The sequence below is a fragment of the Podarcis liolepis genome (genome assembly GCF_965112155.1).
Source record: "Podarcis liolepis genome assembly, chromosome: 1".
Lineage (NCBI taxonomy): Eukaryota > Metazoa > Chordata > Lepidosauria > Squamata > Lacertidae > Podarcis > Podarcis liolepis.
This window is the reverse complement of record NC_139554.1, coordinates 5,837,612-5,894,103: the sequence shown is the minus strand read 5'-3', so window position 1 is coordinate 5,894,103 and position 56,492 is coordinate 5,837,612. Positions and strand designations below refer to the sequence as shown.

General features: G+C 47.3%; 1 protein-coding gene across 1 annotated transcript; it reads left to right on the top strand.

Annotated features, from left to right (window-relative positions):
- The first annotated feature begins 6,087 nt into the window (after positions 1 to 6,087).
- On the top strand, positions 6,088 to 56,078 carry GCH1 (GTP cyclohydrolase 1). Its single transcript, XM_083516062.1, has 6 exons — positions 6,088 to 6,818; positions 26,071 to 26,180; positions 34,478 to 34,533; positions 47,320 to 47,351; positions 50,239 to 50,323; positions 52,447 to 56,078. The coding sequence occupies exons 1-6, from the start codon at positions 6,473 to 6,475 to the stop codon at positions 52,571 to 52,573; spliced, it is 756 nt and encodes a 251-aa protein (XP_083372188.1). The 5' UTR covers positions 6,088 to 6,472; the 3' UTR covers positions 52,574 to 56,078.
- The last annotated feature ends 414 nt before the right edge of the window (positions 56,079 to 56,492 follow it).

Here is a 56,492-nt window from a genome sequence, read left to right as displayed (position 1 = left end):
CCTTACCACATTCTTCCCTGGACACTAGAGGATTCCAGCATGCAAATAAACCTAAGCTTTTTCATGGAGGGCAGGGCGGGGAGAGGACTTTGCATTATCTGAAGCTCACTGTTTGGCTTTGCAGATGTGTTGAAATCTGGGGACACAGCCTTCTGTTTATTGATTAAACAAGATGTAATACCTGGCCTTAGGGCAACCTTTGCCCTGACCCTAGGCTCAATAGTTTATCTGTTACAACATACCATCCTTGCCGTGGATCACAAAGCTGGAGAAATTGATTACACGCACTGAAAAAAAAGTTAGAAGTAAAGAATGTGCAGACTCGCGTCAAGCAACATAACATACAGAAGAAGAAGAGTTTGGATTTGATATCCCGCTTTATCACTACCCTAAGGAGTCTCAAAGTGGCTAACAATCTCCTTTCCCTTAGCAATCTTAGCAAACAGGTGATGCACAGTGTTCTGGGTATCTTTTACGGAAAGGTCCTTGCTGGTGGTAGCACCGCGTCTATGAAATAGCCTCCCAAGAAAGACTCACCTAGTGTCTTCTTGTTACAGATAGGTAGCCGTGTTGGTCTGCCATAGTCAAAATAAAAAAATTCCTTCCAGTAGCACCTTAAAGACCAACTAAGTTAGTTCTTGGTATGAGCTTTCGTGTGCATGGACACTTCAGATATCTGAAGAAGTGTGCATGCACACGAAAGCTCATACCAAGAACTAACTTAGTTGGTCTTTAAGGTGCTACTGGAAGGAATTTTTTTATTTTGACTAGTGTCTTCTCTATGGTCTTCTCAGCCCTGGAGAACATTGACCCAGGCCTTTTTATTTGGGGGGAGCACAGGCAGAAGTGCCGTGGTTCATCTGCATCAGCCCAACTGGACACCTTCATCTGCCCCAGCTGCAACAAAACATGTCTCTCCCATATCGGTCTCTACAACCACAGCAGGCGCTGTAACTCTTCAATGATTTGACTTCTCCCCCAAAGGTGCACTCCTTCACTGTCTCCCAAGACAGACGGATGCCAACTAACAGTTACAAAGCACTTAACGGTTTCTATATTTTGGAGATCTCTCTGTCTCCACGCTGTATTCAGGCAGCTCTTAAGGTACTATAGCCAAATTTGGAGATTGCGGAGCAGGATTCGGTCTATGGACGCCATTTGGTGCCATTTTGAACCAAGATGGCAGACCAAACCTTTCAAAACAACACTGATTAGGACACCTAAAATATTGTAACTGTCATGTTCCTGAGTCACACCATTGGCGCATCTATTCCAAAGCAGATGTTCTGCCACTGAGATACATTCCTACCCCATAGTTATGGCTGAGGGTGGCACCCATAATTTCTGCAACAATTTTGCTACACAAAATTATCTTCGGCTCATTGTGAGGCTAGGAGAGTTGGCCCGGTGACCATGTATGCAGAGCTGGATGTGGTACACAAAAGGGACTCCTGAAATTATTGGGGAGAAAGGAGAGTTCTCAGCAGAATAGGCTTATAAAAATTGAGACTCTCTTCACTTGGGGGGGGATGATGATGGAGAGAGGCTACAAACCTCACTGAATTACTTGCACATGTCATCAGTACATCCTTTGCACCACATACACTTCATACAGATCTCTTGTTTTGAGTAAAAATGCATTTAAAGTAGTTGAAATGTTGCAATATTTATGTTGTTTTCCTTCTCCTCTGGCTTCTGTAGACTTAAAAGAAATCTACAATATGTTTCAAAATGTTCTTTGCAACCATCCTCTGGAGTAGAACTCTTTTCACCATGGTGATGATGAATAAAAGAAGACTTTATAACAGTTTATAATTAACAAGGAAACAAAGATTCCTCAGGCTAAGGAAATGGGCTTCATCTTGTGTTGAAAGTTGCATGTGTTACAGCCCTGATGGTGATGGTGCTACCCCTGCCCTCCCCATTGGATCTTTGTTTGTTGTTTTTTTTTAATAATAATATTTTATTAGGTTTTATCCATAAAAAAGTTTAGAAAAAAACAAAAAACAAGAAAGATACAAAATTACAGAATACAGAAATACAAACATTAAACACAAAAAGAAAAGAAAAAAACACATATAAAAGGACAAAAAATCCTTCTTTCTTAATTTCTCCTCTTTGATTAACTTATTTTCCTGACTCCCTCGCGTCTCCCATTTTTGTATCCGTAATGGTCAGGGGTCCTTATACTACATTTTTAAAGATTTGCATTGAGAGAGTCTTTAAACCTCTTTTGTTGACCACCAGCATTACGCTTTCCATGTTCGGAATAGAGTAGTTGCTTTGGAAGACGATAATCAGGCATCTGCACAACATGACCAGTCCAACAAAGTTGATGTTGAAGTATCATTGCTTCGGCACTGGTGATCTTTGCTTCGTCCAGTACACTGGCTTCGCTCACAAGAATCATAGGAACGTGCAAGCCCATTCACCACGACAAGGTGATGATTCAGCGAGCGATGTTTTGAATGATACCAGGTGCCCAAAAGGGACAAAGAGGAAATGAGTCATCAAATCGTATTTATGACATATTTTCCTTACCCAGGCCCTTATCTCCTCGACAACTAACAATTTCCTCCGTTCCATTTGGCAGCAGGAATACTGACCACTGAGCTAACAGAGCTCTGCAGGGAAGAGGCAAAAAAGCAGTGGGAGAAAACAAAACCAAAAACATAGCACACAGACAAGATCAAAGTCTTCAAAAGTAGTGGAGCTATCTGGTGCAATCTTCCTTCCTATTACAGTGTTAGAATGGGTTGAGAGGGTTAAACCTCACGCCCAATGACAGCTACCAACCTAGATATGGCTGAGGAGGGACACTGTGTGCCTGTCTCCATGGGAAAGTGTGACTGCATCTATATCTGCACTGTGTGGCCTTGCCAATCACTGGCATGGAGCTCTCGGGAGGGTTGGTGATGAGGAAATGGCAGGTTTTCAGGGTCAAAAAGGTTGCCTGTGCCCAAGGCCAGCTCAAAACATTTTGCTGCTTGCGTTGAATGACAAGATGGCGCGCGCGCATGCGCGCGCACACACACATGCCCAGTTACACACAAAGTAGCCGACTAGACTAGCAATGGACTAGCAATAGCTCAGTATGGCAGAAGCTCTCCAATTTTTCAGACAGGCATGTATTTCTCAGCCTTTCCTGGAGATGCTGAGATAGAGCGTGGAACCTGCACAGAAAGCAGATTGAATTGAAATTGAAATACTTTATTCACTCAATCAATCAATCTTTATTACGGTCCAGAGACCCAACAAATCGTTACAAAGCAATGCACAGTTCAGACAGCCTACCTCCAGGTTAAACAAGCATTTTGTTCAGACTTAGAGATCATTGGTTCTTGCAACCACCGATAAAAACTTTTAAATACTTTATTGTCACTTGTACAACTTGTATACAGTGAGATTACACGAGCACCCCCCACTCAGCTCTCTTAGTCTTAATTCCCCTCGTTTACTGACACACACCCTCCAGACCCGAAAGTCAGTTGCCCTGTTGTTATCTTTTCATTCAGCAGCCTAACAGCCCAAGGATAGAAGCTGTTCTTTACGCTGTTGGCGCGACTAATCATGCGTCTATATCTTCTGCCCGAGGGCAGGAGATCAAGAAAGTGCCGGCCAGGGTGTGAATCATCCCTGAGAATTTTCCTCACTCTCCTGAGGCAACGTTCTTCATCCAGTGGATTCACGGGACAGCCCATAATATCTTGTGCTGTATTCACCACCCTCTGTAGGCACTTCCTATCAGTTGATGTCAAACCATCGTACCACGCAGATGGAGTCTCTGTTGGGCTTTCTTAACCACCTGGGTTGTATTGATTTTCCAAGTAAAGTCTTCAATGAGATAAACTCCTAGGAAGTTTGTTCATACCACGGAGCAACAGCCAGGTGTGGGACAGGCCACATGATGTACACAGTGTTGTGTAGTGGTTAAAGTTTTGGACTAGGACCTGGGTTCGAATCCCCACTCAGCCACGAAGCTCACTGGGTAACTTAGAGCCAGCCACTGCCTCTTGCAGAATCAGAGAATTATAGGGCTGGGCTGCCACGGAGAAAGGCAGGATACAAATGTGAAAATCTGTTCCTACCCTGATTCATTCCTATAATTCCAGGTCTCCTTTCCTCCAGGAAGACTCCAGGCCATTTTGCACTTGCTACGTTTATTATTACATGACCAGTGAATGCCTTTCTTTACGTGGAGGAAAACCCAAATGGTTTGATGGTGATATAAATGCAATCCCTTACAAGGAAGCGGCGCCTCTAGTGCCCGATATTACCCAAGCTGAAACAGACATGGCTTAAGTGAGCCTGTGGTTCACTCCCACTGGTATCTCCTTACAAGTTTTGAGGAAACATTTAGCATGTGCAGAAATAAACGTCTTCCTGAGAGCTTCCTCCAGCCAGAGGGTGGAGGACTCAGTAGCCAATATTATGCATGCATGAATTTAATAATATGCATTGTACATATATTGAAAGCTGAGACACTCCCTGCCCACATGTTCATTCTCTGGGGTATCTTAATCTATTTTCTATTTGTTTTATATACTGTTTTTCTTCTTGTATGTCTGGGTAGCGTGCAAAGGAGGTTATCTCACTTTGCCATTGCAAAGACCTGGGGCTCATGAATAGGACTTTGAACCCTTTTCTCCTCTGTGCACTAAGCCTTCCTGGAACCACCCACAAGGCGCTTCATATGAATTATTCACTAACCCACACAACAATCTTGCAAGGCAGGCCATTATTATTATTCAACGCCTCTCTTTTCCTTGCTCTCTGGCTGTTATACTCACCCTCACTTCTCTGAGCAGGGAAAAAGCTCCCGGGGCACAAGACTCACTCAGCTGGGGTTCCTCTGGAAGTGGGATGCTACTTACTTTCCCCCCCACAATGGGAACTTTTGAGGAATTGAGTACAGCCAAGGATAAAGATTATTAATAGCTGATTGCGCTGGAAAATGTTTTCATACCTGACTCGATTTAACACTGGGTAATATTGGTACCAGCATGAGTTTGACCAAACTGCGGGAGGCAGTGGAAGACAGGAGTGCCTGGCATGCTCTGGTCCATGGGGTCACGAAGAGTCGGACACGACTAAGCGACTAAACAACAACAACAACAACAAGCAGAGGTTGTCTTTGTCCATGGAGTTTTCTCGGCAGGGATACTGGAGTGGCTTGCCGGTTCCTGCTCCAGGTAGATCACGTTTGGTCAAAACTCTCGACTATGACCTGTCCATCTTGGGTGGCCCTGCACAGCATAGCTCATAGCTTCTCTAAGTTATTCAAGCCCCTTCACCACAACAAGGCAGTGATCCACTGGAAGGACAGATCCTGAAGTTGAGGCTCCAATACTGTGGCCACCTTAGGAGAAGAGAAGCCTCCCTGGAAAAGACCCTGATGTTGGGAAAGATGGAGGGCACAAGCAGAAGGGGACGACAGAGGACGAGATGGTGGGACAGTGTTCTCGAAGTTTGACCAAACTGCGGGAGGCAGTGGAAGAGAGGAGTGCCTGGCGTGCTCTGGTCAATGGGGTCATGAAGAGTTGGACACGACTAAACGACTAAACAACAACAACAAGCAGAGGTTGGGTGGTCATCTGTCCTGGATGCTTTAGCTGTAATTCCAAGAACATTACAGTGACATTAAAAAAAAAACAAAAAAACCAACCAGACAAACAAAAAAAAAATAAATAAAACAAGAACGAAAGAGAATTGGATTCCACGCTGGTCATTTGGGTTTTTGCGATTTCACATTGTTTTGATGTTTTCATGATTTTATCGTACCCGTCGGCCAGGATATTATTTTTTTAAGAGTTGGCGGTGCGCAAAGATCCTTATGAACCAAATAAAAGCCATCAGGCAGTCTCTTGCGCTCCCCACAGCGACCCAGCCTCTCCCGCTTCGACAGGGGCTCCTCCGCGTCCCCGCTTGGCCCAGCCTGGGCTCCCCCAGCCGCTACTCCCGCTTCCGCCCGTGGAGCTCGCCGGCCGCCTGATCCGCTTACAGGCTGCCAGGGCGGGTGACGCACGGGCAGGGGAGCCCAATAGGAGCTGCGCCGAAGCCTGGCGCGCTATAAAGTGGGGCGAGCCGGCCGGGGGAAAGTCCGAGGGTGGAGCCGAGGGAAAGGCAGGGCCGGATCCTGACATCGGTGTTCTTTTCCCTCCTCCGTCGAGGCGCGCCACGCTTTTCCCTGCCGGAACACGCTCCGCCAGGAACTTCCCAACCTCTCCAGCGCCAAGGCGCACGGGTCACCGCTTTGGCGCACCGTCTCCAGCGCTGGAGACAACGCTGCGCTGCGGATCCCTGCGCTCCTCGTGGGTAGAAAGACTCGCCCCCTCCGTCTGAGACCGGGCACGATCCCTCGGGTGTTCGTCCCTCCAGGGCGCGCGTCCTTTTGCGCGCAAAGTCTCCAGATCCAGCCCACATCTCCAGGGTTTTCCCCAGCCGCACAGACAGGTCTCCCGGTTCCGGAGCGATGGAGAAGGTGAAGGCGCGGGCGCTGCTGGAGCAGCCTTTGCGAGCCGCCAGCTACAACGGCTACGCGCTGGCGGAGAAGCCGCCGCAGACGCTGCCCGGCCGCTCCTCCGCGGACGCGCCGCGCTGCCCGAAGGCTGCAGCCAGCTCTTTCGAGAGCTGGAGAGAGGAGCGCACCCGCAGCGAGGAAGACAACGAGATGAACCTGCCCGGCTTGGCCGCCGCCTACAGCACCATCCTGCGCGCCCTGGGCGAGGACCCCGAGCGCCAGGGGCTCCTCAAGACCCCCTGGAGGGCGGCCACCGCCATGCAGTTCTTCACCAAAGGCTACCAGGAGACCATCACAGGTGAGCAGGGCTCCGGTGCACCTGGAGAATAGATCTAGAACTAAAAACAAAGCAGAATGCCCAGTGCTTTGCATTGCTCCTGTTCCCAACAGCCTTTTGAGGTAGGCAGGCTGCTCTTCTCAAATTAGGGGCAATTTGAGCTGGCTGTAGTGTCCTGATTCCAATAAATGAATGTGCTTAAAGGGCTCCGTGTAGGTCTTTTCAGGCACCCTCACTGTTCCCATGGGGTAGATTATAGCAGACTGTGTGCCTTCCAGCTGTTTTGGACTGCAGTGCCCACTAGGCAGTGCTGCCCAGGGCTGGTGGCCTTGTCCAAAGCAACCAGAGGGCACCGGAATAGAGAAAGGTTGGGGAAGAGACTTGCCTGCAGGAGATTACAAAAGTTGGGAAGTGAATTTCCAATGAAATCGTCGTTACTTTGGAAACACATTGGAATTTAAGAAGCTGGCTTCTACAGAGTCAAGCCATCTAGCTCAGTATGCCCACACTGACTGGCAGAAGCAGCTCTTCAGGATTTCAGACCAGGAGTGTTCCCCAGCTATAATTGGAGATCATCATCATCATCATCATCATCATACAACAATTTATTATTTATACCCTGCCCATCTGGTTGGGTTTCCCCAGCCACTCTCCGTGGCTCCCAACAGAATAATAATAATAAACCAACAAAACATCAAACATTAAAAACTTTCCTAAACAGGGGTGCCTTTGAGTATCTTCTAAAAGTCAGGTAGTTCTTTATCTCCTTGACATCAGATGGGAGGGCGTTCTACAGGGCAGGCGCCACCACCGAGAAGACCCTCTGCCTGGTTCCCCGTAACTTCGCTTCTTGCAGTGAGGGAACCGACAGAAGGCCCTCGGAGCTGGACCTCAGAGTCCGGGTAGAACAATGGGGGTGGAGATGCTCCTTCAGCTATACTAGGCTGAGGGCTTTAAAGATGCTTCCAAGGATTGGAGCAGGTGCCTTCTGCAGGCTCCTCCCATTTTAAGATGACTTTAAAAGTTAATACTAAACTTCAATTTTAATGAATGAAACAACTTTAAACTGCTGGGTCACTTTGTATGGCGCTGGCATAGCAAAGCAGCTAAGAAACCTGAGGCCTTGTTCACACTCCTGTTTACTAGCTGTGTTGGGTTTTTAATCCCTGCTCACAGGACATCATCCAGAATGCAAGCATATCCTGTACTTTGTTGTGAAATAATACCCTCTGGGGCACTGTTTCCCCAACCAGCTTCACACAGATCTGAGTCCTTAAGGCTAAAACCACTCTTAATCTCTAGACAAGGTGTGGACTCCTTTGCATAGGGTAAAGACACCCCACCCCCATCAGTGTCCCCTGGTGTGAACACACCCTCGGTTGTGAATTAGAAACTCCTGGGTATGAATCTTATCTCTTCCCCGAACTCCATCTGCGGTCTGGTCTCAGAGAAGTCTTCCCTTCCTCCCTCTGTCTTCCCCTCTCCTCTCCCTCTGACTAGTGGCTCTCTAGGATTACAAACAGGGCTGTTGTGTTTGGCCAATATATAAATAATAACATTATTATTAGCATTATTATTAGTACTATGTACACCAGGGTTTCCCAAACTGCAATTCCCATCACCCCTGACCGCTAGTCTTGCTAGCAAGGGATGATGGGAGTTGTAGTCCAAAACAGCTGGAGACCCAAGTTTGGGAAACATTGGTGTGTCCACCAGCTAGCAGGGTTTCAGGATGGGGTCTCTTTCAGCTGTGAGGATTGAATCTCTGAAATTTTCTGCATGCAAAGTTAATGCCTGTCCCTGACTCATGACCCATTCCCTAAAAATAAATGATGGCTTAGAGCAGGCATTCCAAAGTCCGTTTCGGGGGCCTGTCGGATTAATCCGGCCCCTGTGGTAGTTTATTTCCTGGAGTAAAATCCTAAAAAAAGCCCAACAACTTTGCGGTAAAATCATAAAAAGAAGGAGCATCTCCACCCCCATCGTTCTGCCCGGACACTGAGGTCTAGCGCTGAGGGCCTTCTGGCGGTTCCCTCACTGCGAGAAGCCAAGTTACAGGGAACAAGGCAGAGGGCCTTCTCGGTGGTGGCACCTGCCCTGTGGAACGCCCTCCCACCAGATGTCAAGGCAATAAAAAACTACCAGATTTTTAGAAGACATCTGAAGGCAGCCCTGTTTAGGGAAGCGTTTAATGTTTAACGGACTACTGTACTTTAATGCTTTGTTGGAAGCCGGCCACATTAGATGGGCGGGGTATAAATAATGAATTCTATTCTATTCTAAAAAAAAGGTCAACAACTTTGGCCGGCCCTCACACATGTTTACTTCATCAAATCTGGCCCTCTTTGAAAAAAGTTGGGACACCCCTGGCTTTGAGTTACATGCCATTATAGCAAGTCCGCTTGCCCCATGGGTTTGTGCAATGCTATTGTGATCTTGGTAGTTTTATTCTGGATCTTTTCCCCAATGATCCCTAGCATGGAATCCTCATTTTTCAAAGCTGGGTCAGAATCTTAGTGGGTGGCGTCCTCTCGGGGCTGTGCTGCCCCCATCACCTCCCTCCAGCCATGTCACTGGGAGGGGCGAGGTGGAAGGGAGATCAGAGCAGAAATTAGCCAGGCACCAGGCACATTTTGCTACTGACAGAGGTCCAATGGCGACTACGTGGAGACCGCAGCTGGCAACCACAGCTTAAAAACCTCCACCTTAGTCCATGGTTAATTTCGTTTCCATTTCCACTGTTTGCGTTCCTCCTCTTTGCATACAGGGATGAGTGAATTGTTGTGAGAGCAAGCTGCAGTCAAGCAATGGACTCATAGAATTGTAGAGCTACTCAAATAATAATAATAATTATTATTATTATTATTATTTATTATTTATACCCCGCCCATCTGGCTGGGCTTCCAAAAGAATATTAAAATACTATAATACATCAAACATTAAAAGCTTCCCGAAACAGGGCTGCCTTCAGATGTCTTCTAAAAGCCTGGTAGTTGTTGTTCTCTTTGACATCTGGTGGGAGGGCGTTCCACAGAGCAGGTGCCACTACTGAGAAGGCCCTCTGTCTCGTTCCCTGTAACCTCCCTTCTCGCAGTGAGGGAACCACCAGAAGGCCCTCGGCGCTGGACCTCAGTGTCCGGGTAGAATGATGGGGGTGGAGACGCTCCTTCAGATATACTGGACCAAGGCCGTTTAGGGCTTTAAAGGTCAGCCCTAAACCATTGCAGGAATGTTTTGCCCCATGTGGGGCTAAAACCCATGTTGTAAACAAAATCTGCCCTTTTCTCCTTATGGGGTCTAGGGAGAGAAAGCATAGCTTGGGAAGAGTTCCAAGCCCCAAATACAGAGACACAAAGGGCCACACTTGGCCCCCAGGCCTGAGCTTCCTCACCCCTGTGTTGATTGATATAGTCACAAGGCCTTTGAATTTGCTCCTAGCTTTATTCATATTTCAATGAGTCATAGAATCACAGAGTTGAGACCCCCAAGGGTCATCTAGTCCAACCCTCTGCAATGCACGAATCTCAGCTTGAAGCATACATGACAGGTGGCCAGCCATCTAGAAGGGGAAGTTGCAGTAAAGGTATTCTATTGGCTTACTTTGAACACTCTACATCGGAGGTATCAATGTGCTGCCCTTCAGATGCTGCAGTACCAAAAGTCACATCAACCTTGACTGCTGGTCAACCCTGGAGAGGCTGATGGGAATTAGAGTCTGTTGTAAACAAAAATCGGCCCCTTTTCCCTTATGGGGTATCCAAGAGCCCATATAGAGTCCTTACATAGGTTCCCTATTGGTAGGAGAGAATAACAGAGGCCAGCCAGAGAATATTGAGAAGCAAAGCAGCTAGTAAGCCTGATCTTTATTGATCTGTTGCAACAGGGTTCCCACTCACCACATGCAGGGAGGGAGGAGAACCCAGAACAATGATGCGCAAGGCCTTACATTGTCGTTTAGTCGTGTCCGACTCTTTGTGACCCCCTGGACCAGAGCACGCCAGGCACTCCAGTCTTCCACTGCCTCCCACAGTTTGGTCAGACTCATGTTTGTAGCTTTGACAACACTGTCCAACCATCTCATCTTCTGTCTTATATAGACATTTTTAATTCCCTGCCCTGGAGCTCAAGACCACCCCTCCATACATCATACATACAGCACAGAAGGGGTGAAACCCAAGACCACCACCCACATACCTACATCACAGAAAGGGCGGTCTACAGGAAATTTGAGTGCTTTGTTTACCTGTTTAATGGTCAATTGATTGGATTGCCTGGGGAGCCTGGCCAGTCTTTTGTAATGATAAATACTTAGTTCCTGGGCCAGGTCACAGGCTCACACCCTATTCATATCTTAAATGTGCCCTTAAGACAGGATTTGTGAGGAAAGAGACAAGGGGGAGGTTTCCCACTTTGACCTTGCAGAGAAATGATTTGCTCAGTTTGGGAATCAAAATGGTTTCAGGTCGGTCTTCCTGTGCTGATCTATGTACCTGCTTGGTTGGTACACTTATGAACATTTAACATATACCTAATACCTCAGAATTCCTATCACATCCATGACCCTCAAGTTAAGAGTCTCATGCTCTACCAAGTGAGCTATCCCAGCAGATTGTAGTTGAGATAATAGAATCGTAGCATTGTCACATTGAAAGGGGTCACCAAACCCAACTGCCTGGCGACTGGACATTCCATTGCAGAGACCATAACCCAGGTTTTAGGTGCAATTTGGCACCTAGCTTATATATCTGGGTTTCTAACACTGCTGCCAGGGTGCTTGCACCCAGTGGCGGAGGAACCCGGGGCAGGACAAACCACCTGGTGGCGCACACGCGACGTCTGTACGGACTGCGCATGCGCGGCATCCCTTACGGAGTGCGCATGCGTGGCAGCCTGTGCGAGAGGCAGCCCATATGGACGCCACGCGCCCTCGGTCGCTCTACAGCTGGGGGGAGGCAGGGGCCATCTTGTCACGCCCCCCCGAGTGGCACCCGGGGCAGCCCGCCCCCTCTGCCTCCCACTTCGTATGCCCACACCAAACTTGTCGCTGCCCTGTCAGGTTAGCAGTGCGGATGAGGTCAGGTGAGTGCCGTAATCCCATTGTTCATCAGGCTACCCACTCCCAATAATAACTCTTTTTCATGGTCAGTCACCACCAGTACAGACCACATGAGCATACATGCAAAGTTGGGGTGCGGGTGGCGCTGTGGTCTAAACCACTCAGCCTCTTGGCTTGCCGATCAGAAGGTCAGCCATTCAAATCCCTGTGACGGAGTGCACTCCTGTTTCTCTGTCCCAGCTCCTGCCAACCTAGCAGTTCGAAAGCACACCAGCACAAGTAGATAAATAGGTACCGCTGCAGTGGGTAGGTAAATGGCGTTTCCGTGTGCTCTGGTTTCCGTCATGGTGTTTCATTGCACCAGAAGCGGTTTAGTCCTGCTGGCCGCATGACCCGGAAAGCTGTCTGTGGACAAACGCCGGCTCCCTTGGTCTGAAGCAAGATGAGCGCCGCAACCCCATAGTCGCCTTTGACTTGACTTAACCATCCAGGGGTCCTTTGCTTTTTTTTTTTTTTTACATGTAAAGTGAGTTGTGTATTTTGTCCCAATCACTTTGCCCTTGCTTGCATTTTTGTCCGTCCTGGACAAGAGCCACACCAGGGCAAATTCAGAACCGCTTCCGCCAAAGGCATAGCGAGGCAAATGCTTCAAAATTCTTGCTCTGCGTTAAACCACAGGCTTTAGAGTCAGCGCTGCAGCTGCCTGCCACTTGTCAGTTTGTTTGCCTTTTTGTGTCGTAAGGTCTAGCCGTGCGCACTTAACTGCCGAGCAACCAGTACGAACCAATAAAGCGACGATGGCGACAGCTTCTCTTTACTGACTTCTGCCTGGTGAACCACCTGAAAGTTCATTGCAGATCACTGTTTTGAGAATCACTTGCGATTTTTAATCAGTGGTGCAGCTCCCTTGGTGTACCACTTTGCATTTTCTAGATGTGAAACTTGAGAACAGTAGATCATGGATCTGAACACAGGTGACCTTAAGGGACTCTCAGGATCTGATGCCAGATGTAAATGTTGTTGAAGCAAATACAGATAGTGACCATAGTGCTATCAAATTCAATATATATATAAATGGGCAATCGCCAAGAAAGTCCAGCATATTTACATTTTACTTCAAAGGAAGAAACATCCCCTAGAAACTTGGGGAACTGGTAAAAGAGGAAGTTGAAAAGAGGAGTCAAAAGTGGTTAAATCTCTCCATTATGCTTGTGGTTATTGAAAGTCACAATATTAGAAGCTTGGCTAAAATATACTCTGTATATCATTTGTTTGCTGCCTTTCCAAAGTTCAAAAACATGCTCAGGACAGGACTGCTTCCAACATGAAAATACACATAACTGCAAACATAACGAAACTACTCATAAGCAATATTTGTTGTTGTTTAGTTGTGTCCGACTCTTCGTGACCCCCTGGACCAGAGCACGCCAGGCCCTCCTGTCTTCCACTGCCTCCCGCAGTTTGGTCAAACTCATGTTGGTAGCTTCAAGAACACTGTCCAACCATCTCATCCTCTGTCGTCCCCTTCTCCTTGTGCCCTCCATCTTTCCCAGCATCAGGGTCTTTTCCAGGGAGTCTTCTCTTCTCATGAGGTGGCCAAAGTCTTGGAGCCTCAGCTTCACGATCTGTCCTTCCAGTGAGCACTCAGGGCTGATTTCCTTCAGAATGGAGAGGTTTGGTCTTCTTGCAGTCCATGGGACTCTTGAGTCTCCTCCAGCACCAGAATTCAAAAGCATCCATTCTTCGGCGATCAGCCTTCTTGATGGTCCAGCTCTCACTTCCATACAGTGGTGCCTCGCAAGACGAAATTAATTCGTTCCGCAAGTTTTTTCTTCTTGCGAGTTTTTCGTCTTGCGATGCACGGTTTCCCATAGGAATGCATTGAAAATCAATTAATGCGTTCCTAGGGAAACCGACTTCAGACCAGGTCCGGGGACAGTCTGTCCCCCGACCTCTTCTGAAGGCTGGGGGGGGGGACAAGGGCTTTTCTTCCCTCCCACCCCAGCATTTTAAAAAACCCCGGGACAGCGGAGGGCTTCTCCGCTGTCCGGGGCGATCTTAAAATGCTGGCGGGCGGCATTTTAAAATCGCCCCGGGACAGCGGAGGACTTCTCCGCTGTCCGGGGCGATTTAAAAGCCCCTGGGAAGGCAGGCAGGGGGGACAAAGACTTTTGCCCCCCGCCAGCCTTCAGAAGAGGTCCTGGACAGTGGTCCTGGACCTCTTCTGAAGGCTGGCGGGGGGCGAAAGTCTTTGTCCCCCCCGCCTGCCTTCAAAAGCTGTCCGGCCAAGGCTTCGCGGACCTGTCCGCGAGCAGCGGCAGCGCTGCCGCTGTTTGCGGAGAGTTGCCGGCATGCCGAAGCCTGCGCGCGCTGAGATCAGCGCGCCCAGGCTTTGTGGACCTCTCCGCGAGCAGCGGCAGCGCTGCCGCTGTTTGCGGAGAGTTGCCGGCATGCCGAAGCCTGCGCGTGCTGAGATCAGCGCGCCCAGACTTCGCGGACCTCTCCGCGAGCAGCGGCAGCGCTGCCGCTGTTTGCGGAGAGTTGCCGGCATGCCGAAGCCTGCGCGCGCTGAGATTAGCGCGCCCAGGCTTCGCGGACCTCTCCTGCCTTCAAAAGCCGTCCGGGATAGCGGGAAGCTATCCCGGACTGCTTTTAAAATGCTGGCGGTGGGGAGCAAAGCCTTTCGGCCCCCGCCAGCCTTCCTGGACCTCTTCTGAAGGCCGGAGGGGGGGAAAGGCTTTGCTCCCCACCGCTAGCATTTAAAAGAGGTCCCCGGAGATTTCCCTATGGGCTTTCGTCTTGCGAAGCAAGCCCATAGGGAAATTCGTTTTGCGAAGCGCCTCCAAAACGGAAAACCCTTTCGTCTAGCGGGTTTTCCGTCTTGCGAGGCGTTCGTCTTGCGGGGTACCACTGTACATCACTACTGGAAAAACCATAGCTTTAACTATACGGACCTTTGTTGGCAAGGTGATGTCTCTGCTTTTTAAGAAGCTGTCTAGGTTTGCCATTGCCTTTCTCCCAAGGAGCAGGCGTCTCTTAATTTCGTGACTGCTGTCACTGTCTGCAGCAATCACGGAGCCCAAGAAAGTAAATTCTCTCTCTGCCTCCATTTCTTCCCCTTCTGTTTGCCAGGAGGTGATGGGACCAGTGGCCACGATCTTAGTTTTTTTGATGTTGAGCTTCAGACCATATTTTGCACTCTCCTCTTTCACCCTCCTTAAAAGGTTCTTTAATTCCTCCTCATTTTCTGCCATTACATAAGCAATATAGAAAACATAAAAAAATACAAAACCAAACCGAACAATTTCCACAGCGGGTAGTTTTGTGCCAAAGGATTTGTGCAAAAGAGACAAGTGTGTCCGTCTGCCTTGAAAGTGGTGGAATAAAGCCTGACTCTTTCCTCCCGTTTCCACTTGCACTGTGTGCAATCACAAATGTGAATTAAATTAGACCTCTTTTCCCCGCTGCCAATGTTGATGGAGGAACTAGCAGATGCTTTCCAAACAATTGATTCCATTTGGGGCTCGGCGCATGATTCCAGACCTCATTAGAGACACTGATGGCAGAAGCAAACCTTGTTGCCTCTTGTACGTCACTCTTCTTGTAAATACCGTTTTGGCAGGAAAGCGGAGTGAAGAAAGGCTGCAATTTCGACCAGGTGTCTCTTAAAGCCTTTTATTGCCTCTGAATGATCTGCCGTGTCTTCAACTTGTTTAAACTGTCAATACATTGGGGGAAAGTGCCTTAATTTGACTCTCATGAAAAGTAAACTTGCCAAAGCTCTTTTTTATTTTTCAGAATTTTTTTAAAAAAATGTTGGCACAATTTCCTATTTTCTTTTTCACAGCTAAGCTGTGAAAAAAATATGAGGGGGAACAAGAAAGGAGTAAAATTTTGTATCCAATAATATTTTCTTCCGAAGGCAAGTTTCGTTCTGTGGTGTTTATGTTTATAGCTATAAGACTTCTTTGCAAGCATTGTTGATGAAGCAGAGAATGGGGAAAACGCAGGGTTCCCCCCCTTTCGATGGGAAGTTACTTTCACGGGAATAGTCATAGTACCACCGTATTCTACCATGGTCAGACCCCACGTGAAGTACTGGGTCCAGTTCTGGGCACCACAATTTAAGAAGGATGTTGACAGGCTGGAAGGTGTGCTGAGGAGGGCAACCAAGATGAACAAGGGTCTGGAAACCAAGTTTTATGAGGAGCACTTGAAGGAGTTGTATATGTTCAGCCTGGAAAAGAGGAGATGGACAGGAGACAGGATAGCTATCTTCAAATATCTGAAGGGCTGTCCAGCAGTGGAGCAAGCTGATTGGGCGCCTGGGGCAGCGCATGTGCCAGCCGCCCACGTGGCGTGGCCAGCCGGGGCAGGACGCACCGCGAGGCCTCCAAGGAGTCTGCCTGCTTCCTCCCACTCTGCCGCCCTACAGCTGAGGGGGAGGCAGCGGGCGGACTGTTTGGGCGCTCAAGATGCTGTGTCACTCCTGGGAGAGACGCGTGGTTCGGACGCACTACAGGCCCCCGCGGTGGGTGCCGCCCGGCATTTTGTCACCCCCATCAGAGGTAACGCCCAGGGCAGCCCGCCCCCACTGCACCCCTTTCCTCCGCCCCTGGGGCTGTCACATGGAAGATGGAAGGACCCAAACCGATAGATTCAACTTACATGAAAGGTGATTCCAACTGAACATCAGGAAGAACGTTCTGACAGCTGGTGCTGTTGAATGGTTGAACAGACTCCCACAAAAGGTGATGGACTCTCCTTCCTTGGAGCTTTTTAAACAGAGGTTGGGTGGTCACCTGTCGTACAGTTCTCAAATCACCCCTCGGTCGTCTTTTCTCCAGGGTGGATGTATATTATCACCCTTCTTAAACTGCTTTGCCTGTTGGGATTTCATTCCTCCCGTTGCAGGGTGTGTGATTGTTTTCATCACATGCCTGTGTTGACATTCCATATTGTTGGAGTCATGAGAACGGAAGTTCGGTTACGCTGTTCCATTATGTTGCACTATTGCTTTTCTGTTCTCTCTCGGAGATGAAGGAGGAGAGAGTAGCCATGATTTCTTTTGTTCTCTTTTGTACGTAATAAAGTACAGTGGTGCCTTGCAAGACGAAATTAATCCGTTCCGCGAGTCTCTTCGTCTTGCGGTTTTTTCGTCTTGCGAAGCACGGCTATTAGCGGCTTAGCGACTTAGCGGCTATTAGCAGCTATTAACAGCTTAGCGGCTATTAACGGCTTAGCGGCTTTAAGAAAAAGGAAACAAACTCGCAAGAACTCGCAAGACGTTTCGTCTTGCGAAGCAAGCCCATAGGGAAATTCGTCTTGCGGACCGACTCAAAAAACGGAAAACTCTTTCGTCTTGCGCGTTTTTCGTCTTGCGAGGCATTCGTCTTGCGAGGTACCACTGTAGCTTAGAAATCCACACCTCCAATGCCTAGCTACTGCTTGGACTCTGCTATTGAACTGTGTGCACATATCTTTGGATATGTGTCACAGAAGCGCATTGGGAAAGAAGAGTGATGAATCATTCCGAGGGTCGTTTGTGGGGGAGAACGTAGTTGCCTGGCATTCTCCAGTTGGTGCAAGAAGCCCAGTGAGGTCCAGTTCCGTGTACCTGTGCACCAACCGTGCCCACAACTAGACACGGGCAAGATGGACCAACTGCCTCTTTTATTATGTTCTTAAGACACCAAAGGATGCGGTGCCTGTTGCACTTGCTTGTAAATCCAATGCTCCGTTGGAGAAAATGTTCCAGCTAACATTTGTTTAAAAACCTGAAGCATTTTTGTTAGGGATTGTAGGGAAAGATCTGCCAAAAAAGCTGAAAAACATCTTCATGTATGCGACAATGGCTGCGAGAGTTGTTGCATAGCACAAGGATGGAAGACTGAAGAAACCCCAACTAAAGAATCATGGCAAGAAAAACTGATGGACTATGCAGAACTGGCAAAACTGACATACAAGCTACGGGACAAGGATAACTGTGACTTTAAAGATGAATGGGAACCCTTTACAAAGTATTTGAAGAGGCAACAAAGCAAATTGGACTCCTTGGCAGGTTTTGAATAAACATTTCACAAACTTTTTATTGACAATAATCAGTTAAATAGTTTAAGGATTTACACAACTTTGTAACATGCAGAGAACAGCATTCATAGAGAAACCAAAGACTGGTACTGAGGGAAGTCAGGGGGGTGGGTGGGTTTTGTGGGGGGGGGAGGGAGGAAACGGGGGGGAATTAAGGATGACATTTTTGGGGGTAATATGTTTTGTTTACATCTTTAATAAAAATTATACAAAAAAAGAAAAAAGAAAATCCAATGCTCCCACGGGCATTGAAAAGTTAATGACCCCCGCCGTAGCAGAGTGCAACTCTTGCCAGCTATGTGAAATTTCCACCCACCCATTCATTGTACAGTGGTGCCCCGCAAGACGAAATTAATTCATTCCGCAATTTTTGTCGTCTAGCGAATTTTTCGTCTTGCGAAGCACGAAATCCCATAGGAATGCATTGAAAATCAATTAATGCGTTCCTATGGTCAAAAAAAGTCCAAACAAAGCCAAATTTGGTACAACAACAGTTTATTAACTGCTCTTTAAAGTCACACATACTGTAAAGAGCAGTTCAAAAATTGAAGGGAAAATAAATTAACTTTATAAACAAAACATGTCTTTGTTTTTAGACAAAGAAAACAAAGTCGCGAGACGTTTTCGTCTTGCGAAGCAAGCCCATAGGGAAATTCGTTTTGCGAGGCAAATCGAAAACGGAAAAACCTTTCGTCTAGCGAGTTTTTTGTCTTGCGAGGCATTCGTCTTGCGAGGTACCACTGTACTTCTGAACTGGCCTTTTTCCAAGCCAGGGAAACTTAGAGAGTCCCATCCACAGAGGGCAGAGATGATGGGAGGCGAGAGGGCAAGAGTCAGGGGTTTTGAGGAGAGCCCTTTGGCACATGGGTTTGCGCAGGCGCGCATGCACCCAGTCTGAGCCCCTGTAAGCATTGCTGGCTCATGTTCCGGCTCTGGCCTTTGAAGCAACTTCGTAAACTCCTCGTGGTTTTGATTATTCCGGCTGTCGCTGGAGAATGCAAAGCACCAGAGAGCCAGCCGTCTTAGCCATTTTGTGTCTTCCCTTAACCTGCCCTAAAGGCTGTAAAGGCAGCCTCTTCATCTTTTCCTTTTCGCTCGCCTCCCGAGTGACATTAAAGCCATGCAAATAGTTCCTATAGCAACAGGCTCTTTTACCTCTGACGCAAAGGCTCCAAATCATGGGCGATTCTCTTCCCTTCCTATTCAGATTTTATCTTCTCCCAACTGTTGCGATCCTCTCTTTCATCCAACGTCACGTCTGCCGATGGGGAGTTTGCACTCCACACGTGCTCTAAATGCCCTAGCGGCGCATGCTTTTATATTTGTTGTATGCAAATGCATTTCAGGGGTTCGACTGGATGACCTTTGGAGTCCCTCCCAAAACTTCACACAGAAGTTAAATTCTATTGAGTTCAGTGGGGCCTTGCTGTGCTTTTACCTGGGAGTAAGTCTTGTTGGACTCGACACTAATACTAATACTAATACTAATACTAATACTAATACTAATACTAATACTAATACTAATAATTTATACCCCACCCTCCCTGGCCAGGGTGGCTAACACCAGTAAATTACATAATGGGGGAAAAAAACACAGTTTAAACTACAGGTTAAAATGCAATTTAAAATGCAGCCTCATTTTAAAAGTAGCCCATAGATCAAAACCATAAGGGGAGGGAAACATAAGAGTCAGACTGAGTCCAGACCAAAGGCCAGGTGGAACAGCTCTGTCTTGCAGGCCCTGCGGAAAGATGTCAAGTCCCACAGGGCCCTAGTCTCTTGGGACAGAGCGTTCCACCAAGTCGGGGCCAGTACTGAAAAGGCCCTGGCCCTAGTTGCGACCAATCGAACCACCTTGTGGCTCAGGACCTCCAAAGTGTTGTCATTTGTGGACCTTAAGGTCCTCCGCGGGGCATACCAGGAGAGGCAGTCCCATGGGTACGTGGGTCCTAGGCCATGTAGGGCTTTAAAGGTCAAAACCAGCACCTTAAACCTGACCCTGTACTCCACCGGGAGCCAGTGCAGCTGGAAAAGCACTGGGTGAATATGCTCCCATGGCAGAGACCCCATGAGGAGCCTCACTGCTGCATTCTGCACCTGCTGGAGTTTCTGGGACAGCTTCAAGGGCAGCCCCGCGCAGAGCGAATTACAGTTGTCAAGCCTCTGTTAGCATCTGTGTAGGCGGGGATAGAATCACACTCCTGTTTGCGTTTGATTTCAGTAGGACTTAAAAGCATTTCAATTTTGCAGGAAGTCCAGTTTCCTTCTAGTTGACTCTGGTTCCTAAGCGTCACCTTCTTAAGAGCAGCCCTGTCAGAACCCAGGCATAATAACCGCTGCTAATACGATGGCAATGTTTCCGTCCGTTATTTCTGCACCAGGGTATAAAAGTCATGTGTTGATTTCATTCTCACAACAGCCTTGCGAGGTAGGCAGTTTTGTAGCCATTTCACAGAGAGTGATTGGCCTTTCCCGACCTGGTGTGCTCATGAGAACACCTGGTCCAGCACGCTGTTCTCACAAGGCCACAGCTAGCTGCCTGTGGGAAACCAGTGAGTAGGATTCATGCATAAGACCCATTCTCCCCTCCTGTGGCTTCCAGCAACGGGTGTTCGGAAGCACAGCAAAGTTTATAATGTTCGATTGTGTTTTTATGTTTTGCTGGAAGATGCCCTGAGTGGCTGGGGGAAGCCGGTCAAATGGATGGACAACAACAACAACAACTTTTTATTACTTATACTCAGGGTGGCTTACCACACATATAAAAACGTAATAAATTGTCAAACATTAAAAGTTTACTAATACAGGGCTGCCTTCAGATGTCTTGTAAAAGTTGTGTACAGTGGTATCTCTGGTTGCAAACGGGATTCGTTCCGGAGCCCCGTTCGCAATGTGAGCAGAACACAACCCACGTCTGCAGGTCGTGATTTGCCGCTTCTGCGCATGGGTGTGACGTCATTTTGAGAACATGCGCGAGTGGAGAAACCCCGAAGTAACCCTTTCCGGTACTTCCAGGTCGCCGCGGGACGCAACCTGAAAATAATAATAATAATAATAATAATAATAATAATAATAATAATAATAATTTATTATTTGTACCCCGCCCATCTGGCTGGGTTTCCCCAGCCACTCTGGGCGGCTTCCACAAAGACCAAAAATACACTAATGTCATACATTAAAAACTTCCCTGAACAGGGCTGCCTTAAGATGTCTTCTGAATGTCAGGTAGTTGTTTATCGCTTTGACATCTGATGGGAGGGCATTCCACAGGGCGGGCGCCACTACCAAGAAGGCCCTCTGCCTGGTTCCCTGTAGCTTTGCTTCTCGCAGTGAGGGAACCGCCAGAAGGCCCTCGGCGCTGGACCTCAGTATCCGGGCAGAATGATGGGGGTGGAGATGCTCCTTCAGGTATACTGGGCCGAGGCCATTTAGGGCTTTAAAGGTCAACACCAACACTTTGAATTGTGCTCCGAAATGTACTGGTAGCCAATATAGGTCTTTCAAGACTGGTTTTATGTGGCCCTGGTGGCCACTCCCAGTCACCAGTCTAGCTGCTGCATTCTGGATTAGTTGCAGTTTCCGGGTCACCTTCAAAGGTAGCCCCACGGAGAGCGCATTGCAGTAGTCCAAGCGGAAGATAACCAGAGCATGCACCACTCTGGCGAGACAGTCTGCAAGCAGGTAGGGTCTCAGCCTGCGTACCAGATGGAGCTGGTAGACAGCTGCCCTGGACACAGAATTGACCTGCGCCTCCATGGACAGCTGTGAGTCCAAAATGACTCCCAGGCTGCGCACCTGGTCCTTCAGGGGCACAGTTACCCCATTCAGGACCAGGGAGTCCCCCACACCCGCCCGCCCCCTGTCCCCCAAAAACAGTACTTCTGTCTTGTCAGGATTGAACCTCAAAGACGTAACCTGAACCGAACGTAACAAGAGGTATGACTTTAGTTCTAAATCTCCTTGGCATCTGATGGGAGGGCATTCTACCGGGAGGGCACCACTGCCAAGAAGGCTCTCTGCCTGTTGTTGTTGTTGTTATTGTTGTTGTTGCTTCCAACTGTGGTGGCAGAGCATAGCCAAAACAGCTAGCACCCACCGATTACCTCTCCTTTATGAATTTGTCCAGCCCTCTTCTAAAGCCATTCAAGTTGGCAACCATCATTGCCTCCTGTGGCAGAGAGTTCCACAGATTAACTCTTCGCACTGCATGAAGACACCCTTTATTTATCTGTCCCGAATCTTCCAACATTCTGCTTCATTTGCTGCCCACGAGCCCTGGCATTAGGAGAGAAACTTTTCTCCATTCACTCGCTCTGGAGGCCTTTGAAGTCCCCATCAGTCACGCAGCTGGAGCTGACGGACAGGAGTTGTGCTGCTCAACGCGTGGAGGGCACCAGGTTGGCAAAGGTTGCCTTGCGGGAAGGGAGTTGGCCAGAGGCAAACGTAATCTGCCCTTTGTACTCGCTTGGAAGGCCTCTCTGCCCTCCCTCCCCCCCGCCTTCTCCAGACACTTCCTGGTGATGGACATGACAGAGGAGCCGAGAGCAACTCCATCCCTGGTCTCCAGGGTTACCTGCCTCCATCTGGCTGCGCACAGGAAATTAAAACACCCGCGATAGCATATCACTATCAGCCCTAAATGGCAGCTCCTAGGCATCGGTGGCCGTGTTGTGTTTGCGAGGGGTGTCCGTGCGTCTGTGTTTGTGTCAGAGGAAACTGTAAAAGAAAAGGCGTCTAGCACAGCTGTAGGTTTTTTTATATTAGCTTTTGAGTCACTGGGAGACGGGGTGGGGAGCTTTTGATGGGCTTCGAGGGTGGGGACCGCTGCCCGAAAGCCCTTTTGTTCTTATTCAGATTGGCTCTTGCGCAGGAACTGTGTAAAAAGTACAAAATGAAGTCCAGCTACGCCTTTATGCATAGACTTCCTTTCCTTCCCTCCTTCCCAAGGGCAGGTAACCCAGAGTGGGAAAATTCCAGACGGCAGAAAATGTGTGATTCTGGTGCCACCTTCTTCGACTTTCCCCATCTGCTTTACAGTGGAACGCTCTGTCACAAGAGACCAGGGCCCTGCGGGACTTGACATCTTTCCGCAGGGCCTGCAAGACGGAGCTGTTCCACCAGGCCTTTGGCCAGGGCACAGCCTGACTCACTCACTCAGCAATCTTCGCGGAGCTCTGGCCCAATGGTTGCCGGTGGCCTGAATTAATTAATTTTATAATGAATGATTTTAGAGTGTTGTTTATGCTATACGTTTATACTGTTTTATTGTTGTTAGCCGCCCTGAGCCCGGCTTCGGCTGGGGAGGGCGGGATATAAATAAAATTTATTATTATTATTTTTATTTGCTTTCACAATAGTCGTGCGAGGGAGGCAGCTGCTGTACCCATTTTACAGATGGAGAACTGAGACAAAGAGGTTGCTCGGTGAGGTCATGGCAGCCTCATTGCAAAAGGGATGCTTTTCAGAGCATCTACCTTTGCATGCCAGGTCCCAGGTGCAATCGCTGCCATTTCCCAGGAAGGACTTAGGAGAGTGCCCTGTCTGAAATAATAATAATAATAATAATAATAATAATAAATACCCCGCCCATCTGGCTGGGCTTCCCCAGCCACTCTGGGTGGCTTTCAGCAAAATATTAAAATACAATAATTCATCAAATATTAATAGCTTTCCTAAACAGGGCTGCCTTCAGATGTCTTCTAAAAGTCAGGTAGGTGTTTACTTCCTTGACGTCTGTATCGTTCCAATTTTAGTATATGTGCTGCCGAAGCGAGCACAGTTATTTCCTTGACATCTGATGGGAGGGCGTTCCACAGGGTGGGTGCCACTACCGAGAAGGCCCTATGCCTGGTACCCTGTAACTTGGCTTCTTGTAGTGAGGGAACCGCCAGAAGGCCCTTGGCGCTGGACCTCAGTGTCCGGGCAGAATGATGTGGGTGGAGATGCTCCTTCAGGTATAGTGGGCACGGTTGATGCCCTGGGTGGGTCTGTGGTCTGACTCTGTATAAGGCAGCATCCTATGCTCCTAAGCTGAGACACAAATTAAATCTCACAGTTCCAAGTCTAACGGGGCTCCTGGATCCTTTGCTGTCGCTTGAGGCTCAGGTGGTCTTAGTGGCCCTGAGTGCCTTCTATCAGCTTTTGCTGGTGGCCCAGCTATGCCTCTATCTTGGCAGGGATAGCCTAACTACTGTTGTCTGTGCTCTGGTAACCTCAAGGTTGTTGTTGTTTAGTCGTTTAGTCGTATCCGACTCTTCGTGACCCCATGGACCAGAGCATGCCAGGCACTTCTGTCTTCCACTGCCTCCCACAGTTTGGTCAAACTCATGCTGGTAGCTTCAAGAACACTGTCCCACCATCTCGTCCTCTGTCGTCCCCTTCTCCTTGTGCCCTCCATCTTTCCCAACATCAGGGTCTTTTCCAGGGAGTCTTCTCTTCTCATGAGGTGGCCAAAGTCTTGGAGCCTCAGCTTCAGGGTCTGTCCTTCCAGTGAGCACTCAGGGCTGATTTCCTTCAGAATGGAGAGGTTTGATCTTCTTGCAGTCCATGGGACTCTCAAGAGTCTCCTCCAGCACCATAATTCAAAAGCATCAATTCTTCGGCGATCAGCCTTCTTTATGGTCCAGCTCTCACTTCCATACATCACTACTGGGAAAACCATGGCTTTGTTGGCAAGGTGATGTCTCTGCTTTTTAATCTATGGCCCGTTAAATTGGGGCGGTAGTGAGGGAGGACTGTTATTATTTAAGCTGTATTTTAAGCCGTATTTTAATTAACTGTTTTTGGTTTTTTTCTATTACGTTTTATTGTAATTTATTTTTGGTGTTCGCTGCCCTGAGTCCTGCCCTGGCTGGGGAGGGCAGGGTATAAATAAAACACCATTATTATTATTATTATTATTATTATTATTATTATTATATTTTATTCTGTGCATTATGTTCTTAATGTTGTGCACTGCCGCAGGATCTTTGGATGAAGGGCAGTCTATAAATCAATCAAATAATAACTAAATAACTCTGTAGCTGCAGGCCCATGTTCGCAGAGGTAATTTAGCTCATGTATATTCCTTTATGAGGACTAGATGCTTGTTTTAAAAGGGACAGGGATTGTTCTGTTGGTGCAAGCATTTCAGCTTGCCAAGCAGAACAATCCCACTTCTCTTCCCTTGCACACCGTTCTGCGGGGTCTTAGGCAATTGTGGGGGGCATTGCGTGTGTGTTTGTTTGTGTGGCGAGGGCGGGGAGTGGAACCGTAATCAGTAGCAACTTGGTAACTACTAAGGAGAGCCAGTGTGGTGTAGTGGTTAAGAGTGGTGGACTCGTAATCTGGTGAACCGGGTTTGCGTCTCCGCTCCTCCACTTGCAGCTGCTGGGTGACCTTGGGTTAGTCACACTTCTCTGAAGTCTCTCAGCCTCACTCACCTCACAGAGTGTTTGTTGGGAGGAGGAAGGGAAAGGAGATTGTTAGCCGCTTTGAGACTCCTTAAAGGTAAAGGTAAAGGGACCCCTGGCCATGAGGTCCAGTCGCGGGCGACTCTGGGGTTGCGGCGCTCATCTCGCTTTATTGGCCGAGGGAGCCGGCGTACAGCTTCCGGGTCATGTGGCCAGCATGACTAAGCCGCTTCTGGTGAACCAGAGCAGCGCACGGAAAGGCCGTTTACCTTCCTGATGGAGCGGTACCTATTTATCTACTTGCACTTTGACGTGCTTTCGAACTGTTAGGTTGGCAGGAGCAGGGACTGAGCAACGGGAGCTCACCCCGTCGTGGGGATTCAAACCGCCGACCCTCTGATCAGCAAGCCCTAGGCTCTGTGGTTTAACCCACAGCGCCACCCACATCCCCTTGAGACTCCTTAGGTAAAGGGACCCCTGACCATTAGGTCCAGCCGTGGCTGACTCTGGGGTTGCTGCGCTCATCTCGCTTTATTGGCTGAGGGAGCCGGTGTACAGCTTCTGGGTCATCTGGCGTACCAGAGCAGCGCATGGAAACACTGTTTACCTTCCCGCTGGAGCGGTACCTAGAGTAGTGATAAAGTGGGATATCAAATCCAAACTCCTCCTCCTCCTCCTTCTCTTCTTCTTCTTCTTCTTCTTCTTCTTCTTCTTCATGTGCTTTGTTTAATTTCAGATGTACTAAACGATGCCATATTTGATGAAGATCACGACGAAATGGTGATTGTGAAGGACATAGACATGTTCTCGATGTGCGAGCACCACCTGGTTCCATTTGTGGGAAAGGTAATTTTTGACTTCCGTTCCCCTTTCTCGCTGTTTTTTTTTTATTTATTAAAAAAACCCAACCACACATGGAGAATGAGCAGGCATATGAATCTGAATGTTTGGTTCATCAAAGCCTTGAGGGATTCCATCAGCATGTTATCGCAGAATCGTAGAATTGAAGAGCCGAAAGTTACCCGAAGGGGTCATCTCTTCCATCTCTCCCCTGTCATTCAGGGATCTCAGCTAAAGCAGCCATGGCAGATGGATGAAAAGGAGTGAAAAAAAGGAAAAGTAACACAGGCAACGTCTACGTGTCTGGGTAGACTTGTCTGAACAAAAATGTTTTAAGCGGCCCCTGCTTGATGCACGTTTGTTGTGGGATTAGCTGTGTGAGGATGATTGTCATCGTCTCATTGATCTTTAATAATAATAATAATAATAATAATAATAATAATTATTCTTTATAGCCCACCCTCCCCAGCCAAAGCCGTGCTTAGGGTGGCTAACACCAGTAAAATTACAGTAAAAACATAAAAGGAAAAAAACCCAGTTTAAAATGCAATTTAAAATGCAGCTTCATTTTAAAAGTAGCCCATAGATCAAGACCATAAGGGGAGGGAAACATAAGGGTCAGACCGAGTCCAAACCAAAGGCCAGGCGGAACAGCTCTGTCTTGCAGGCCCTGCGGAAAGATGTCAAGTCCCGCAGGGCCCTGGTCTCTTGTGACAGAGCGTTCCACCACGTCGGGGCCAGTACTGAAAAGGCCCTGTCCCTAGCTGAGACCAATCTAACCTCTTTGAGGCTCAGGACCTCCAAAGTGTTGTCATTTGTGGACCTTAAGGTCCTCCGCAGGGCATACCAGGAGAGGTGGTCCCGTAGGTACGTGGGTCCTAGGCCGCATAGGGCTTTAAAGGTCAAAATCAGCACCTTAAACCTGACCCTGTACTCCACCAGGAGCCCTCATGGAACAGGATACTTGGGTAGTGGCTCTGTTTCACCTGCGGGACGCAGGTGGCGCTGTGGGTTAAACCACAGCACCTAGGGCTTGCCAATCAGAAGGTTGGAGGTTCAAATCCCCACGACAGGGTGAGCTCCCATTGCTCGGTCCCTGCTCCCGCCAACCTAGCAGTTTGAAAGCACGTCAAAGTGGAAGTAGATAAATAGGTACCACTCCGGTGGGAAGGTAAACGGCGTTTCCATGCGCTGCTCTGGTTCACCAGAAGCAGCTTAGTCCTGCTGGCCACATGACCCGGAAGCTGTACACTGTCTCCCTCGGCCAGTAAAGCGAGATGAGCGCCACAACCCCAGAGTCGGTCACAACTGGACCTAATGGCCAGGAGTCCTGTTTCACCTGCAGCTGAATTTTCTGCAAATTTTAAGTCACCGCTGCTGAATTTGCTGCCCAGAATTGCCACCTGGAACCGAGCGAATGCTGGAGCAGAGCTCAGCACTGATCTAGCCGGCAACTGGCGCCTGGGTCATAGCTGTCAACGTTTCCCTTTTTTAAAGGGAAATTCCCTTATTCCGAATAGGATTCCTTGCAAGAAAAGGGAAACGTTGACAGCTAGGGTCTGGGTAGGTGGGTGGGACTCAGTGTTGGCAGACAGCTTTTCCATTGCTGGATTCATAAACCCAGACTCAGGAGCCAAGGAAACCCGAATTGCGTAAAAGAGGATAAATGGCACGAGTTGAAATTGCGTCTCTTTGGTCATTTAGTACAATTTGCTTTGCTTCAAAGCGAGTTTTGCAAGGAAGGGGTTGGTGGTAAACAGAGGAGAGCTCAAACAAGCTGTTTCCAGTGAAAGCGTAACTTGCTTGTTGCACATTCAAGATCCATGTTTTTAGAGAACGGGTGGTGTGTGTGTGTGTGGAGAGAAAGAGAGGGTCTCCCTGCAAATCCTCCCAGTGCTGTTTCTGGAGACCTTTCCTTGCCGAAGTCTTTGCCGACTTCCCTCTGGAAAGGTTGCCCCCACTCTCTTTGCGCTGCTCTCGCCTCCTTCATCATAGCTTCTGACATTTCATTTCAAAGCCCTTCGTACCAGCAGCCTTCCTCGAGGGCAGGCGTCTGTACATTAAACCTGATTACCCTGGACATAAGCTCTGATCTCTTCCAGGTCACACGAACCGTCAGTTTAAAAGGCAGCATCGCAGGAGCACAGAACCTGCTGTGAGCAATAAACTTCTGCTTTATTCCGCCCCCCTCTATTTTTTATAATTTTTTAACTAGAGAAGCTTTTCCCAAAAGATTCAAAAGTTCTGGATGCTGGAAGCTCAGAATCTAATCTGTGCTCAGATTTATTATTATCATTATTATTTATTATTATTATTAGTACTACTACTACACAAATGGGACGTGGGTGGCGCTGTGGGTTAAACCACAGAGCCTAGGACTTGCCAATCAGAAGGTTGGCGGTTCGAATCCCCGTGACGGGGTGAGCTCCCGTTGCTCGGTCCCTGCTCCTGCCAACCTAGCAGTTCGAAAGCACAAAGTGCAAGTAGATAAATAGGTACCGCTCCGGCGGGAAGGTAAATGGCGTTTCCGTGCGCTGCTCTGGTTCGCCAGAAGCGGCTTAGTCATTCTGGCCACATGACCTGGAAGCTGTACGCCAGCTCCCTCGGCCAATAAAGTGAGATGAGCACCGCAACCCCAGAATCGTCCACGACTGGACCTAATGGTCAGGGGTCCCTTTACCTTTTACTACTACACAATAAGGAAAGAGCTGGGGGAGCAAAAGGACTCTTCCCCCATCGCTGTGGAAGGAAAGACAGGTAGAGAGGAAGCAGGATAGTGCCCCAAATCTCTGGCGACGCCTTGAGCCTTCTAGCATGATTATGGTTACATTACTGTCTACCAGCTCCATTTGGTATGCAGGCTGAGACCCTCCCTGCCCGCAGACTGTCTCGCCAGAGTGGTGCACGCTCTGGTTATCTCCCGCTTGGACTACTGCAATGCGCTCTACTTGGGGCTACCTTTGAAGGTGACCCGGAAACTGCAATTAATCCAGAACGCGGCAGCTAGACTGGTGACTGGGAGCGGCTGCCGAAACCATATAACACCAGTCTTGAAAAACCTACATTGGCTCCCAGTATGTTTCCAAGCACAATTCAAAGTGTTGGTGCTGACCTTTAAAGCCCTAAACGGCCTCGGCCCAGTATATCTGAAGGAGCGTCTCCATCCCCATTGTTCTACCCAGACACTGAGGTCCAACGCTGAGGGCCTTCTGGCGGTTCCCTCAGTGCGAGAAGTGAGGTTACAGGGAAGCAGGCAGAGGGCCTTCTCGGTGGTGGTGCCCACCCTGTGGAACACCCTCCCACCAGATGTCAAAGAAATAAAAAACTACCTGACTTTTAGAAGACATCTGAAGGCAGCCCTGCTTAGGGAAGTTTTTTTATGTTTGATGCTTTATCGTGCTTTTAATATTCTGTTGGGAGCCGCCCAGAGTGGCTCAAAATAAATTATTATTATTATTATTACTTACACGACATGCTCAGTGTGCATTGTAGCCAATAAGCTAGGCAGGTCCATGCCTCAATGAACTTAATCCAAAATGAAACACTCTGGGACTGGGACCAAGAGGAACAAAGATACAAGAACAATTGGAATAAATTTATTGAATATATAAAGGAGAACAAAAAAATATTAAGACACTAGCAGGACTGGAAGAACACCTCCAATATAAAACAGTAGAGTTATGACTATAATATACGCAAAAAGTTACAGATAGGTACCCGTGTTGGTCTGCCATAGTCAAAATAAAAAAATTCCTTCCAGTAGCACCTTAAAGACCAACTAAGTTAGTTCTTGGTATGAGCTTTCGTGTGCATGCACACTTCTTCAGATACACTGAAACAGAAGTTGCCAGACCCTTCTATATAGTGAGAAGGGCCTTTTCCTTGCCTTTTCCTGTAAGACCTATTACAGTCGTTAAGAGTCGTCAACAGGCTCATCTCAGCTATCTGCCAATCTCCCATTCCCACCACCCTTCTGAGTAATACTCCTCCCCACCTTCTCACTATATAGACGGGTCTGGCAACTTCTGTTTCAGTGTATCTGAAGAAGTGTGCATGCACACGAAAGCTCATACCTAGAACTAACTTAGTTGGTCTTTAAGGTGCTACTGGAAGGAATTTTCTTATTTTTATATACGCAAAAAGTATGTGATGTACATACCAGCAGTCGGGAGGGAGGGACGACAGGACTCGGCAGAGTCAAAGGGATTATAATGTGACAAAAAGGATTGTTGGAAAAAGAATTACATGTTGAAAACAGATAAAAAAATATTTGCAGAATGAAACACTCTGGAAACGAGGCAGAGATAAACGGAGAATCAACATGCAAAGTGACTTTTTTTGTTTTTAGAAGAACACTTTTGTGCACAGGCTTAGAAATGAGGCATCAGAAATGAGGGTGGGGGCTGTATCTGGCCCCATCTGCATTCCACATTAGAAGCAGTTTAGTACCACTTTAAACAGTCGTGGCTTCCCCCAGAGTCTGAAACTCCAGAGAGCTGTTGCCAGTCAGTGCCAACAATACTGAGGAAGATGGGCCCGTGGTCTGACTGTCTAAGACAGCTTCTTGCATTGCTCAGGCTACAGCCAGGAAGTCCTCAATGGCAACCACGATTGTGGATTTCTTTCTGGGGCCTGGCGGCAGCTGACTTCTACTCTGAAGAAGAAGAGTTTTTTTGGGGGGGGGGTATTTACTTTCTGCTCTCCAGCCAGAAAAGCCCCCAAACTTGGGCTCTGACGCTTGTTCTTTGCTCTTTTCCTCCCTCGTTAAAATGATGGCACTGCAGCGCCTGTAAGATTATTCTATTCTCCAGAGAAAGTACATTCTGTGGCTTTCCTAATTGTTATTGTTATTATTTTTTTCTTTCTAAGCAGTTCCAGCTAATTTGGCAGGGGACAATTTGTCCCTTCTGGCAGCTCCATGTTCAGTGGGGCTCTTCCCGATGCTTTGATCACGCAGACACAACCACTGCCTGTGCCCTCCCCATAACTGTCAACCGTCCCTTATTTGGCGGGAAACTCCCTTATCCCAGTGCCGTGTCCCGCTGCTGTCCCTTATTGATGATGTCCCTTAAATTTCCCGGGTTTCAAAGGAAGCAGCTCCTCTCCCTCCCTCCCTCCCGGCCAGGGAGGAGGGAGGCTCCAACTGTGTTGCTTGGCTGTGTTGCTCACCCAGTAAGGAGTCTAAGAACGACTGGGGGGTGGAGCTTGCATGCCTTGTGCCGATCAAATCGGCCGCGTTGCCTGGGGACTCGCCTTTGCTCAGCGCTTCTCAGCGGAGAGGTGACGGTGGTTTTCCTTGCTGCATCCCCTTTGCCGGGTTGCTGTGCTGTGGGAACCACCGCTTGAGGCTTTGTTTGGCCGCTGGCTGGGATTTCTGCCTTTGGCTCGGAGGGGCTCAGAAGTCGAACATACCTGTGCTCTGAAAATCCCTTTTGGCTGCTGGTCCCTTATTTTCAAATCTGTAAGTTGACAGCTATGCCCCCTCCTCTGGGTACCAGTTACTGGGAGCCATCGCAAGTAGAGGGGACCGTCTTTTGAACTCGGGTCTTGCTTGTGAGCTCTCCGTCGGGGCATCTGACTGGCTACTGTGAGAACCCTGAATGAGACAGCCTTTGGGTCTGATCCAGCAGCCCAGCTCTTCTTAGAGTCCTGAAGAAGCCTTGGCCTTTACATTTGGAAATAAAATAACATTAATAATAATAATCTAATTTAATAGCTCTTCTCTCTCTCCAGGAAACAGGGGAAACGATTTACGTAATGGCGAAACTTACCGGAAGCATTAGAAATCAAGATAACAAACTTTTTATAAAAGAATGGAAATGATTTACTGAATATTTACAGATAAATTGTGAACAGATAAAAACATTAGCAGGATTAATGCCATTTTATAAGAGCATATATTTACAGTAGATATATCAGTGAGCAAGTTAAATGAACTTGAGTATGCAGAAGACATAAACAAATTAATTTGAGGAACCACAGGAAGAGGGGGAAGGAAGTCAAAATTTGGAAATGTTTAGTAAAACTAATGAAATGTATAGAGTTGAAAAATATAAATAAAAACAGAAAGAAAGAAAGAAAGAAAGAAAGAAAGAAAGAAAGAAAGAAAGAAAGAAAGATGATTTATGTAGTTCTGTGTAGGTATGAGATTTACAGAGTTGTTGTTTTTTAATCATTTTTTATTAAAGTTTTTCTTGCGTAACATTTACAGAGAATCTGCAGACCTTTGTGAAGAAGGTTCTTGCAGTCCTTTGCCTTTCTGTGCTTATGCTGTGACTGTTCAGCAGAAGCACAGAAAGGCACAGAACCTTCTGCCTTATTCCTGCCCCCCCCCTTTTTAAAGAGAAGCTTTTTCCAAAGGATCAGTGGCGTAGCGTGGGGGGTGCAGGGGGGCCCAGCCGCACAGGGCGCAACATCTGGGGGTTAGGGTTAGGGGGCGCAAATCCACGGGTTAGGGGGCGCAAATTACTTGCCTTGCCCCGGGTGCTGACAACCCACGCTACGCCACTGCAAAGGATGCAAAAGTTCTGGAGGCTGGGACTATCAATGGCTCTGAGTCATGATGGCCAGGGTCTGCCCTCCAGAACTGGAGGCAGCAATGATTCTGAAGACCAGTTTCTGCAAATCGCAGGAGGGGAGAGACGCTCTTGTGTTCGAATCCTGATTGTGGGTGTTCCACGGGCATCTGGTTGGCCACTGTGAGAATAGGATGCTGGACCAGGTAGACTGCTTTCCTGATCCAGCAGTCTTTTATGTTCTTATGACCCATTGAAGTCCTCAGCTTTTAAAAAACCAGCTGCGTGCACCAGCGTGTCAAATGGATTTGTGTCGCCGTTCTTTGACCTCCAAGTACAGTGGACGCTGAGGTTGCGAACGTGATCCGCACAGGAAGCATGTTCTCAACCCGCAGCGGCGCGTCTGCACACGCGCAGGTTGCAATTTGGCGTTTATGCGCATGCGCAAAGCGCAATTCAGTCTTCTGCGCATGTGCGACTGCCGAAACCCAGACATACCATATTTTTCGCTCTATAAGATGCAATTTTCCCATCCTAAAAAGTAAGGGGAAATGTGTGCGCGTCTTATGGAGCGAATGCAGGCTGCGCAGCTATCCCAGAAGCCAGAACAGCGAGAAGGATCGCTGCGCAGCGCTCCCTCTCGCTGTTCTAGCTTCTGGCTTAGCTGTGTGAAGCCTCTTCAGGGCAGGGAGAGCTTTCATCCCGCTTCCCTGAAGAGGCTTTGCACGGCTATCCCAGAAGCCAGAACAGCTGCGCAGCGATCCCTCTTACTGTTCTGGCTTCTGGGATTCAGAATATTCCCCCCCCCCTTGTTTTCCTCCTCCAAGAACTACCGTATTTTTTGCTCTATGGGACGCACTTTTTCCCCTCCAAAAATTAAGGGGAAATGTGTGTGCGTCCTATAGAGCGAATGCAGGCTGCGTGGCTAAGCCCAAAGCCAGAACAGGGAGACGGAGTGCTGTGGAGCGCTCCGTCTCGCTGTTCTAGCTTGGGGGTGGCTGCGTGCAAAGCCTCTGCCTTCACCCCGCTGCCCTGCAGAGGCTAGCAAGGCTAGCAAGCCAGCCCCAAAAAGCAGGTCGAAAGGAACCTGAAGCCTCCGGAGCCTGGTGGGAACTCCCCCCGCGCTCCAGAGGCTTCGGGTTGCCTTCACTGAAGCCTGGAGAGCAAGAGGGGTCAGTGCGCACCGAGGCTTCCAAGGTAGCCGCCTGAAGCCTCCAGAGCCCAGCGGGAATTCCCGCTGCGCTCCGGAGGCTTTGGGTGAATGCACCTTGAACGCACCTTGTTTTAGAGGGGGAGAACAAGAAATCCCCCCCCCCTGTTCTCCTGCTCCTATGGTCCGGTGCGTCCTATAGAGCGAAAAATACGGTAGGTGCGTCTTATAGTCTGGTGCGTTTTATAGAGCGAAAAATATGGTAACCTGTTCTGGTACTTCCGGGTTTCGGCGGTCCGCAAGCCAAAAAAACACAACCTGAAGCGTCTGTAACCCGAGGTATGACTGTAATCTTCTCGGCTTTTTTGGAAGCCGACTTTGAGTGGTTTGTGATTCCCCCTTCATTACAGGAAGGAGAGACAAACGAGAAGTGAGTTCACCGAGCATGGTGACTTTTCTGTTGTTTCTCGGCCTCTTAACGCAACTCGCATGGCCATTATTTGCTCTTCCCCGCACAGGCTAAAAAGCGCACTCCTGGTTCATGTCTGATATGGCATGGATGCACATGCACGAACAGCCGCGCACCTGTGTGATCTGTTTCATGACTTTCCCCCATCCTCCCTCCCTCCCTCTCTTAGGTGCACATAGGCTACCTCCCTAACAAACAGGTGCTGGGACTCAGCAAGCTGGCAAGGTAAGAACCTCCAGGTAATTAAAGTAATGCTGTTTGCTAAATTGGATTGCCTTGAGCAGAGTGTGTTTAGCTGCATAATCTGACCCTTTTCTAAGTCCCAGGAAGCTGTGCTGTTGTGTGTTAGCCTCCTAGTCTGGGGCAAGACTCACCTGTGAAAAGGATGCTTGCAGCTGTGAGTCTCTGTGCAGAGCACATCTACACTGAATTCCTCCCTGTGCAATTTTGATAGGTGTGTTGTTGTTGTTTAGTCGTTTAGTCGTGTCCGACTCTTCGTGACCCCATGGACCACAGCACGCCAGGCACTTCTGTCTTCCACTGCCTCCCGCAGTTTGGTCAAACTCATGCTGGTAGCTTCAGGAACACTGTCCCACCATCTCATCCTCTGTCGTCCCCTTTTCCTTGTGCCCTCCATCTTTCCCAACATCAGGGTCTTTTCCAGGGAGTCTTCTCTTCTCATGAGGTGGCCAAAGTCTTGGAGCCTCAGCTTCAGGATCTGTCCTTCCAGTGAGCACTCAGGGCTGATTTCCTTAAGAATGGAGAGGTTTGATCTCCTTGCAGTCCATGGGACTCGCAAGAGTCTCCTCCAGCACCAGAATTCAAAGGCATCCATTCTTTGGCGATCAGCCTTCTTTATCGTCCAGCTTTCACTTCTATGCATCACTACTGGGAAAACCATAGCTTTTACTATATGGACCTTTGTTGGCAAGGTGATGTCTCTGCTTTTTAAGATGCTGTCTAGGTTTGTCATTGCTTTTTGATAGGTGTATGTTGGCCAATATTACAGCCTTCTTTTTTCAATTTTTAAAATTAATTTTCCAAATTTAAGACAAACACACAAAAAGAAAAAACAATACAGTATTAGAAATACAAACATATAAACACCTAACTGTTAAAGGTCCAATTTAGTTTACATTGTTAAATGACTTCCTCAAATCCCTCCTGACTGACTTTCAGTAAATCTCATTGTAACAGTTTTCCAATATCTATTTTCCAATAAAATTTACTTATTCTAATGTCTATCTTCCTTCCTTTTCATAATATTTTCAGTCCATAATGTTATAAAATTTGACATATTTTAATCCTCGGCCAATTTGGTATTTACAAGTGATTCTACTTATGTTATATTCGAATATCTAGCTAAATAGTCCTTAAATTTCTTCCACTCTTCTTGATGTTCCTCTTCCTTCTGATTGCGGATTATTCCAGTCAGGTCGGCCAGCTCAAAAAAGTCCAGCATCTTCATCTGCCATTCTTCCACTGTTGATTTTTCTTGCGATTTCCAATTTTTGGCTAACAAAATTATTGCTGCAGTTGTGGCATACAAAAATGATCTAACATCTTTTTGGGGCAATTCCAGTCCTATTATTCCAAGTAGAAAGGCTTCTGGTTTCTTAATAAATGTCTATTTTAACACTTTTTTCAATTCATTATAAATCTTTTCCCAGAAACCTTTCACCTTGGGACACGTCCACCACATATGGTAAAAGTGCCTTCTTTTTCTCTACACTTCCAACATGAATTATCATTCGTATGGTAGATCTTTGCTAGTTTTACTGGGGTTTAGTACCATCTATACATCATTTTCATAATATTCTCTTTTAGTACAGTGCATGCAGTAAACTTAACCCCTTTCTTCCACAACCTTTCCCAATCTTCAAACATTATATTGTGTCCATCATCTCTTGCCCAATCTATCATCACAGATTTAACTTGTTCATCCTTTGTATGCCACTCCAACAATAAATTATACATTTTAGATAAGTTTTTTAGTTTAATGTCCTTTCTTTGTTTCCATCTTTTTTCTGTTGGTCATTCCATATCCCTAAGCTGTGCGGATAGTTTCATTTTTGTGAATTGTCCTGGGATTTTCTGATACAAATTCAATTATAAAAAATGATTAAAAATAGCAAGCCACATGCTAACTTCCTGAAACAGTAAACCCTCAGTTCACAATTTGGACTGATACGGGACTCAGCTACATTAGTAAAAAAAACCCCGACATTTCAAATTTGTTATAAACATGGAACACCAGATGGCGCCAGAGAGCAAAACAAATTTGGTGTGATTTTTACATAGCGTTTTTTTCTTTTGTTATAACGATTCAAATTTCTGACTTGTTTATAGTGTTTCCCCCCTTGTGTGTAGATCCACTCGTGGGCTGTACTGTGTATGTTGATTCTCCTGCTTTAATCAGCATCTTAATTAAATCTGACCTTTCACATTTCTTTACAGCAACTGTTTGCTCGTTTGATTTTATTTCTATACCACCCAATATATTAGAAATGTCTCTGAGCAGTATACAAAAAAACCGAAGCAGCAACAAGGAACTCAATTTTTTTTGCTTACAAAAATACAGATGTAAATATAAAACTGTAACATTAATGCAAAGTTACTAATATGTGTAAATCAATATCAATTCATTTTCCTTCTAACCCACCCTCTGGGTTCTCACTAGGGGTCCAAACAGCCTCTCAGCTCACCCACAAAAATCTCACCATGAGAAAAGTTCCTGGAAACAGTGGACATCACCCCAGACTTTCTTTTTATAGGCAGGCCGTAAAAGGTAGATGGTTCTTACTGCCCATAGCTGCCATTCAGCGCAATCCCCACACCCACTTCCAGGTGCAGCAGAGTGGGAGAGGGGCTGTTGTGCTATTGGCCTGGTTGTGGGTTCCCCAGAGGTGAATGCAGGTGGTGCTGTGATCTAAACCACTGAGCCTATTGGGTTTGCAGATCAGAAGGTCGGCGGTATGAATCCCCGCGACGGAGTGAGCTCCCGTTGCTCTGTCCCAGCTCCTGCCAACCTAGCAGTTCAAAAGCATGCCAGTGCAAGTAGATAAAGAGGTACCACTCTGGCGGGAAGGTAAATGGTGTTTCCATGCGCTCTGGTTTCCGTTACGGTGTCCCGTTGCGCCAGAAGTGGCTTAGTCCTGCTGGCCACATGACCGGAAAGCTGTCTGCAGACAAACACTGGCTCCCTTGGCCTGAAAGCGAGATGAGCGCCGCAACCCCAGAGTTGCCTTTGACTGGACATAACTGTCCAGGGTCCTTTATCTTTATCTTTACGCCCGATATACCTGATTGGCCATGTCGGAGCATCACAAGAGACCTTCTGGATCAGGCCAGTAGCCCATCTAGTCCAGCATCCTGCTCTCACAAGAGCTAGCCAGATGCCTGTGGGGAAACCCAGAAGCAGGATCCGACCACAAGAGCCCCCTCCCCTCCTGTGGTTTCCAGCAACTGGTGTTCAGAAGCATTGCGGCCTCTGGCCATGGAGGGAGAGCAGAGACCTTGATTGCTCCATGAAACAGGATGCAGTGCTGCTCTTTGGTTCCTCAAACCTTGTGGCAGCCTCTCGCCTCTTGTGGTGTAGTGGTTAAGAGCGGTAGTCTCGTAATCTGGGTAACCGGGTTCGCGTCTCGGCTCCTGCACCTGCAGCTGCTGGGTGACCTTGGGCCAGTCACACTTCTCTGAAGTCTCTCAGCCCCACTCACCTCACAGAGTGTTTGTTGTGGGGGAGGATGGGAAAGGAGAATGTTAGCCGCTTTGAGGCTTCTTAGGGTAGTGATACTCCTTCATAGATCACTGCCTTGCCGTGGCGAAGGGGCTTGAATAACTCAGAGAAGCCATGAGCTATCATCACTTCCTGGCAAATAGAAGCGGGAGAAATGGAGGCAGTGAGAGATTTTACTTTCTTGGGCTCCATGATCACTGCAGGTAGTGACAGCAGTCACAAAATTAAAAGACGCCTGCTTCTTGGGAGAAAAGCAATGACAAACCTAAACAGCATCTTAAAAAGCAGATACAGCACCTTGCCAACAAAGGTCCATATAGTAAAGCCATGGTTTTCCCAGTAGTGATGTATGGAAGTGAGAGCTGGACCATCAAGAAGGCTGATCGCCGAAGAATGGATGCTTTTGAATTATGGTGCTGGAGGAGACTCTTGAGAGTCCCATGGACTGTGAGGAGATCCAACCTCTCCATACTGAAGGAAATCAGCCCTGAGTGCTCACTGGAAGGACAGATCCTGAAGCTGAGGCTCCAATACTTTGGCCACCTCATGAGAAGAGAAGACTCCCTGGAAAAGACCCTGATGTTGGGAAAGATGGAGGACACAAGGAGAAGGGGACGACAGAGGACGAGATGGTTGGACAGTGTTCTCGAAGCTATGAACATGAGTTTGACCCAACTGTGGGAGGCAGTGGAAGACAGGAGTGCCTGGCGTGCTCTGGTCCATGGGGTCATGAAGAGTCGGACACGACTAAACGACTCAACAACAACAACAAGGATACTGATAAAGTGGGGTTTCAGATCCAAACTCCTCCTCCTCCTCCTCCTCCTCCTCCTCCTCCTCTTCTTCTTCTTCCTAGCCTCAATTTCTTTATTTTCTTAGCTTGCTAATGACATCAGTGGGGACTTTCTGGCCTTGTGGCATTTGGTGATTCACTTCCCTCTCGGCTTTTGGCATTCCTGGTGCAAGAACTCTGGAGGGCAGCCTACATAATTGCTGCCTTTTTGTCCGTCTCCGGGGGAGCAAATGCTGAAATTACCCTCCAGCGTCACACCTGCCTTGCGGCGCTTGTCTTCATCCTCAAGTGTAGGGAGGGATTCGCTTCAGATGCATTTATCGTCTCCCTGCTCCAGGCCGATCGATGGCTTTGCATCACTCCACAATTATCCCCAAATTGCACAATCACAGAAAGGACTTTTGGGCGAGAAGGGTCTCTCGCGTCTGATGCTAATAACGGCACTGAAAACATGTCATTTCCTGCACGTCTCCCAGCAGTCAATAAATCACTAAACAGTGCTCACTGGCTTGATTCCTGGCCGGTGTCAGTGATGTCCATGACATGACTGAGCTTCAGGGCCAGAGTTTAAATCTCGCTCCGGCCATTTACTCACTGGGTGGCCTTAGGGAAACAGCTATGCCATTCCCCAAATCTGTAATATGTGGAGGAAAGAACCCACACACAACAGCCCTGCGAGGTATGTCAAAGCTTAGAGCAGTGGTTTTCAAAGCATTCTATTTTTAAAAGATAAAATAATATTTATTAATAGTTTCAGAATTAGAGAAAAAAAATTAAAAAATAAAAAACAACACTACAATACATAGAAAAGAAGAAAAAAAGCAAAACATAAAAACCAATACAACAATACAGCAAAAAGATAAAAAAGAAGAAAAAAAAGACACAAATCCCGTATTACATATCTCTAACTTCCATTTGCTTGCTTCATTGACCTCCTCACACCTCCCTTTTCGTATTCTAGTTTAATTAGTTATTTCAGCAAATTCTTTCCATCTTTCTCAATTTTTATTAAATGATTTATCTTAACAATTTAACCTATTACTTAACTCAACAAATCCTTTCCATCTTTCCCCCATAGTCTGTTATTCAAATTACCTTAATTTATTTAACCTTATCTTACCATAAAATACCTTAGAGCTTGAAACTTAATACTCAATTATACATAACTCCTGATATCATTTCTACTAGAGCCATATAGTTTCATTTCAACATTTTCCCTAATATTCATTAATTTTAGGCTAATTCCCTAAATAAAAAATTTTCTTTATACATTTTCTAACAATCTTCATCCAACGTCTCTTCTTCCTGGTCTCGGGTCATGTCAGTCCTTACTGTCCATTCCATCTAGTCCATCAACCTGGTAGTCTTCTGTCCGAGGCCCTTAAGTCTCTTCCATGTCCCTTCTGCAGATCTTCTTCTTCTTGTTTATACCTGCACTTTTCCTAGTCTTTTGTTGGTCTCTTTCTTAATTTCTTTCCTTTCTCATTGAGGAGTAGGTCTCTGGGAGGTTCCAACCCAAAATTATCTCCGTCTCCCTTCATCAAACCAGCCCATTCCCCACAGTCCCACTCCCCACAGTCACCAATGTAATCCAAAAAATATTTAAGAGCATATTTCAAAGTCTCTCTCCAAAGTTAAGAACCTCCTCAGCTCCAGACTCCCCCTGGCCGACTCCAACTTCAATCTTCAAAAACAGCTGCTTATGCTGCTGTAGGGCCTCAGGTCTCTCCATTTGTATTATTTGAGGTGCAACCGCAACCTCCTCCATTATCTTCTGCACTTGCCCAATCAATACAGGTTCCTGATTTGGTCCCTGAATGGTTTCTGTATCAATATTCCCTGTTTGTCCACAGTTATTGTCCACAACAGTCATCAAATCCATTTTCTCATTCATCAAATCCACCTTCTCATGCATCTGTTTCAACAAAGCACTTGTCTTGCATAAAGCAAGCACCAAAACTTCCTCCCAGCTCATATTTAGTCAAGGTCAAAAGGACTGGTCCCACGATCTTAATCTCACAGCTGTAGAGTCCTCAAGTAGACGCAGCAACAATTTAGCAAGGTCCCTCTAGAGGAGACAATTTCTATTTGTATCCATCTTTTTAAGGCAAGTCCAACAAAGGAAAATTACTTTCATTTTTCAGATATTTTGTTACTTTAGAATGCAAAAGGCAACATTGGAATCAGTTTATTTCTCTTCTTTAGCTATCTGTCAAAGTATTCCATTCACAGTCAATAAACCTCTCCAACAACTCTCCAACAATTTCTGTCTCTGACACCCCATTCCCAGGTTAGAGACGGTGGAAACTTATCTTTCTTCACTCCCTCTCCTGCAGGCGTTACACAAAGTCCCCCCCCCTTTTCTCCTGCTTCCAAGGGGGTTTCAGTAGTTATAAATGAAGGAAATTTAGACTTTTTTAACGACTTTCCAGGCTTTAGCTTACAAGGTTTTTGCTTCAGTCTATGTACAAAAAGCGGAAGGCGGACTTCCTGTTTTGAACCTTCCCGCTTCGGTGCCAAATTAAGATATTTCTTGATCCAATTTTCCGTTTCTACTCACGGGTACTTGTTTTAAATCCAATTGTCCACAGGAAAAAGTCAGCGCTCTCCGGCAATGGCTGTGCGGCTTCACTCCGTGATAGTAGCAATCAGTTCGCAGCACCGCGCCGCTCACCCTACTTCACTCCAGAACCCCGAAATGGGGTTCCCCGTGAGTAGGGGGGCGCTCCTGGTGCCCTGCCGAACCCCATGTTCCCAGGCTTCCTCCGCCTGGGATTTCTAGTGGGTCCCCACCTTCGCCGCAGCGGAAAGACCCAGTTTCCACGGAGCCAGTTCCTCCGGTCGGAGGAACTCCGCCATTCACTGATGGCGCTAACCCGGAAGTCGGTTTTCAAAGCATTCTATACTGGTATGGCAGGAGAGAATGGTGGGACAGTTCAAGCACAATCAAATACACATTTAAACATTTCAGTATGGTATCATCATCATCATCATCATCACTTTTATTTTGTATACCGCCTTTCTATTTTATAATACTCAAGGCATTTACAAGCTGAAGAAACAAAGAATGTTCACCTTATAACAATCTAATGCAATACAAAAACAGCTTTAAAATAAGCAATCTACATCAAATAAAGTAACATTCAACAATCATTAGAATAGTATAGAATAATAACATCAGCATAAAAAAATTAAACAGAAACCCACTCTTAACAATTACAATAAATAATTTCAAAACTACAATCAATAAAACAACAGCCACAGTGCATAAAATAATACAATACAAATTGAGAAGCAGAGACTGGAGGGTGGGGCAAGGCAGGTGGAAGGAGGCCTTGCCTGATGGAGTATCTCCCCTCACCTCAATTTTTTTATTATTATTTGCAGGCTATGGATAAATATCTTTTCAAAACAAAAGCAAGAGCCATACCGAGGGCAACCCTAGTTGCATTTTCCAATATATTTCTATTTTAAAATTGGTGCAGCACAAACAAATTTTTATTCTCAAAGTGTGGCCCAGGAAAAAAAAAGTTTGGGAAACACTGGCTGAGAGAAACTGGCCTGAATACTTTCAATGCTTTGTGGCTTGGCAGGGACTTGAACCCAGGTGTCCCCATTTTATTTTATTATAATTTTTAATTTTAAAAAATCTTTATTATACATAAACTTAAACAGTACAATACAATACTGTACATACAATACATACCAGACATACATACCTGCAAAACATACATTACCTATATACAAACCCAACACAGACACACCATCAGTGTTTGACTTCCAACTCTTCTCATTGTGCTATTTTACAATTTATTAATCTGTACGCATTTCATTTTTACTATTCTGTTTTCCCAGTTCTTTTTCTAGACGAGTTTTGCTATACATTTCCTCTATTTTCTAGATTCATTCTATGTCTGTCAGGAGATCCACCTTATCCATATAATTTTTAAGATATTCTTCGAAAACCATCCATTCCTTATTAACTTTTTGTATAGTGTTTCCTCTTACTCTCCCTGTTAACTTTGCAATACAGTCGACTTACATATCCCTCTGGATACAGAATCTTCGGGATACTTCCGGGTTTCGCCGTGCGTGTATGCGCAGAAGTGCTCAGTCGCGCTGTGCATGTGTGCAAAAGCGCGCCTCTATTTACGTTATTTTCGGAGTGCGAACGGACCCCCGGAATGAATTAAGTTTGTATCCAGAGGGTCCACTGTATGTAAATATTGAATCATTTTCTCTAACCAGTCTGTGAGCTGGTTATTTTAACCCGGACACCCTCTCCATCCACTATGCTGGCACAGAGGACTTAGGAGACTACTGAGTGCTGCCTACACTGACTGGCAGCTGCTCCCTAGAGATTCAGAGATTTCCCCATCCCTGTCAGAGGCCTGCCTGCCCCTGGTGCGCACAGAAGCATCACATACAGACCAGGCCTCTGAATCTCGCTTGCTGGGAACTGGAGCAGAGAGAGGGGTTTATTGCCTTCTGGTGGGCTCCTGCTGGACAGGCGTTGATGGGCGCAGTATGCCTCCTGATCTGATCCAGTAGGCCTCTTATTCTGCTTTTCTGCTCATTCACGCAGAGCTTTGATATTAACTATACCTCAATGGGCACGTGAACGGCAGATGCCAGGCTCTGCGATATGGCTGGACGTTTGTGCCGACAGCTGCCCTTTGGGGCTTTCTCCTTTTCCTTGGAAACTGAACTGCATTAATTTGCGGATGTACTGCTTTGGGTCGAAAGGCCTCGTGCACCACAGCCCCACCCACCCACCCACCCACCCACCCACTGCCGTTCCCTTCGTACGCATGCAACACACAACTTGGTCTCGCTTTTGAGAGCTGCTTCTTTCCTTTTGCTCTGATTCCTGGCCTAGTGTCATTAAAAAAACAAAAACAAAAAACTGAGCAATCTTGGGAGAAAAGCAGTGACAAACCTAGACAGCATCTTAAAAAGCAGAGACATCACCTTGCCAACAAAGGTCCGTATAGTCAAAGGTATGGTTTTCCCAGTAGTGATGTATGGAAGTGAGAGCTGGACCATAAAGAAGGCTGATCGCCGAAGAATGGATGCTTTTGAATTCTGGTGCTGGAGGAGACTCTTGAGAGTCCCATGGACTGCAAGAAGATCAAACAGATCCATTCTGAAGGAAATCAGCCCTGAGTGCTCACTGGAAGGACAGATCCTGAAGCTGAGGCTACAAGACTTTGGCCACCTCATGAGAAGAGAAGACTCCCTGGAAAAGACCCTGATGTTGGGAAAGATGGAGGGCACAAGGAGAAGGGGACGACAGAAGACGAGATGGTGGGACAGTGTTCTCGAAGCTACGAACATGAGTTTGACCAAACTGCGGAAAGACAGGAGGGCCTGGCGTGCTTTGGTCCAGGGGGTCATGAAAAGTTGGACATTACTAAACAACAACAACAACAAAGTCCGGACCAACCTGCTGCCCTGCGCTACAATTTAAAACACTTAATTGATGCAACAAAAACAGCATAAAATACAGTATAAAAAGTGAATAACAATAAATTCAGAATTAAAAAATCAGTTTAGGGGGGAAATCCATCCAATAAACATTAGATGATCCCCAGGGCTAGCTGGCTAAATTAGTCCTATTTGGTTCAGCGAGGAGACCAGGGGAGAATTAGCTGTGGGATCCCAGAGCGAGTAATCTTCATAAAAAGGGGAGTGGAAGGGAAGGAAGGGGAATAAAAGATCAGGCTAAGTTCAAATTGAAAGCCAGGCGGAATAGCTCTGTCTTACAGGCCCTGCGGAAGGAGGTTAAATCCTGCAGGGCCCTGGTCTCATGGGACAGAGCATTCCACCAGGTCGGAGCCATCACTGAGAAGGCCCTGTCCCCGGTGGAGGATAGTCTGACTTCCTTAGGGCCCTGGACCTCTAAACTATGATTATTCATGGACCTTAAGGTCCTCTGCTTAAGGTTCGGCAGCGTTTGTAGAATTGTAGAGTTGGAGAGGGGTCTAATGGTCATCTAGTCCAACCCCCTGCAACGAAGGAATCTCAGCTAAAGCATCCATGGCAGATGGCCTTTCCTCTAGCCTCACAGAAACAGGATCACAGGTGTGAACCTGGCTTTCACCCAGAACGACCTCCCCCAAACCTGTAACAATACCGTGAAGCCGGTATTCTTGCAGTCAGTAGCTATGGAGGTTTCCAAGACTGCAGCCTCCATTGACCTTGGAGCTTTGGGGGCTGATTTGGGGGAGACAGCAAAGTCCATGCTTTCGTTTTGCTACTTCATTGATTAGCCAAAGCTGGCTTTCGCTTCACCCACCTTGCTGGCAAGGAAGCCCAGATAACTTTGCACAAAAACCCCACACCTTCTCTTTGTCCTATTTTATTTAAAGCCGCTTGTGGCTCCAAATCAGGTTTGTCAACAGGAGAAGAATAATCTCTCCTAATAGGATTTCTCGGACTAATGTGTCAGGTTAGTATACTTGGGGGCGTGATCCTGGAATAGTAAATAAACACTTTGTTTTTTTAATTTGCATTTTCGTGCGGATTTAATTTTGGAGCTATAATTGGATCAATGCACCGTTTCCTAAATGCTTTGCCTGGCATTCTCATTGAAGGGCCTGGGACAGATTTTTCTGGCAGGGAAAACTGCTTTGGTGTGATCTCTCTGTGTGTGCTGTTTCTCACCACTGAGCAACTAGACCCTGGTTGCACCCAGGCGGTACAAGAAGGATTCAGCCTGGAGCTGAAAGCAGCACCTTTTGCTTCCTCCCCCCCTCCAAAACTGATTGGTCAGGTGGGACCCCCGTCTAAATACGCTGTTTTAAGAACTGGAAGCTAAAAGGTTTCTCTGGAGACACATACGTCTGGATTGACAAGCAGGCTAGAAGAGATTGCTCCAGTAACTTTCTGACCTTGCCAGTTGGTATGCTCTACCCCAGCCCATCTCTGAGCTCCAGACACTTTGCAAATCCCTCCAAAGAACTCTTAACTTCTGGCTCTGCCTAAACTCAAATCCCCCCGGTTTACTATCCCTAGTACTTCAAGACTCCCATAAAATTACCTGGCTTAAGTCTAAACTACAAGAAAGAAGATTCCACCTAAACATTAGGAAGAACTTCCTGACAGTAAGAGCTGTTTGACAGTGGAATTTGCTGCCGAGGAGTGTGGTGGAGTCTCCTTCTTTGGAGGTCTTTAAGCAGAGGCTTGACAACCATATGTCAGGAGTGCTCTGATGGTGTTTCCTGCTTGGCAGGGGGTTGGACTCGATGGCCCTTGTGGTCTCTTCCAACTTTATCATTCTATGATTCTATCAAAAACTTCACTCTTGTGGCCTTATCCCCACAACACCTACTCACTATGGACCCTACTAAAGCAAACAGCCTAGTTGGTCAACGTCTAAAAGATATCGAGCATCAGAACAACCTGGCCACTATGACAACCTGGCAAACAGCCTAGTTGGTCAACGTCTAAAAGATATCGAGCATCAGAACAACCTGGCCACTATGACAACTATAAAGAAATTCTGCCCTTGGTATGTTCATTTTCCACCCCTCCATTTTGATTCTCTGGCCCCATATCTGCACAAACTTATTATCCCAAAATACAGACGTGCTTTTGCACTTGCAAGACTGGATGTTTTGCCATCTGGGGTACTTGAGGGTCGATTCCAAAAGATCCTGCCTGAGAAACGTCTTTGCCCCTGTGGAGATGGTAGCACCGTAACAGCGGCACACGTCCTCCTGTCCTGTACTCTCTACAAAGACCTGAGGAACGAGATCATCGCCCCACTCGTACTAACCATCCCAGGGCACTCAACCACTGCCACAAGGTCCTTTCTTCTATCAGATCAAAATGAGCAGATAACAGCAAAGGCTGCTAGGTTCATAGCAGGGGCAATCAGAATAAGGGCCACTAACTGACTGCTGATTTAGGACTTTAAATTGTGCTTTTATATCAAATTTCCTTTTCTGCGTATACTGTAATGTTTTACTGTTGCTATGGCCATTGGCTAATGCGAATAAAATTTTTGCAAATCCCTTTGCGTGATCCAGGTTGGTGGGTCTGTTTCTACCCAACCTAAGCTAAGAATGTTTGAAGTCCTGCTCATTTTCATGGGAGCAACTGAAAGTGCGCCCATAATTCTCCTATTAAAATTAAGGTGCCTTGAAAGAGATTTGCATGGGAGGGTGTGTCCTGATCCTGGGAATTTACCTGGTCTGGTCTACCTTGATTTCTTGGGATGGTTTACAGGTGGGACCATAACGGGAAATTTGTGTGATTTATGATGGGGGAGGGATACAAAAAACCAGGGATAAAGTGTGTTTTGGGGAGGGAGTCCCGTTTGTTTTTATTGCTTATCAATTAATTTACATTCCGCCAATGCCCAAAGCTTGCTTTTTTGTGTTCATAAGTTTGACCTCTGCTTTCAAACCTACAGTTTGAAAGTGCCATTGTAACAGAACGCTTCCTTCTCTTTTTCTCCCCTTTTTAAACAAAGGATTGTTGAAATCTACAGCAGAAGATTACAAGGTGAGTAATCCCTTGTGCTCTACCTAATGATATCTCTCTCTATAATAAAAATGGAACAGTGTCATCGCACAGCCCTGCCATTGGAGGATTGGTAATGCCTCATCACTACCCTGATATTGCATGAAGTCAGGATTAGGGTAAGGGAGCAAACCAGTGCCGGATTTACGTATAAGCTAAACAATCTATAGCTTGGGGCCCCACTCTCTTGGGGCCCCCAAAAAAAATTTAAAGGAAAAAAACCTGGATGTACATTTCCAAAATATAGGATTAAAAACAAATAAAATGAAACCTACATACAGCAACAGTGTTTTGTGTTGTGTAGGTTCCTACGATGTCAGTCATGGGCCCCGCCTGCTAGCCTGTGCCCTAAAATATCACAGGTTTGCTCATTTCTGTATATAGGGTGCCTACATTCTGCATGGACTGGTTGCAGGGCAACATGCGGCATGCGGCTGCAGACTGCAGTGCAGCACAGTTGAATGCACGTCAAGCTGTTGCACCTGTTATCTAATATTAAAGAGTGCTTGCAGACTGATGATCAGGCAGCATGGAATGAGGGTGTGAGTCTTATGCCTTCTGATTGATTTCATGTAATACATCATTTATTTATTTTTGATCCCATTATAAAATTACTATTAATATACTTCTTCTTAATTGTATTTCAGTTCAACAATTACTTTGATAAAATACATATTTTGTTATGTGCAAATGGCTCTAGATATCTACCTGGTCCATAAATGACCATATAGCCCATGGGTAGGCAACCTAAGGCCTGGGGGCCGGATGCGGCCCAATCGCTTTCTCAATCTGGCCCGCGGACGGTGCGGGAATCAGCGTGTTTTTACATGAGTAGAATGTGTCCTTTTATTTAAAATGCATTTGTAAGGCCTGCCTGCTGTTTTTACATGAGTAGAATGTGTCCTTTTATTTAAAATGCATTTGTAAGGCCTGCCTGCTGTTTTTACATGAGTAGAATGTGTCCTTTTATTTAAATGCATCTCTGGGTTATTTGTGGGGCATAGAGATTCGTTCCCCCCCAAAAATATAGTCCAGCCCACCACATGGTCTGAGGTGGACCGGCCCATGGCTGAAAAAGGTTGCTGACCCCTGATACATTCAACACAAAAATCAGTGACAATTTGTTGTTGACAAAGGACAGCTGGACATATCAAGGGCCCCAATACCTTCAGTAGCTTAGGACCTCATCAAACCTAAGGGGAAAGTGGTGGTTTAAAGCACCAGCAAAAGTCTGAGCAAAGCAGGGATGGAGGGAACTGAAAGGGAAATGGTGGTTTTAAATAATGGCAGAGGTTTGAGTAAAGTGAAGTTGGTTAGCAGAGAGAGCAGGGGTACAGCCTATAGTAACAAATACAAAAGGTTGCTTTGTCCTCGTCCCCCCTTGAGCCTACGCAGAGAACTCTGAATAAGGCTGTGCTCTGACTATCTGAAAATGATCTACAGATGGTATTTAACTCTGAGTAGACTTGCTAAAGTCGGGACGCGGGTGGCGTTGTGGGTTAAACCACAGAACCTAGGACTTGCCGATCAGAAGGTCAGTGGTTCGAATCCCCGCGACAGGGTGAGCTCCCGTTGCTCGGTCCCTGCTCCTGCCAACCTAGCAGTTCGAAAGCGCATCAAAGTGCAAGTAGATCAATAGGTACCACTCTGGCGGGAAGGTAAACAGCGCTTCCGTGCGCTACTCTAGTTTGCCAGAAGCGGCTTAGTCATGCTGGCCACATGACCCGGAAGCTGTACGCCGGCTCCCTCGGCCAGTAAAGCGAGTTGAGCGCCGCAACCCCAGAGTTGGTCACAACTGGACCTAATGGTCAGGGGTCCCTTTACCTTTACCTTTTAGGCTTGCTGAAATGTATAAGTCCAAATCAGAAAAGCGTTAGAGATGTAACGAGGTTGAGGGTACGTTTTATCATACGTGGTGGACTTGTAAAAGGGTAAAAGGGTATTGGGAAATGATATATAAAGGGGGGGAATGTTTAAAAGTACCTTTCAAAAAAAAACAACTAGAGTCCTTTTTGTTGGGGATAATTCAGAGGGAGATTCCCAGGTGTCAAAAAGACTATTTATGTACGCTACTACCGCAGCCTGTTAGCCCCCAAATGGAAAATGAGCGAGGTCCCAACCAAAGAAGAATGGCAACTTAATCTGATGGAATAGGTGCAGCTTGCAGATTTTAACATATAGAATAAGAGAAGAAAAAGAATGCACGTTTAAAGAAGACTTGGAAAATGTTTACTGAAAATTGTGTTCATTGAAAAACACTGGTAGCACTGAGATAAATTCAACACTGAAAGTAAGTTCTGGTGGTTGTAGCAATGGATCACTGAATGGTTTAGTTCATGTAAAGGATGCAGGGGTGTATGGTATGCAAAATGAACCACGGAAAGAGGTTCAAGAAGGGAAGTCATTGATTGGCGCTGTGGGTTAAACCACAGAGCCTAGGATTCGCCGATCAGAAGGTTGGCGGTTCGAATCCCCGTGACGGGGTGAGCTCCCGTTGCTCGGTCCCTGCTCCTGCCAACCTAGCAGTTTGAAAGCACGTCAAAGTGCAAGTAGATAAATAGGCAGGAAGGTAAACAGCATTTCCGTGCGCTGCTCTGGTTCGCCAGAAGCGGCTTAGTCCTGCTGGCCACATGACCCGGAACCTTGGCCAGTAAAGCGAGATGAGCGCAGCAACCCCAGAGTCGGTCACGACTGGACCTAATGGTCAGGGGTCCCTTTACCTTTAAATGAATATTCTGAAATGTAATCTCTGCCCCCAGTGCTCTGAAGCATTGCTGCCCCTCCCAAACAACCCTTTCTTGACTTGCAGAGATGTCCCGTAAGAGTTACAGATCTCTTTTCCCCGCCCTGTTTTCTTTCCTTGCTGCAGTTCAGGAGCGCCTTACGAAACAGATTGCCATCGCCATCACGGAAGCCTTGCAGCCTGCGGGTGTCGGAGTGGTGGTTGAAGCGACGTAAGCATGCGCAGAGCTCTACTGAGTTACCCAAGAGGGGAGAGGGCTCCATCTCTCTCCTGGATGGCTAGGGGTTAAATGTTGTGGGTGGGAGGGGCATTGCTCAGTGGTTTAGCATCTGATTTGCATGCAGAAGGTTATGAGTTCAATCCCAAAAACATCCCCCGAGAGACTCCCGACTGAAACACTCACCCACCCTGAGAGCTGCTGCCATCAGTGCAGACAGTACTGAGGTAGAAGGACCAGTGGTCTGACTCAGAATAAGGCAGATTTTTGCGTTTCTAAGGAAGTTAGATTACCCTCCACCAGGACAGGGCCTTCTCAGTGATGGCTCCGACCTGGTGGAATGCACAAATTAGGATAGCTAGGAAGCGGAAGGGGCAAGCAGAATATAAAATGGAAGAATGGTAAAAAGAGGTGTGGGACATAGCTATTAACGATAAATCAACGTGTGCCATTAAGGTACCACTGTACTGTTAAAACGGAAAGGGGTCAAACCATTGCAAGAGATATTGATATTTTGGGAGGTTGGATAATTACAATAGAAAGCTCTCAGTGGTGGGGTGCACATTTTTATTCTTATTTATGCATGATTATTACTTTGTTAGGGACGTGGGTGGCGCTGTGGGTTAAACCACAGAGCCTAGCACTTGCCGATCAGAAGGTCGGCGGTTCGAATCCCCGCAATGGGGTGAGCTCCTGTTGCTCGGTCCCTGCTCCTGCCAACCTAGCAGTTTGAAAGCACGTCAAAGTACAAGTAAATAAATAGGTACCGCTCTGGCGGGAAGGTAAACAGTATTTCCGTGCGCTGCTCTGGTTTGCCAGAAGCGGCTTAGTCATGCTGGCCACATGACCCGGAAGCTGTATGCCGGCTCCCTCGGCCAATAAAGCGAGATGAGTGCCGCAACCCCAGAGTCGGCCACGGCTGGACCTAATGGTCAGGGGTCTCTTTACCTTTACCTTTATTACTTTGTTAAAAAAAAGAAAAGAAAAAGAAAAAAGGAGGAAAGGGAAGCTGCAGAAAGAATGCAGTTGGTCAAGGCAGCTGCGGACTCAAAAAGGTGGAAAAACTCTGATCTATACGATGGCTTTAAACAAGGATTAGCAACTGTTATGGAGGAGAGGCCTATCAATGGCTACATGGCACAATATCTAAGCTTTGCCTTCACAGTTGGAGACAACAATGCTTGCATATACCAGTGGCTGGAAACCACACAAGGGGAGAGTTGCTCTCCTGTTCGGATCCTGCACAGGGGTCAGGGCTGTCTTAAGCATATGTGGCGCCGGGGTGCAAAGATCCCCCTGGTGCGCGGCCGCCCCTCAGGTTGCCCAGTCCCAGGCACGCAGGAGGGCAGAGCTGGTCAGCTGCCTCAGCGTCTCGCTGGCTCGGTCGCCCCCGAACTCGTGGCGCAGAGCCGCCTGCAGTAGAAGAGCCCACCGCGGCACTGTGACCGATGGGCGGGCTCTTCCCCGGACTCAAATCTCAGGCACCAGACTCTCGGCCTGGCGCCCCTGAGAGCCCAGCGCCCGGGTACCCTGCACCCCTATGACCTATGTGTAAGACGGCCCTGACAGGGGTTTCCCCACAGGCAGATACCTGGTTGGCCGCTGTGAGAACAGGCTGCTGGACCAAGATGGGCCATTGGTCTGATCCTGCAAACTCTCCTCATGCTCTTATCTCTGAAACAGTCAATTATGTATTTTTTGCTCTATAAAACGCACCACACCATAAGACGCACCTAGTTTTTGGAGGAGGAAAACAAGAAAAAACATATTCTGAATCTCAGAAGCCAGAACAGCAAGAGAGATTGTTGTGCAGTGAAAGCAGCAATCCCTCTTGCTGTTCTGGCTTCTGGGATAGCTGCACAGCCTGCATTCGCTCCATAAGACGCACACACATTTCCCCTTACTTTTTAGGAGGGGAAAAGCGAGTCTTACAGAGCAAAAAATACAGTAGTTTTTTTTATGCTGGGGATGTGACTGTCTCCAAGGTCTCCCAGCGAGCTTCATGTCCGTGCGAGGATTTGAACCCTGCTCCCCCAGGTCCTAGTCTGGCTCTCTAACCATTTTGCCGCGCTGCTTCTTGCCTGATGGCATCTCCTTCTTCTTCCTTTTCCCCGCAGGCACATGTGCATGGTGATGCGAGGGGTTCAGAAAATGAACAGCAAGACTGTAACCAGCACGATGCTCGGAGTATTCCGGGAAGACCCAAAGACCCGGGAAGAGTTTTTGACGCTCATCCGCAGCTAAAACTGTGCCATCTTCCTCCGGACTGTCTTGTCTGCTGTTGGTTATTTTGCTGCTTTCTTCCCTCCTCTCTCTCTCTTTCCGTAAAGTAACTGTCCATTTAAATTCCCTTGTTTTCACTTTTTATGGTTCTGTAAAATGTTCTTTACGGCAAGTCCATTGTGACCCTTCATTCGCTCAAGGCAAGCTGACCCCCTATTTGGGAGGTTCCAAATACCGTATTTTTCGCTCTATAAGACGCACAAGAACACAAGACGCACCTAGTTTTTGGAGGAGGAAAACAAGAAAAAAAATATTCTGAATCCCAGAAGCCAGAGCAGCAAGAGGGATTGCTGCGCACTGAAAGCAGCAATCTCTCTTGCTGTTGTGGCTTCTGGGATAGCTGTGTGTAGGAGTGCAAATGGCCAGAGATGCAGAGGTGTAGATTGATCAAGAATCATATCAAAATAGTTTAAACCCAGTCAATGCAATGCTTTCATTGCTGACACAGATGGCTTACTCTATATCTGTTGTAATTCCTCATAGCAATCCCACCTGATCACTACATCTCTGGCCATTTGCACTCCTACACTGCGCAGCCTGCACTCACTCCATAAGACACACACACATTTCCCCTTACTTTTTAGGGAGGGAAAAAGTGAGTCTTATAGAGCAAAAAATACAGTAACTGTCCATTTCAATTCCCTCGTTTTCACTTATTATTGGTTCTCTAAAAGGTTCTTTATGGCAAGTCCATTGTGACCCTTCATTCGCTCAAGGCAAGCTGACCTCCATCTGGGAGGTTCCAAATAGTCTTGAAAAATGTTTTTTTCCGGCTGATGTCCTCTCACAACGCTGTCCGTTGATTTGGGTGGATGGTTTGAGTGGGATTTTACAAAATTTATTCTGCTTCTTAAGATCGTTTAAAGCGCAAGGACATGCTTCCTTCAGAAGGAGGGAAAGCGAAACCCCTTCTTTCCAAATAACTCACAAAATGCAACCTTCCTTCAAGGGGTGGAGCAAAGGCAGGCAACCCAGGGGCCACAATCCTTCACAGGCCAACCGCCCAAGGGGCCGCATGCCAGCTGTGATCCCTGCATTGCCGGGGGTTGGACTAGATGACCCCTGGGGTCCCTTGCAATTATTCTGCGATCCTATGAAGGCCTTCTCCCCAGACTGAGAACTCCTCCCTTGTTTCCAACACATGGCCAGCCATGGTCCTTTCATGGGAACATTTTTCCGTGCACGTCAAAAGTCCCGTCCCCTTCCTCTTAGGTAACCCAAATGCCACCATCGTCAGAAGTGGCTTCCTGCAGTCTACACGGAAAATTTATGGAAGGGATGTTTTGTAAACCCTCTTTTAATTAAGGAAAGATGGGGCAGTAACTGGAAGCAAGTGTTGAGCAGACTCTAAGCCTCCCCCTCCCTAAGCCTGTCTGATCCACTTACTCAAATCTATCATTTGCCCAGAGCTTGGATCGGTAAGTCAGTAAACCGGGGACCCCTGGGCCTCTAGAAGTCATTGTGCTCCAACTCCCACCCATCTCAGCCAGCTTGGCCAGTGGTCCCAGGGATGAAAGGTGTCAGGAAAGGGCAATAACCAGGAGCAACTCCCATCCAATGAAAGGTTGCAGGATTTGCGTGTCGAGGTCCCCAAGCCACCCCCTCAAATAACTCACAACTCACACGTAATTTTTGTTTGGGTTTTTGGCCACAACTTTATTAAAATACAAATTTTATGAGTGGTTGCTTAGGCATTGGTTAAGACTATCTGTCCCCCCCGCCTGGGGACAGAACTGACACCCGAACGCCATCGGATGCCAGTGAAGGGAAAACAATATTGGGGAGCAATGGAGCTGAGTCACAGGCCCTCAGCGCTCACCCGCATTCTTCCCAGGGCTTGCCGGCCCTAGTCTCTCTCCAGGGATTTGGACGAAATCGTGGCAAGCCCCTGGATTCCTTTAACAGAATTCCCTTTCAGCAGCAGCATTGGAGGGGCAGGAACAGCCAATCCTTACCCCTCCACCAACCAATTGATAACCAATGCCTAACCGCCAACCTTGCAAGTTGTGACGATTTGCTACGCAGTAGGCAAAAACCAAATGGCACAGCCAATCAGCCAGATGGACAAAATTCCTACCGGGCCCCTGCCCTAAGAGCAGACGACCCCATGACAGGCATAGCAAGGTCAAGTAAAACCTTCCAAACGCAGGGCGGCTGGGCGGGTGATTCGGCTCACACAGCGAAAGAGAAAGCCTCAAGCTGCGTGCTCTGAATTTAAACAGTTCGGTTGCTCCCACCAAATTTGCAACAAGTAAATTCCTCCAGCAACACAGCCATCCAATTAAATGCCAGGGTAATATTTATAACCCTACCTGGCAACAGAGGGGTGACTCAGCGGACCCCACCGCAACACGTGCTCTCACGCTTTGGGACTAAACTGAAAAAGCGAGTGAGGCGGAAGTTAACTATGGAACTCATTGCCACAAGAGGCAGTGTTTAAAAAAGGATTAGACAAATTTGTGGAGGAGAGGGCTGTGGGCAGCTGCTCGCCATGGTGGCTTTTCTTTGCCCATGACTGTTGGAGGAGAGGGGAGAGAGCAGAAAGCCCGTCTGGATTTTCCACAGACGCTCCCTTTCTAGGAAGTGTGCGAAGCCAAAATGGCAACCGGGCCTTTTCCAACCTGTTGTTGGCCTTGGAAATCCCATCAGCGCCAGCCAGTACACCCAGTGGTCAGGGCCGATGGGCCTTGGCGGTCCAACAACATCTGAGATAAGGTTGCCAGATTCCCCCCCCCCCAATGAATCTGGGGACACTTTTCAACTTCAGTGGATTCTGTATGGGGACTGATTTGTAAATCCAGGGACTGTTCCCGGGAAACAGTGACGTCTGGTAACCTTAATCTGGGAAGCCCTGGGATGAGGAAACTGGTGACCCTCAGCCTTGTGCAACGAGGGAAAAGTCAGGACCAGAGCATCCTCACTTTTCCCTTGGGGACAGAGCCGGCATCGTCCCTGTCCAAACTCTGCTTTTTTGTTTCGCCACAGAGTCCTTCCAATATACCTCTTAACTGGACTTTTGGAAACTTCTCTGCTGTCTCCATATAGGCGAACCGGTGCAAGGGAGCGATTTATTCCTTCTCCCCCCCGTACCACGAGCAAAAGGAAGTTCCAAGTGGCTCGCACCCTTTGTGGCCTTAGAATTTGTTGACCTTACAGCTTGGCGAATTTGTTATTTATGGGAAGCTTTGCTCCCCATGGCCTCATCCAGATGTTTGGGGCTACAGTCTGGGGTGGATGGGAGTCGTAGTCCCTAAACAGCTGGATGACGGCAGGGCGAAGAGGAAGGCTTGCATATGCCTCTTCCTTTGTGGGGGAAAAGTGACCCTTAGCCAACGTTTTCCGTGCCCAGTCTGTACATAAATAAACGTAAGCCATGCACATTCTGTTGTTGTGTTTCCCCCTTCTGTCAAGCTCTGTTCTATTTAAAAATATTAAAAGAGAAATACAGCCTTGGTCATTTTTGGGAGACTCTCCGCGGTGTGATTTGTGAGTTCAGCACTGGCAGCCTGCAACTTCACACATTGCAACCCAGGGGTTATACCTGCGATCTGTACCTGTGCTTTTGGGAGACATGGGCCAGGGTGCTGCCGCTACCATGTGCATCTGGGGCAGAGTTTTCCAAACTGTGTGTTGCGGCATGTTAGTGTGTTGATTGCAGAGTGTCGGTGTGTTGTGCGAACACTGGAAAAGGGGTCAGTTTAACCTTTGCTAGTGAAACTGAATGACTGTGTTACGAAATTATGCAGGCAGGTCTGAAAAGTTTGGGAGTATAGCATTAGGAGTATAGCATCTAGATCAAGGGAAGTAATAGTGCCACTGTATTCTGCTCTGGTCAGACCTCACCTGGAGTACTGTGTCCAGTTCTGGGCACCACAGTTCA

Bases quoted from the DNA above. Each gene is read 5' to 3' on its own strand.
- GCH1 (XM_083516062.1), top strand. From the start codon at position 6,473: ATGGAGAAGGTGAAGGCGCGGGCGCTGCTGGAGCAGCCTTTGCGAGCC. The intron at 26,181-34,477 runs GTAATTTTTGAC...TCCCTCTCTTAG, and splicing joins TGGTTCCATTTGTGGGAAAG to GTGCACATAGGCTACCTCCC. The intron at 47,352-50,238 runs GTGAGTAATCCC...TCCTTGCTGCAG, and splicing joins CTACAGCAGAAGATTACAAG to TTCAGGAGCGCCTTACGAAA.